Source organism: Centroberyx affinis, unplaced genomic scaffold, assembly GCF_046629955.1.
Source record: "Centroberyx affinis isolate AG114_WGS23_722 - 3 ecotype Tasmania unplaced genomic scaffold, CSIRO-AGI_Caff_v1 ptg000122l_1, whole genome shotgun sequence".
NCBI classification, from domain to species: Eukaryota; Metazoa; Chordata; class Actinopteri; order Beryciformes; family Berycidae; genus Centroberyx; species Centroberyx affinis.
Genome location: NW_027278823.1, coordinates 457603 through 518550, shown reverse-complemented (window position 1 = coordinate 518550; position 60948 = coordinate 457603). Strand labels below are relative to the sequence as shown.

Here is a 60948-nt window from a genome sequence, read left to right as displayed (position 1 = left end):
CCTACGTGTGGCAACATGATACACGTTACAGTGCAACATGTTACATGGTCATGCTGCATTTTTGGGTGTTCACCACCGAAAACCCTGTTTCTTTTTCTAAGAAACCATGGTTGCATCCCTGGCTGGAATTTATGAATTTTGAAGAATCAGAATTTTGTGACATGCTCAAGATTATGCGCAAAGCTTTTTTGAAATTTTGAACACTTTTGAACAGTCCCTCCCTGCATCCCCAACATCCTATTTCAACCGGAGATACGTTGAATTACAAGTTTCAGCTTTTGTGTTTGCAAATTATAATGTGTACATAAACACTACATTGCAACTCACAATACACCTATTGGTGCAGGATTTATTTATTTAAAGACTTTAAAGAAACTATATAGCCCTAAGTCATGTTTCTGTTCGATTTGTCCAGAAAAGTCATCTATACATGGTATACTGGAAAATGAGTTGCATGTGCAAGCATACACCCACGCAAATTAAATTAAAATGAAAACTGAATGACTTATGTCTGGTTGTTCTATATCTTATTTAGGTAATGTAGTCTATTTGTGTCTGATTCATCTAAATGTTCGGGCTATTTCTATCTCTTTTAGCTCTAAGTGGCAAATGCTTGCAATGTATCTTCTTTTGTAAGAGAAGACAAAAGGTGTTGTTGTTGCCAGAGGAGAATAGCGGGCATTGTCCTGACCTTCTATACGTGCAGGCATGGGTTACATCCCACTGAAGGCTCTTTTGTCCAGGCAATGGGATAGCTGGGCTGAGCCGAGGCTGGAGCAGGGGGAGGGATCTGGAGCTGGAGGTAGGAAAGGGATACGAGTCCCTGGCTCCAGGTAGGGTCATCCAGAACACCATGTGACACTGCGTAAACAAAGAAGAGCCCAGCCTTAGGCTAGGAAAGGATCGTTACACCTAGGAGAGACAGAGAGAGAGAGAGGGAAGCACTTGACAGAGTTTGTTTGTGTTCACCTTCTCCAAACCGCAGCTGCTGCTCTTTGTGTGAGTTTCCTGTGTGGTCCAGACAGCAGAGTACTGAGCTGGGATTTGTGGTTTAGGTGTGGTTAGGGATGCCATCAGGGGAGTAGCACAAAATATTTGTGATCTAACAAATCCCAAATATTTTGTGCTATTCCCCTATTCCCCCTATGCCATTGGGATTTGTTACATTTGGGTCAGCCCCCTCCCTCCCTTGATTCCCCTTGTAAATAAATGTAATTTACAGCCACTGAGCAGTATGGTCCCTTAGAGTCCAGGCACGGCAAACTCGACTAAATCAACTTAGACTACAACAACAGCTCGAACAGCAGGTTGGTCATTGAGCAACTGCTAGGAATACAGGATCAATGAGAGAGAGAGAGAGAGGGACAGGGAAAGGGAGAGAGAGAAAAAAATGGCTAACAGTCTGAAAGAAAAGGAGGGACACACTTCCTTCAACCACAAGCATGAGTACACACACACACACTATGCTGACCCTTATCTCCAGCCTGAGGGAGGGTCCCCGCATAGACATAGTCGCCACGGTTCTCCACGCCTCTTGATTACCGCTTTAGATCTCAGCAGGTGAAGGACAATGTTGTTCAGCATTGCGTGGGAAACCCAGCGTCTCCAGTCTTGCAGCACGTTTGCATTAGCTTATAGCATCCCGAGTTCAATCCTCTCTATCTCTCCGCACCGAAAACCCCTAAGGAAAATATACATGGGTTCATTATGCATATTTCGGACTCTGTGTGGAAACCTTTCCCTGAGGGATGAATGTATGTTGATCAGCTTTAACTATGTATGATGTGTGTGTGTGTGCATATGTGTGTGTGTGTGTGTGTGTGTGTGTACCTCTGTCGTTGAATGAGCCAGTGTTTGAAGCTGGCCATGTGAAATGCTATGTGGTACTGGTAACTGCAGTTCATTGTCTGCTTATGCTCTGATGGGATATTTTCCTAGTGAGTGAATGGGCCAAGATGTTAGGCTCTTCAGGCTTCTATTTTTTTTTGCCCACCGAACCAGACTGTGTGTGTATGAGTGATGCATTATGTGTGTTTTTGTGCATGTGTTGGTGTGTGTGTCTAGTGTTAAGAATTGGCTTGTCAGAAGTGAATGATCAGACTAATCAGGTGGAATGCAGCAGACAGCGGGATTAAGACACACTGAAGAGAGAAAGCCCAAATATAGCCAGGGTCAACACACACCTCACACCAGGGGAGAGCATGGGTCTGTGTGTGTTTGTGTGTGTGTTTATGTGTGTTTATGTGTGTGTGCTGTAGACCCAATGATCCCAGGTCAAGCCAAGGACAGCCTCAGTCTTGTGATGTCCCATGATAGGCCTTATTCCATCTAAATGCTTTACAGCATTATGACGTTTTTTAGTTTCGGGAAACCACGTGAGTCATCAACATCGCTGCACCTTTTTTTCCTTGAACACTCTGAAGAGCCTTATCAGATGGGAAAAGCAAACATGCAAATCAACAGCAGGCTTCACACTGACATCCTGTATTATCTGCCCTTTCAGTTGGACAGCCCATTTGATTGCACCGCCTGTTAACAAACAAACAGCTCTTTAAAAGACAAACCATTTTAGCAGCAGGCCTTAATAGCATTAACTATTAAGCAGAATGAGCAATTCTGGAATAGAGCCTGACACCTTGTTTACCTCCCATAACAATCAACCCATTTAACATAAATGAACCTTACAAGCTTAAACGGATAGAGCAGAGCAGAGGAGACAACAGCCAGCGTTTATCTCCTCCATCTATCCATTTAGTTATCCAATCACTGATAAATGTACATTCATGGACTCATTTACTTTGACAAATATTGATGTAGCTTTGGATTATAATGCTTTGGGATAAAAACAATCATCAATATTAATGGCCACTCTATTTGGAGATAATGCTTGGATTCATTACCATCCATTAATGTTTGTTTACCTCATTTGATTTGATTATAACCTCTACAATGGCATATCATGCACTCCTCAACATTGTTTATGTGAGGACTCTTGAAAGAGGAGAGGCTAATCGAACTGAAAGTCGAATACACCCTGTGAAAGTTAGCAATCTTAGCAGCTGTTATTTTCAATCAGTAGCATGCCATTGATATTCTCATGACACTGCCGGGGCCAACTTTTATCACATTACACGTCATGTTGTTATCATACACCTCATTACACTTGCAATCAGACTTGCACAGCATTGCCAAACGGTGTGAATCCAATTTTTTTTTCTTTTTCTCCTCGTTTCCCTCTTTCCCCCCAACGATTGTTTTTTTTTTGTCTTTCTCTCTTTCCTCTGCTCCTGTTCCTCCCTCCTTTCTTCTCTCTCGGCTGTCTCTCCAGAGCTGCTCTAATTAAACACGGGGTCGGTGGTGGTACAGAGTCTTCCAGCCGAGCAGAGGAGAAAGGCTCTAATTCCAGCTCTCAGGATGGAAGTCTGACACACAATGGCCCTGCCATCCTCTCTGCCCCCCATAGAGTCCCTACTGAAAGCCCTCTCCTCAGGCAGCTTTTTAATAGGCCTCCCCTCACCCAACACACACACACACACACACACACATGCATACACATGTATAAACACAGACGCCTGGGCACACGCACCTATGCAGCAACACACAAAACACACATATGCACGTAGCACACACACACACACACACACACGCACACACACACACACACACACACACACACACACACACACACACACAAGCCATTGACCCCCTGTGTGTGTGTCTCTGTCACTTTCTGCAGCTCACACAGCTTTGGGCTTTTTGAAGTGCTCCTAAGGCCAGACGACAGCCTTTTTACTTTCCACGTCACGCAGAGACATAACAGCTAAGCTCAGGCTATACCACTCTGACTAGCCAGTATTGTTAAGAATAACACTCAAGAGCGTACTGTCTGGGACTGAAGGTTCCCGACCATTTTCCCCACATGGTGTGTTTTTTAAGAGCCCTTTTGCATGACTCTTTAGCATGAAAATGTATGACGAAAGCAACCACTTCTGTCTGGACATAGATTTTCTTCCTTAGGTCTATAATTTATGAAAACAGCTGGATTTTATGATGTATGAGCAACTTCACTATTTTTACCCCCATTTGAGCTCAGTAACACCAATCACTACTTTTAGCTAGTATATATAGTGATGTAACTCACATGCTTTTATTTTGAAAACCTACTCTAAAAAGTCATACTTGTGCAACATATTTATACGATAGTTATTTGACAGTAAGGTTATTGCATAGAGAGTAGGGAGTAGTAATTGATATTGAAGGTTGACTATAACTACTACTGACGTATGCGTGTTATGGAATATATATAATTATCCTTCCAGAGTGGGATATCTTTTTAGAGAGATGTCAATGACTGAACGCGTCTATTAGGCTGTGTGTGTGGGTATGTGCTGTTGGAGGCGGTGGGGGGTGGAGGTGGGTGTGTGTGTGTGTGTGTGTGTGTGGGGGGGGGGGGGCACTAAGCTGTATCCTGTGAGTCCAGGCTATTGGATCGTCGCTGATGTGTTTTTGCCCTGAATGATAATTCTGCCTGTTGGAAAGACTGGGGGGTTGTTGTGCAACATTTTGGCAGTCCGCTCTTCCCTCCTTTTCGTGCCATCTTCTCCCCTCCGTCACTCGCGCCTCTTTTTCCTCCCTGCCTCCCTCCTTCAATCCATCCTTCTCTTTTCGGATTGGAGATGCGCCTTCACAACACAAAGAGACAGTGTTCAGTCAGGAGGGGAAAAGAGAGAGAGAGAAAGAGAGCGAGAGAAAGCTCATCTGCTCAGCTCTACGCCCATTACGTATTGATCAGGGTAGGGCAGAGAGGGCAAGTTGATGTTTGTATCTGTGTGGATGAGAGAGAGGGGGAGACAGAGGAAGAGAAAGCTGTCTGTTGTTTGGCCCTGTATTGCGGGCATCAGTGTGTTGATCTGATTTCTCCTCACTAATGAACAGGGTTGGTGGGGGATGGCTGTGGAACAGAGGCAGAAAATTAGGCAGCTGATACAGCAGCCTGCCTGTGAAATCTCTCTGTGCTGATGTGTATAGACCATAAGCCCATTGATCTGTAGGGAGAATTAATTTGCTCTGGCACTAATGCAGGAGGGAGCTAACTTCATGTTGTTAGCCAACGTCAGATCCAAGCTATGTTCAATTAAGCCCGGTAACAAAGGCAATGCACCGCACTCACAATTGTCCTGCACGATTTGATCCGTGGGACACACTTATATTTTAGTGTGTTTTGTAATTCATAGGCCTATATAAGTGCAGGTATGTGTTCTGATCAGCATTTTATGTCTGATTTTATAATTCAGGACCGAGCAGCAATTCAAAGGGCGCTATGTTTTGTGAAGTAATATGCATATTGGTCCACATGGTGTAAGCTTTTTATCATTATTACAGCATCCCACTCATCCAGCTACAGTATGTGCCCCGGGGCAGGCCTACACCAGAGGATGTTTATGTCTTTTTCTCTGTGTGTGAGTGTGTGTGTGTGTGTATATGTATCTTTGCGTCAGGGGCTTTCCCAGGCTTTGCAGGTGATGAGCGCTCTGTCGACTGAGATGTGTCTGTTCCCGTCACCCCTGGGGGATAGGGTGTGTGTCAGGGTGTGTCCCAGGGTGCGTGTCTGGGAAGATGTGATTTCCCAATGACAAAGCGCAGTAATAGCAGGCTAGGCTTTAGTCATAAAGCAATTGGGATAATCCACTGGTTTACCAACAAAGCTCCCAGAACACCCACACAGTGAAGGGCCTGAGTCAGGCTCCAGAGGGGGAGGATGAAGAGAGTGGAAAGAAAGACCGAGAGGAAGGCAAAAAAGGAAAAGAAGAAATAAAAAGCTGTGTTTTTTTTCCCAGACAAAGCAGTTTCAGAGTTATGTAGCTTCCAGCTGGACACTTTGTTCTGACAATCTTTACCTGAACACGTGACACCACCATACACAAGATTTGGACTCACTCTCAGGTGTTTACAGTCTCACTAAGTGAATGTGTGCCTGATAGACTGCTACTTGCCCCCCCTCTCCCCAACACACACACACACACACACACACACACACACACACACACACACCCTTGTGAGCAGATGAAAACCGACAGCTAAGCACCTTTACTTGCAGGTGTTGGAACATGGTTCTGTGCTGCAGCGCATCTTAAAGAACCACATTGGACAGATATTCATCTCACTCTCTCCTCCTCCTCCTGCTGTTACTCTGTTCTCATCTGCCTCTCTTCACCCTCTCTCTCTCTCTCTCTCTTTACCCCCCCCCCCCCCCCCTCTCTCTCCCCTCTCTCTCTCTTTCTCTACTTCCCATGAAATAAGGCTTGCTTTGCTGAATTCTTAAATCTTTTGTGGGGATAGGTAATGCTAGCTCATGTGTGCAATATTTACCTAATGAAACACTTAATAGTGCACAATGCTACCTTGAGGCATAATGCTACCTTGTTTGACTGCAAGAAAAAAACGGCAACAGACATTTTACATAAATAAAGCAATGCTAGCACTTCATATGCTGGAAATAGGTCTAAATATGAGGTATTGTTGACATCGTTCTAAATATTGAAAATTGTAAAACTTAATTTTGAACAAATACATACTTTGTCCATAAGGGCTTGTTTTATACTCTTAAAGTGAAGAAGAGAAATACGTGCATAAAAAATTTAAGAGCTCTTCAGACCAACATTTGAACTCTTAGGAGTTCAAATGTTATTTTTTTTGGTTGAAAAGTAACGGCAAAAATGATATGATAGTCAAAAAGTTTAGGCTATTGCATTACATAATTAGCTTTATTCAACATAAGTAAAATACCATTTTGTTAGTGGTGCTGAATTCAAGGAGAGCCCCTCTTTATCTGCAGCTCGCGGTAACACTAGAGACAAAAAAGATATCAAAATGTTCCTCCATGCTCCACTCACCAACAGCTCTGCTCAGTCAAAATCATTTATTCAATCCATTGTATATGTAAACATAGCAGCAAGGCATTATGAGTAAACAATGGCCTGTTTGACAGGATTATTTTGAGTTGACCATTTCAATAGGCATCTTTCTCTCTCACACATAACTAGATTGATTTATGCTTAATAATTACGTCACACTGCATCGTATTGCATCTAGACCAGGCTGAATCAAATGGTATTGAATTATAGGCTGGGTAAAATGTATCTTAAGTGCATTGAATCGTTGATTCGTATCAAGATGTGTATCGAACTGGTCTCAGAAGGAGAGGTGCACACCCTTGGATAATAGCTGTTGAATTTCACAGTAGTTATTTGAGGCTTGGTTGATGTCATCGGGGGGTGGGGGGGTATGTGCAGCGCCAGCAGGCAGCATTAGCTTGTTGACTTTGTGTCACACAGATAAATTAGTATATATATCGATGTATGTTGTAGAAAGCTTTTGTCTTATTTGTTTTTTGTCCTGATGAGTGGTCATGCATTTGACTTATTTTGTTTTTACTCATTTCTTGGCCTAACTACATAATATAATTTGTGGTCTTAGTGGACTCGCAGTAACCCATTTGTATCCAATTCCATGTTCCCCCTTAATAATAAGTCTTGCCTAATAATAACACACGGGTGGCAGCGCAGGCGCACGCAGTAAGGCATAATAAGAGGCTGTCTGTAAAAATGTCATTTTCTAGAAGTTATCTTGGAACACAGCAGCCATTCTTAGAGCCATTATATAATATACCAATAAAGCAAAATCTCTGTATTTCTCTCCCTCTCACAATCTTTCTTATTCTCTCTCTCTCTTTGGTGTCAATGCAGTTGATTGTAGAGCTTGGCTGAGCCTCAGTAAGGGAGAACTGGCAGAAATCCATTAATATGCCATGCTTTTTTTCCTCATTAAGCCTGTTTGTTTATGGTTTATCCACAACCCAAATATCTGTATCAACTCAAAAAGGCATAAGAAATGCTAGTCCCTTCCTGTCTGTACTTCCCATTCCCCTCATTTCAACAATCCCGTTCTCTTCCTTCCTTTCACTTGCCTGCCTTTTAAGTCACTCCTCAAAGCAGTGTGTGCCATTAACCAACTGTCAATGTAAGGGTGCTTGGCACATGGATTAGATTTTGATGGCTCTTGCCGTCTGTGGAGGCTAGAGCTCTTCTGCAAAGGCGTCAAAACTTTTTTTTTCAACCCAACTCAGAGAGATTTCGACTTCCTCCCTGTCATTTTATTACACTTTCAAATGAAGCATTACCCGGACACTCTGTCAGGTTTTAATGCATCAGAGAGAGAGCACATGTACTCGCTGAGGCCCACAAAGAACCTCTAAGCACCTGTCCATGACTGAGGCTTGTAAATGTAATTGCAGGCTTCACCTCCTGGCTTTTAAGAAAAGAGGACAGGAATGAGTACAGACTGATGATTTTCAGTCTAATCATCGCCCTTAAATCTCTGCAGAGATGCTGCAGAGAGTCCAGAGAGAGACGGACGAGATCACTCTCTGTGTTAGTATGTGTGTAGGTGTGTGTGCATACTTGCTAGAGCAGAATTTATGAGCGCATATTAATATGTACTTCCAATTTAAGCGGTTGAATTACATCTGCCTGCATCCAGATGAGTGACCTTGGTGTGCTCCACTTACGCTTAAGGCAGAGATGGTTTGTTTGAACATGAGCTTCCTCGGTCCCTTGAGCCCTGGAATACACACACACACACACACACACACACACACACACACATGCACGCACACTCATACACGTCCATATAACTGCATACGCATGCTTTTTCTCTGGAAACACTTGGTACTAGTAATGGGACTAAGTGTGGCCAGGCGGATGGACAAATGAATGAAAAGAAGCTACAGAATCACTGGCTGTGTTTGCTCTGCCTCCACTAATTCAAAGAGACCATCTGATAAATTGAGAGGATGGGATATACAACAGAATAGCAAGAGGCTCCTCTTTGTTGCGCCCCATTCTCAAACCAAATCACACCCCAACCCCCCCCCCCCCCCCAGAACACTAACCCAGAGGACAGAATGTTTCGTTTGTGTGTGTGTGAGTGTGCGTGAGAGAGAGACAGAGAGAGAGAGAGAGGAGGGGAGGGAAAGAGAGAGCTGGGTTGCTAGGAGGTGCGAGTTTTTGGGAGGTCCTGCTGAAAGCAAATGAAGGAGCACTTGTGTCAACAGTCTGACGGCAACGATGAGCCACAAAGCCTCCTGGCCAAACATCCACAGCGCTGCCTCACCTCGCTGCGAAGAGGCAGCGGCCGCGCTCTCACAGCTCCGCGCTTCTTCTTCATGTGCAGATCTGGGAGATGAAAAGCCCTTTTCATATCACTCTTTGTTGTTGACTTGAAAAGTTTCTGCTGTTGTTGACGTGAGATGTTTCTCTTGCTTCCGGCGGAGTGGCACTGCTTAAAGTTGACACTCAAAAATGGGAATTTTGAATGATCGCCAAATTGCTGATGTAGAGTGTTGTGTAATTTTGAACAGTTTGGGCAGACAAGTTTCTGCCATTCCTGCCCTTCTATGCTTCAGTGCTAAATCCTGTGCTCATTCTGCTATAGTAAGCCTTGTGTGTGTCTCTGTGTTTGTGTGTAATAATGTATGTGTGTGACCTTTAGATGAATGCCTATAAGCAGTGCTGCACTTATAGCTACCAGGGAAGAAAGAGACCATTAAATAAAACTGTCTGTGAGAGCGATGACAGCATGGGAAGCACATGAGCAAAACAACTGCACTGTATTTCTGTGCACATGTGTGTATGTTTTATGATGGGGGCGTGAGATTGTCATTCCTCAGCGGATAATATAAATATTGTCCATCCAGCGAATCATAAACAAGGGGAAAATAATCACCCTTCCCCCATCCATCGCTGTTTTATTCTCTCTCGATGATAGCTGATCTTATCACAGGACTGTGTATCGTGGCCCTGTATATGTGCATGGAAACATCATGCTCTGTGTGTTTCCGTGCGTGTGTGTGTGTGTGTGTGTGTGTGTGTGTGTGTGCGTGCGCGCTGCAGCTCATTGGTGCTTCAGATCTTAAGCCCAGAGCAGTAGTTAGTCCAGATGTTCAGTCTCTACAGCAACAAACGACTTTGGAAACTTTCCCACATGCTATCTGGAGTGGTTGACTCTGTGCTGGCCTCAAACTTCAAAACAACCAAGTTCCAAAAATAGCCCCGAAGCTCTTAATCATTCTGCAGACTCTTAACTTCTCTGATACTCAGCTCACAGGGCACAGGACACATATCAGCCCCAACCCAGTCATGCTCTAAGTACCAAAGACATCTCATGTGCTCTTAGGCTGGATTCACATAAGCATTAAGCATCTGATTTTTAGCTCTTTGCAGCCCACTTCTTCATCATCTTCTCATGTTTACTCGAACCATGAGAAACCCCAATTAATTTCAGTTTTCCGTGTTTAAAAACCCAGCTAAAGAGTAGATTCTGGGGTTAAAAAGCCAAGATGCTGTGGTTTCCAACATGAAAAAGAACATCCCAAGACCACATTTTCTGTGCAGTAATATTTTATTTCAACTATACATGCCGTGTTAAAAAAATCAACAAAAAATATCATGAAACAAAGACCATCATTATTATTTACACATTCACAGTACAACTTTACAACATATCTACACGCTCAAATACTCTGGAGAACATATATACAGCTGGCCTTGCATCGCCATGTTGCACAGTATTTTAAATCAAAAGTACATGTTGACAAAATCTGGTTCATCTGCACTTACACGGAGCTCAGACTGAAATATAAAGGCTTCAATTGAGATTGCAACAGAAAGACCCAGTTCATATTGCAATGTACAAGGCAGTTGAGCACAACCGGTATGCGATGATATCGTGTGTATGCGTGTGTTTGCGTGTGTGTCTGCGTATAAAAGAGAGCCCAAACACTGGTTAGATGACTGGCAGAAAGTCTTTACATACAATCATCACTTGTAAACAAAATGTGGCTTTGGGCTCAAACAGGCAACTGACACTCAGAAGGATTACAGATATCACCCAAATTATGTACCCATCGCTAAGAGAAATCGCCCCTCGGTCGTCCCGTCTGGCCATTAGAAACAATCCCTGTCACTGTGCAATCCCGGGGAATTACAGATTCTGCATGACCACTGCCCATGCCAGTAGACGGCTTTTATGTGAACACTGCGTTAATACGTTGGCTGTGGGCCGGATGTGCTGCGCTGAGCCGTCTGCCAGAGCAGCGAGGTCTAGCCACCCTACATCCCACTGTCATGAAAAATACATTCACTGCATGGCACCTTTACGTGGTAGATTAACACCCTCTTTTCAACACCGGCAGAAAAGAAGAAAATCAATTCATGCCCAAAATAAACGTTTTTTTGACTTCTCTTCTATGACTTGCATTCTCGGGCGGTTTGTCAGATAATTTATTTTCCACCTCATCTCAGTTTAGGATTAGGTAGTGATTTATCAACACACATCTGGCTGAATTTCAAACAAATTGCTTATAAAAAAAATGTTTATATAGTATATGACAATAAGATACTGAGGACCAATTGACATTGCCAATATTATATACTGTAGCAGATCATTTGTTGAATAAGGCACACAATGCACAGATTCAGGTTCACTTGCCTAAAAATATTTATACTCCTATTTATAAGTATGTACAGGATCTTGTCATTCCCAGCATGACTCATTAGGACACATTGGTAAATGTTGTGTTGATTGTACACTGGCCACTTGCAGGGAAACTGCACAGGGAGCACGGGCTGCAGAACCAGCATGACACATGACAGAGCTGTTACATCCAAGTACTGTTCTAAGGTCAGTTTAATATACCTTTTTTTATAGGATTAATGCAGGAAGAATTCAACACAAGTCTAGTTTTGTGTTTACAAAAAGCTGCTATTAGGGGACACTAGTTTGCGAGGGGACAACTGCCCTGAAACTTTGAATTCATATACATGGGCTAATCCACTGGTGCTGCTTTAATTTCATATGGGAAATGTCTTAAAGGAAAACAGTAGAACATTATCAAGGCAAACCATTTTGTTCAAAATTCATTTATACTAGGAGATGAGAAATGTACTGTGTTTTTTTTTAATACCATTGCTACATAAAGAAAGGAGCCTCTTGAGCCACCAGTATAATTCCTATAAAGGGGCAGCAGAGGTAAGGGGAGGTTTCAGTCCTGGAGAGAGGCATTTTTTCCCCCCATGTATCTATCCACTCGTATCGAACAGTGCATTTGATTGGTGCGTGCGCAACTTAATCTGCAAGTCTTGGCCTCTGCCTGCACTATGACACATACATGCACACACAGGCACACCCAAGTCAAGAGACATCCCAGTCTAGGGAGGGAAAAAACAATGCATCAGAGACCATCACACGACAGGCAGCTTTATCTAAAACCAGTAGCAGCAAATGTACTTAGTAACATGTCCCAGTGAGTTACAGAGAGTCCCTGTCCCAGCAGATACCCAGACTGACACAACCTAACCTCACCCATTACCAAACACACTGCCCTTCTACTGACTGGAGGGCCACACTCAAGTTAATACACAGAGAAATGTGGTTTAGGCTAGGTTTAGATGGGTTTAAAATGAGACCAAATAAGAGATAATCTTGATGTTGAAAATGGGCGACAGTGACTTAGGTCTTAGACAGGTCTTAAGGTGCATCATATGGCGTGTGGCACCACTCTTGATTACCAGGTGCGAGGGCCTAAAATGTGTGCCGCCTTTACACCAAGCTGCTTTCCAACCAACACACACACACACACACACGCACACGTAAACACAATCATTTACACTCTTAACTGTTTCCCTGTTAGCGTCCTGCCAGATTCAGCTGTTTGTGGTCACACGTATCTCAAGAAACATGCATACTATGATTTTTTAGTTTCCTCTCCTTTCCTTTCCTCTCCCCCCCAGCCCATCTTACTGACACAGGCATTTCTCTCCTCTCTGTTCAGTTCACATTAGTGGGAAGACAGTGCTCAAAGGCAGTGACAAATGAGACCCATTCTTCAAGTATTCCACTGGGTTGGACCTGGTACCACACACACAGACTGCGTAATGGCCCTCTCCGGTGTCGTAAACCTCGTACCCAACACGGGAACAGGCTACACACAAGCCCAGATACAGTGGGGAGCAGCAGATTCCCTACTGTCCACTGTTCGTAGGCCGGGCTACCAAGACGAGGGAGGGAGATGGAGACTTAGGGAGCGAACAAGCCCCAAGGAGTATCTTTGGCCACATGTGTGATATTCCCTTTTTTGTGTGAGTGAATGTGCATATCATTCAAAGGGGGAACACACCTCAACACACAAACACACTAGGCCCTACCCCATCCTTAGGCCCCCTAGGCCTCATGGCTCCAAACTCAACAGTCAAGTCCTAGAGCTCACTCACAAGTGTCCATGCTCGTTTAATAGCTGTACTTATTGACCACTCTCATCTGTGAAGTCTGTGGTGAAAACCCATTGGGTTTAGGGGGCACGTCCGGCTTTAATGATGGGGTCCGTTTCAACCCCGTGCGGGGGAGTGAGCCATGCCCACTGTAGCTGCTCTGTCGGGATACAGAGGGGGGGTGGGGCGAGTGCATTCCTGCCCCCATCGCTCCGCCATGGGAGTCCAGTCTGGAGGGGGGTGTTGGGGGCATGTAACCCCCTCTGTTCATACTGTGTTGGCGAGACACAGACACCCCCATGGTTACCCCATTTGCTGAGGTGGAGAGGGAGTGCCTTTGGGAGGCACTCCGGTGGAGGTGGTACCCCGCTCTCTGCCTCTCCAGGGTGCCCCCCATGCTCAGGCTGCCCGTCGGTGTGGTGGGCGTGGTGGGCATGGGCACGTCTACCCTCTTGGTGGGGCTGTGCCGGGGCAGGGAGGAGGAGGGAGAGTACAGGGAGGCCTCTCGGCTGGGCACCTTGGGGGGCATTTCAGTCAGGGCCTCCATGGGCTCCAGCATGAGGTGCTGCCTCGGGCACGGCCCTGATCCCTCCTGAAGGATGGCCTTGGGGTTGGCTCCAGAGTCGTTGAGGTGTTTCAAAAGGTCATTCAAGGTGTTCCGGGCATCCACAGACCTCTTTTGGTCCTTCCTACCTCCCTTAGAGTCTGTGTTCTTCAGTTTCTTTTCCGAGGATCGTGGCAGCGTATCATCTCCAATGTCAAGGTGAGTGTGGTCATGTGTGGCGTTGGGTAGCACAACGGCGCTGGGGATGTGGGAGTGTCCCAGGGCGAGGTGAGGGTGGTGGGAGTTGGAGTGAGGAGGAGGCGGCGAGGAAGGGAGGTACTGAGGGCTCTTGGCTGATGTGTTGGATTCTTTGCGGGAGCCGCTGACCTTCCCGTGACCCCTCTCCCACTGGTTTTTGATGGGCTGCAGGCCTTTCTGCTGCAGGACGGGGGTGGACTCAGGTGTAGGCAGGGCAGCCAGCTCAGGGGGCTGACAGCCGTCCCGCAGGATCATGGTCTTGGTGTCACCGTTGGGTGTGTTCAAGTCCTTGCCATTGCTCAGCAGATTGGTGTACAGCTTGGGAGAGTCCATGCTGGGCTGGTACTCCTACGAACATGAGAATAAAATCAATTAAATTCAGTTTCACATTCTGTTCCATATCATAATGAAGAGTGAGAGCTGCTCTGATGGCTGTACCTTCACTGGGCTGTCAAAGAGGCCGTTGAGCTTGGCAAAGCTTCCAGTGGAGTCTGAGCAGGACGGGGCGGACTCCGCGTCCTTGTGGACATGTCTTGGTTTGCGCAGGAAGGAGTCTCTGTAGCAGAAGACCACCAGGCCGGCAAGCAGAGCACCCAGGAGGAAAGCAGCGAACACACAGGTGATGAGGATGTTCATGTGGACCATCTGGTTGGCCTCACCTGCCTGGATCTCCCACACGCCTACAAAAGAACGGGGGATTGGTTAACCCCCTGATGCAACCAGAGTGCTCTGTGTAGCACGCCTCCCCACCCAACAGCAGAAGTGTGCATGTTTGCGTGTGAACTCAACCATGCATGAGTTTCTGCCTTTACCCCCCCCCAAAAGGTAGCCTGTCAACCAAATCCAAAATTCCATATGCACTGACAGATTCTTATTCATCTAAGCCCAGATGAAGAAGAAACATGGTGAAAATTGGCAGAAGCTGTTAGGTACCCACATCCAGTTCACCATCTATGAGAAGTAGTGCTATGTTAGTTGAGAAGGGAAGACTTGAAGTGTTGCTTTGTTCCGTTTTCCACTAGAGGCTTTTTTCATGCATTTAACCAGTAAAAAGGGGTTAGGAGTGCACTCCTATCTGGGACGGAGAACCAAATCATTTCCCAAAAGAGATCAACCAGCAGGAAGCTGGTTGGAAGAAAGAGGCACGACGTTCGCCTTCCAGGTGTTGAGACACCTGCAGCTCTACTGAAGGTTTGTTAGTAACCACAGACATTGGAAGAGTTAGTCATCCATAGTGCAGTTGCTGTAGAGATGTAGTGGAGCAGGGCCGGCCAATGATTTACCACCCAGGGTAAATTGTTACCAAAGCCACGGTTACAAGATCTATGCTGGCAGAGACAGACGCTAGGGCCAAAGAAAAGAAGCTAAAGAAAGAATACAAGAATACTAAGTGGAGGGTTTAATGATTAGAAAACTGAAAAAAAAACTAAGTTGAAAGAAAGAAAGAAAGCAAAAATAATTTTCACCATGTAAAAGAAAAAAATGTTAATATGAAAGTATAAGATGCACAGGAACATAAATTGCAAATGAAAATATGAATTCTTCTAGAAAAAGTACAAGAAAGGAAATTAAAGTCTGCCATGTTATCTGATGGAAACCCTAAATAGCTGCCATTGTGTTTGCACGTGTGCGTGCGTACGTGTGCGTTTGCCTATGTGTTCGCATGTGTGCATTTGCATTTGTGTGCCGTATTGTGAGTTGTTGGCAGCTATCAGATAGGGCTCCATGCAGCGTGCTGGCTGCCTCCCTGCGGGCCTTACCCTCTTGGCCCCCTGGGAGAGAGTCTAAAGAATGGGAGGTGGCTGGGTCATCCTGCAGCACAAAGCCTGAGCCGTAGAGCTCTGGATCAGGCCCAGAGCCGGGGCTCTGAGTGGGTATGAGTACTGGGGGGTGTATGGGCCCACTGGGCTGGCCAGTGACTGGTGCTGATGAAAACTCCATGTCTGTGGTGACAAACAAATTGTTAACAAACGGTGCAGACATATGGGTAAAGCATACTGTTATCATCCCAGTTAGTAGGCATGGGGCAATGGGTACTTTTTTGGGGTTAGTGTCTGAAAACATAATAGGTCTTCATGAATGTTGCTTAGACATCAAAACGTTGTCATCACAATTAACGTTTAGCAAGAATTTGATATTCAGAAATCAATGCAAGGAAATTTTATTTTGCTCAGACAATTTGGAAGGGGAAAAAGGAGCAGATCTTGAAAGAGGAGTCGGTACACAACAGTAATGATGCCAGAAGATGGTGAGATCGGGTGGGCATGCAAGAGGGAGGAAGGAAGGGATCAGGAAGTCATGAGTGACAAAGAGGAAGTGAATCTGTGCTGAGATAGAGCACTGATGTCGCCGTGGAGCTGTTGCCGGTGACGATGAAAATGATGCAGGTGACAAGTGTTCAGGAGGAGTTCTGTTACGGAAGACGAATGAGCGGTGGCAGTGGTAGAAAGACAGGGTTGGAGATGCTGAACTCAAGGAAAGAAACCATTTGAGTAAAAGATCAAACTAACCAGAGGTAGGGTCGCCAAATGATTTGTAATCTGGCGCTGATGTAGTAGCCAAAAACGCTAAAAGAATTAAAAGGACAAGAAATCAGTATAACGGAATTCAGAAGTAAAAAATAAAAAAAATAAAAAAATACCAAAGAGACACTAAGAGTGCAGTTTAATTAGCTTAACAATAGTAAAGCACTCGCTAGCAGTGTCCTTCTCCCCAGCTCTGTACACTGGAGTCACTGGAGGCCCTCTGGTTCTGATCAATACTGAGGTTCAGCTTGGGCCATGTTCAGTTGGTACAAACGAAGGGACCGAGGATCCAAACTAAAGTCCGTAAAGGGCACATTGACTGGTCATCAGACATCATAAGACCTCTACCGTTTGCACCAGCTGAACATGACCCATAATTGTACATGTCCATTAGTTACAGGTGGCCATGTACCGTATGTAGATGTGTGTGTTAATACTGCACATAGAGTCATGTAGGGGCAAGTTACTGGAGTGGTTACTGGTGTGAGTGTGCAGGCTCATGGTGTGTGTGGAGATGGGTTTGTGTTTCATCTGTGTACATGTGTGTATGCCTTTGTGTGTCTGTGTGTTATGTGTGTGTCTGTGAAGATAGATGGCATGACATGGAGGTGAGCCTTACCGTGACAGTCTCCCAGATGGGCAGTGTTTCCAAACTCAATGTCCTGCTCATATCCAGTCCTGAGAGAGAGAGAGATAGAGAGGGGGAGAGAGAGAGAGACAACACAGAGATAGAGATTAAGGATACGAGCTGCAAAACAATTTCTTGCTATCGCATTTACTCATCTATAATGTTTGCACTCTTTATTGCAACTGATGATAACTCTGGAGCCGGGGCTTGTACTCACAAAACACCAGGCTGTATCCGGTCACAGGCTCCATGAGTCTTCCAGCCACAGTAAGGATCCCTCGATGCTATGCAGGACCTGGGGCCACACACACACACACACACACACACACAAAAACACACGCAATCACAACAGCAGGTTTAATCATTCTGTGAGGTACACCATTAACATTTGTGACTGACTGAACATTAACCACTAGTCATAAGGTGAGGGTATTATCGTTCCCTTTATGATATTCGCTGAAAAACAAAACAATAAAGTCACAAACCTATGACCGCACACGGCACAGATTAACCTCCAACGTGTTTATTTGCGTGTCACTCACTTGTGGCAGGAGGAATGGCGTTCGCAGCGGCTCAGGGGAATGCGGATGACACAGCTGGAGAAGGCGACGTACAGACTATGCGTGTCTTTGTCCACGTGCAGCGAGAGGACACGCTTGTCATCCTCGCGGCTAGACAGGCACCTGGAAAGGAAAAGAGAAAGAGGCAGAGAGAGAGAGAGAGAGAGAAACCTGATCAGAGTTTTATCAGATAAGTCTGTCTACTGTTTCAGTCTCAGTAGATCTAATCAGATGTGAGGTGGAGAGATCACAAAAAGCTTTTTCACAGTTTAACAGGATTGTAACCTCTGGCACGCGCGGACACGCACGTATGCATCCGCACATGAGCGCAAACACAATCACGCCGACACACACACACACACACACACACACACACACACACACAGAGAGAGAAAGCAGACAGACACCACCATCTGTGCCAGGAAGTACCGCTCTGCTCTGAGTTAAAAGCTGCTGACTCCTCAGCCAGAACAGAGAAGGGAGAGAGAAAAAGAGAATAGAGGCAGACAGAGAGAGAGAGAGAGAGAGAAGAAAGCGGATGTTTCCCTACTTGGCCCTGTTGAAGACGTCTATCTCCTCCAGAAGCAGGCTGTCGTTGAGGGACAGGGACGAGGTCTTGGCCAAAACCTTGAGGACCACGCCGGCCTCAGAGCCGATGAACACCACGGTGTAGTTGCTGTAGGGCCCGGCGCCGTTGTCCACCGCCAGCGCCGTCAGCCTGTACCTTCACACACAGCAGAGAGGCGCGGGTTAGTCACAGCAGATGTTATTCCATGCAAAATAGGAGAAGCCATTTGAATAAATAAATCACCGCGGCCCGTGGCCTACTTAAGGTCACGCGGTTATTTTACTTTTTGCATCTTACATCAGCATCTTCACTATTTACAGGTACAGCCGGCATTCTAAATGTTTGAATATTGATATGCCCATATGCTTGATTATGCATGATTAAATTTACAGGCCTAATTTGCTTCTCCGTTTACCTGACGCGTGTCTTTGTGAACCAAGGCTCGTCCCCGATGGAAGGCACAGCCGTGTCCATGAGGGGGTGGGACTTGATGAACTGCAGGGTGTCGTCAGGGAACTCGATGGAGCTCTTATAGGACTCAGCTGGACCGTGACCCGCACAGCACCCGGGCCTGGGGCAGAGGGCACACACACACACACACACAAAGGGCAAAAGGTCAAAGAGCAGCCTGTACTATCACCCACTAGGGAGTGATAAAGCGTATTGAAATGGATGAAAGAGAGGGGGGGGGCGGGGGAGCAGGTGCTTATTAGGATCACAAAAAGACCCCAAATGGAAACATAAAATATACATATGCATGGTTATCCTCCATCAATCATTTACTGGGGTAATGAGGTGCTTCGTGGACTTTGTGCTTTGGACGCAGGGCAGGGCAACAAACGTATGTGCTGACTGTAAACAGGTTAAATATGCAACGCGTCTAATTATGCCAGATTAATTATTTAATCATCAGCAGATGGTGAATGTGTGTGCTGGGTCAGAGCTAATAACCAGGTCCGCCTCTGGTGAAAAAGATTTGATTTCATTGGGATTAACCTGGATATGGAAGGGTTAAGAAAAGGGCAAAATGACAGGTGGTAAACAGATGCCGTGTCAAGTGCCACCTAAGTTGGTCCAAGAAAAGCCGTGTTTAAAGTCCCCATGAAATGAACTCCCATTAGCTTTACTTCCTGGAAAACAGAGGATCTTTCATGGTGACTTCATGCTGCACTAGTAGGCGTAAAAATATAAATTTCTAACCAATAAAACCATCAGATTTTTTTAACAATCCTGTCCCTCCCATCAAATAAAACTGCTTTTCTCTCCCTGACTCATATTCCACTGATTTAGACTTTTGAATGATCCCTCACTGTGTTATGTCCCACCCCAGCATCAGGAAATGATGAAATGACGAACTGCATCAAATCAAGGAAGCAAAGATGCCATTTTAAGAAAAAAGCAAAGATGACATTTTAAGATAAAAAGAAGCTCTTTTTCAATATTGCTTTTTGCTCTGCTACTTTGGCTCTGGACATCTTGGAAGTTTTCGGACGGGAGATAGCAACGCCAAAGTTAAATCCTTACCGGGGCTTCGGCAGCTTCTCCTCTGGGAACGGGGTCCACACAGAGTCGGGGGTCTTCTGCTCCTTGAATCGGCCCCGGAATACTTTCTCTATGTCGGCCATGGAGAAGGCACACACTGCAGAGCCTGGGATACTGTGGAGAACGGATCATCACAATACAATGTTTACATCTGACGTCAATGCTTGATGTCCATCTAAATTTTGTATTTCCGTCTCCAGGATTGGTTCACTTTAAACTGACAGCTGTCACGGCTCACCTGTTCATCTGCGTGGTGAAAACACCGACCACAGAGGGGACCCCGTTGATGTCGATGATGTCAGTGACAGACTGAAGCACGTCAAAGTAGAAGAAAGACTCCCCCGGGACCGAGCAGTTCAGCCTCGCCTTCACGAATGACGTCCAGTGCTTCTCCAACACGCGCTGAGACCCGCCGACGTCATTCTTACAGATCCGCGCCACGCGAGAATACACAGCCTGCGAGGAGCGGGCGGGTTGAGAGAGGACAGCGGGAGGGTGGAGGGTGGAGGGAGGAAGAAGAAGAGGAAGAAGAAGAAGAAGGCAGCGGAGTGAACGTCACTAAAACACTTCAACATTCTGAATAATGCATCTCTCCATCCTGTAGCAACTCAGCACACACGACTTAAAACATACACACACACACTCTCATCTTCAACTTTGTACTTTTGAGTTTGTACACCCTGATTGGAGCAAACATAAAAAAAAAACGAACACGCCCCACGGCCTTGACTGGCTTTAACCAGCGCCGTGCGAGCGTGTTTGCCTGTTTGATTGCACATGTTACCGAGGCTTCGGGTATAAATGAAGCATGTGAAGCAGTTGGCTAAGACCGTTTTAATAATTCATCAGTGCAAACCTCCATCAGAGGCCAGGTGTCACCCCCAGCATTAGTAGGGTTGAAATATTTATTAGCTGGTGGCTGATGGAGGATGCTGGCTTCCTGTAGTTTGGCCGGAGCAGCTATTCTCTGGATGAGGCATGGTGAAGTTGGCCCCAGACATAGAACATCCTAATGCCCTCTGTGTGTGTGTGTGTGTGTGTGTGCATGCGTGCGTGTGTGTGTGTTAAGAGATAGACAGACAGAGTGCACACTCCCTGGGAGACAAATCCTATCACTGTGTAATAACTTTACACTAGTAAAACATTCCCAGCAAACACGGCCTGTTGAATTTTCTCATGTAATCTAATTTGTTTTACAGAAGTCGCCTGGTTGCGTCCTATTACCACTGGAGACCTCTGTGCTAAAATTGCATGTACCCAGGGAAGTGTGGGCCTTCTTTGGATAAAGGCCTACACATTTGTGTGGAATACGTAATGCATTATAAACGGCAGGTGGACTGTCTTACCTTGCCCAGATTGTTGTGCTCCACTGCGATTTCTCGGTAGAAAAAGTACACATAATTCCCGTACTCCGCTGCATGCAGGAAATGAGGTTCTGAAAGAGAGACACAGGGAGAGAGTTGAAGTGTATTTTTGCACCGTCACCACCACTGTGCATGCTGAATATTTCAGGGATTTGTACAAGGCTGTATATGACTGGGAGTGACCTAGATTGCCTGGGAGAGAACAGGCCATATTCCCAGGGAGCTTGGCCAGCGAGGAGAGCGCTCCATCACTCCAAAAACAGCTCCGACAGCCACATACATGAACCATGCACAAGCACCATGGGCATGAAGTTAGCTGACGTGTGTGTCTCCAGGACGGCAGAGAGAGAGAGAGAGAATTGGGTTGGTTTAATGCGGAGAGTCATTTGTTTACCTTTCAGCCATTTGGAGTCATATTTGATGGTCCTCAGGGCCGATCCGTCACCCATGCTGCGGTAGATGACAGAGTCGCTGGCCTGGAAGTCTGCTACTGTGGCGGAGTACAGCTTCCCGTCTGAAACAAGAGGAGGAGCACGGTCACCGCAAACTCAGCTACACCACTATTCAGCTGCTCCTTTATTTCTATTTCTTTGTATGGCTTAATTGGCTGAGTTGTTATCACTGCAGGCTCAGTTGTACTGTGGTAAAGACACAGAGGTGATAATGAGGTTGTAAGCAGGAACACATTAGTTGTTCTTCAGCAAGACTGTGTGTGTGTGCGTGTGCGTGCATGTGTGTATTTGACCACCTTACCAGCGAAAAGGGCAACGTTGGTTTGCTTGGAGTCAAATGGACACCGTGCCAATCCATTGATCTCCTCCCCATCAAACTCCAGGTTATCCAGCTGAAAGGAACGCAACAAACACCCACGTTAAAAGAGCTAGATATAGGGAAATTGGGGAAACATTACACAAACACACACACGCAAATTAGTCAAACTAGTTCAGTCAAATGTATTTAGAAAGTGATTTAAATAAACAAAGCACCTAAAAGGACATAAAATTCACAGTGTGAGTTGATATGAAGGCAGCAGGGCGGGGACGGGCTCTGGATACTCACCCTGTAGTATCTGCACATGGGGTTGAAGCCATTGGTCCCGCAGATGAAGACCAGGTCGTCGTTTCTGGGAACCAGCACTTTGATGAAGTTGTGGCACTCGTCCTGAAAACAAGAGGCACGACACAGAAAGACGTGTTGACATGCCGCCAGCCTTCACTCCTCACAGCTCTATCGGTGCGGTGGAATATGCAAGAGTGGAATGCGAGGTGAATGAGTTTTATACTTACTCTGTGTTTTCCCTTGACGGCACACATCTCCCTGTCCGCTTGGCCCGATCGCCATGTTAGCTTCTGTAAATAGCAACCCATAGCATTAGGCACAAGCACTACACACATACTCACACACACACACAGGCACACATACACACACAGGCACACACACACAGGCGCACACACACACACACACACACACAGAGTCGTTTCCACTCTCATTTTACAACCTGTCCAGTGTGTGATGAATGGCTGAGTATTTTCTATGGAGCCCTTTTAGTGTTTGTGGGTTGAGAGAGCAGCTCCTGGCGAGAATCTTACCCGGTAAGGAATGATCTCATTCCTGTAGGATTCTCTCAGAGTCACTAGGTACACCTGGTCTCTGTGGGCAGACACAACAAACACACGGCTCAGTGACGCCAACGCCAGCAGCACAGCACAACCCAGCACAGCCAAGCATTAACTTATATGAAATACAACAATTCATTAAAATGTTCTGTGATTAATTGAAGGCAAACTGGGTATTGCAGGGTTAACGCAGAGTGAAATCTGAAATGTTGTGGCTGCTGCGTAAAAACTTGAGATATCCTTTTTCAATGTCAACTTTTCAGGGCGGCCTTAATTTTACATTGACAACCACTCATTTGTTAAATTACACGCTGGGTTTTGAAATCCATAAGCCCAACGGTGATGAAATTATGAGAACCACGTTTTACTTCAGCTTCAGCAAAAACATAAGAATACTCAAAATTGGCATTAGCCAAGTTGTCAAGTTTCACCTGACAACAGTGATGCATGTGGTGGTGATTACATTGGCCCCAGTGGTGTGAGTTTTATACTGTAGATGTCCGGGTGATTTCCTGCTACAATATTAGTGCTGGCGGTCAGATTAATCCCAGTGCCAATAAATTCCAAAAAAGACATGTAAAGATGCCAAGAAATCCCTGACAGAGCATCAGGCTGGGATGATAGACGTCATCCCCGGATCAATACTGGCCATATACATCAGTCGCGGGCCTAGAAGCCACAGATCCAATAACACTAAGAGCTTTTTTTCCCTTACGCCACTGTTTACCTGCCAAGGAATGAGTGAGTGTATCGGTGTTGGGGATGTGTGAGAGAGAGAACCAGGGAGACGGTGTGTATGTGTGTGTGTGTGTGTGTGTGTGTGTGTGTGTGTGTGTGTGTGTTGGGTTTACCTGCCAGCGATGAACAGAGTGTCCTGTATCTTGGTCATCAACTGAAAGTCAAGGCGATGCTGCGACTCGTTGCCAGAGGGCCTGCCTCTGAACACGGGGTACTGCCGTGCATCTGGAAAGACACCACATACACACACACTGTTACTGGGAAACTCAGATAGAACACAAATTGCCGCTTTATTGCTTTACATTACATTTACTACAACTACTATTACTATTATTAGTAGTAGCAATTATAGTAAGACAAACACGCACACGCTCTCAGAAACATAGACCGTGCTCACACACACTTCTTGCTGCATCACATACTGCACTGATTAGGTATAAATATGCTGTGTACAGCGGCTTTATAGAAATCCTTCTGTAATGACATGAGTGCCACAGTACAAATATCTATATTCCGTGTAATTATATCAGCGTGTCGTGTGTGCCTGTGTGTGTGTCTGTGTGTTAGCTAATGGCTGCCTATGTCAGCACATCTCTCCGTTGTTCTCCCAGTACATTACAGAGAGGAAAATGGAATCCACTTAATGTTACAACTGACCATAGAACAGATTGATTTTATTACCATGGATGTGCCATGCTAGGGTTGCTGACAGGACTAGAAGGAGGGGGCCGCCGCTACTTTTCTTCACTTCTACGACTATTATGCATAACAAGATAGGCCTTGAAGCGAATTAAAAATTAAGACGTTTATACTTAAATTGCAAGGATTGCTGTTGGCTTTTGAAATTAAGTTGCACTTAATTGTAATCGCTGTCGCGGTTCTCTGCCGAGCTGATTTGTTGGTGCCGTGTGTGTACTCACAGTGTGCATCGACGACATCGAGGGGTGTGTTGTCCTCGGGGAAGCTGACTGCGAGGAGTGTGTGTGAGGCTGTCAGCAGCAGCAGCAGCAGCAGTTCACTGAGCTGAAGCACAGCTCTCTGGCCCATGGCTGCTCACAGACGACACTTCCTGTTACACACTGATGGAGATGTTACCTGGGAACACACAAACACACGCTTGTGTTGACAGACGTGTGATCACATTCAATTAAGTTCCATTCAACCCGTTATGGCGAGCCTTGACTTCAGACAGCTACATGTCCAATCTTGACCCTTGAGATAAAAAATACTCATTTCCCCAGTGAGTTCTGACAAAGGTTCCGCTCTCGCAAATGATCACTTCTCCTGTTTTTCTATTCTTGCAGAGACCCTCTACGCTAGTAAAAACACAACACACACACTCTCCAACAGTTGCCCAGTCCGGCTTATTGCTGACTGAGCGCTCAGTGGCAGAACTTGGCGTTTCCCCTCTACCTCTCCCAGCATCTGCTGTCCGAGGGAAGGTCAGCCAACTGACCGGTAGGGTGTCTCGGTGTGGGTTGGATGCAGCGGAAGTCCGCCCTGTTAGAAACGTGGCAGGCCTGCTGTCTCTGTACATCTGTGCTACGATTGGTCCGTCCCGGGCCAGGCTGAACACTCATCAGCACATTGCAACTTCATCACCATCGCCAGTGCTGCTTCTGCTCTGACCTTAGCTGACTTCCATTAGCGCTCTGTTGGCTGTTATTGCTCCATTCTTTCCCTGGGGCCAGTGAGCTTTATTGTGGTGCAGTGATTCACTCATCATTGTGTCATGAGGATCTAGTCGTGTCCAGTTGTTTTGACATAGCATTAATTTTTGTGGATTATAGTTTGCATAGCATCTTATTGTAGACATGATACACCAGCAGCTACATGGGTAATAATTTATTGTGGGAGTGGCAGGAGTTTAGTGTGTATGTGAGTGCGTGAAGAAGTGCTTTAGAGACAGGCTGTGTCTGTGCATATTAATGAACGGTGTACAGTCAAATATTTATAAGGCAAACAAATTATTCATGCAGGCAAAGCCTGAACGGATATAAACAATTTACCGGGAGACGTCACACAGGCAGAGGGATGGATTAGCTGGGAGCATACTGGGATACAGACACACACACACAAATGCACATACATAATCACTCTTTCACATGCAGTAATGCAAGAATTGATGCATGCGCACGCACGCACACACACAAACAGTATTGACACATTTTTCAATTAGCCCCAAAGCACACCTGCTCCAGTTCTGTCTGTGAGCCCTGCCTGCCAAGCCATTAGTGCTCTGATTGATCCACACAGGAAGCATGGCCGATCAGCAGCCAGCAAAGGCAATCTATGGACTTAAGCTGCTGTCATGTGAAAACCTCATAACTCCAGTTTTAGTCATTTTCATGTTTTAACTTTAATTGAAGGATTACATGCTCCTCTGTGGGTTGAGAGAATTCTACGACCATTGGGCTTTTGAAATCCTTTCAAACCACTTTCAAACCACACAAACACAGGGCCGTCGAGCTACAAACGAGGCAGTTTTACGTTGACATTTTGGAGATACAGGGTTTTTACCCGACAGCCATAATATGTATCACATCATCAGCCTTTTAGACTTTGTCAGTGTACAAGGGTTTACATAACATATGGATTGACAGCAATGCCTTAAAGCCTACATGCTGATATACGTAGAGTAACGGTTTTGCCATTCACTAATAATCCAATTTTGGTCTGAACAGTTATGATGTGTCACTTAGAAGAATGGTAGTGGTGGTGAAATGGAATCAGAGTGATGCCAGGGTGTTTTAGTCATCAACAGTGCGTAATCACAGCTATTCAGCACTCTGTGGGATACTGAGGCCTTTGAAAGAGCAGTGTCACTATGACTGTGGGTAACGCAAGGCCTGGGCAAGTCAGCGCTTCACCTCAATTAGTCCACTTATTAGTGAAATTAGGGGTTTGATGTTTCGACAAGATGGGCAAATTCTATGAACGCAAAAACAGTGCTGTCTCTGTCTGGGACTTTAAACGTCAATGAGGCTGCAGCATCCACTACACTCTAATTTAGATACAAATGAATCTCTTGCCACAAACGATCCGCAGATCTATGCACACTGGCTCACAGATCTATACAGAAGGGCAACTGTCAGCAACTTAATCTAAACGAAAATTGATGATACTGCTCTACAAGGGAGATAGTGGCGCTCCTTGAAAGCATCACAACTATTTTTTACTACCTGGTCCAGAAGCGTACACAAAGAAATGAGCTGTGTTAAAACCCTAGCAATAAAGTGCCTAGTTTCCAGGAGAAGCCCGGGACAGGAATAGACACCAAATGCACAACAATAGAAAAAAGGGGAGCTATGAAAGGTAAATAAACCAAGCACCACATTTCAATTCTATAGTGTTATCATACAGCCTGTGGGTTGTGCTTATAGCCCAGACTTGGCTGTGTTCACAGGTAAATCATCTGCCTGGCTGTCAGAATTTAGAGTCCTACTCTATATCGCTCCCTCTTAAGCACACACACACACACACACACACCACTCTTTTTCTGTCATTCTCTCTCACTAAACAATTCAAGAGAAAAACACTCCAACCAGAGGCGGAGGCTCAGCTCCGATCTCCCATGATTCCTTGCATGGTAATAGCCATACTGCGGAGGCATAGGCTTTCCTCAGAAACTTTAATGCAAAACAGAAACAGAAGACATCCAGAGGTCAGCGATCTAAAATTACTTCTCAATCTCTAGTGAGCCCAGCATGTTTTCTATTGACTATTCTTATGTGCTCTCTGGTTCCTGCCCTCCAGTGTGTGTGTGTCTGTGTGTGTGTGTGTGTGTGTGTGTGTGTGTGCATGCATGTAGGCCTCAACAAGCCTGGAGACGCTGAGCTTGTCACGCAACTCAGTGCCATTCAGCCTTGCTCCACTCTACCTCTGTTATTACAGGCTTTTCAATGTCCTACAATCACGCACTTTCTCTGCTGATGTTGTTGGCTCGGGCCCATGGTGTTAAACATAGGGGAGGGGAGAGGGGGAGGGGGCCTGCAGGATTGCTATTTCTTTTGACTGGTGGGTGCAGGGGCCTGTAGCCCAACTCTGCTAGTTAACGCTGAAGATTTAGTGTTCCAAGCATAGCACGACAAATCAACATATATTCTCCTCTCGGGTGTGCTTTCACTCGAGTATGTGCACGGTTCCCCGTCTCTGCCACAACCTCTCATCCATCGCAGCTTCGGGTGCCTTTTGCAGGGAAGCCCTACCGGGAGGAATTGGGGCCAATAAAAGGATGGCAAACAACAGTGCTGTGTGAGGTTTCGTAACTTGCATGTGAATGTGATGGGTGGATGTAATCCCAGTGGAACAATGGCCACTGCTCCTTGGGGCAGCTTGACTTGTCATCCTGCACCATACCGAGCTGTAAACTCGCAGCACAGGAAATCAGATAACCCGGGAGTTCAGTTTCAGGCCTTTCACTCATTCACCTCACTTACAGTTGGTGTATGTATGCATGTGCAAGCAGGCGTGTACGTCTGTCTGTTTCTACTTCCAAAATTGGCTGTGTCCTATAACACGGCTGTCCCAACTCCCGACCGTGGCTCTGAGAAAGTAATCAAGATGCAGCCACACAGGAGAGTGAGTCAGCCAGACGATTAAAGCAGCCGTCCACACAGGCCCAGAAATGATTACTACCGCTTCTCCCACTTCAATAATAACCACTACCCCTAATCACTTGCTATTTACCCAAGGATTACTTCTGAGGGGCTAGGTTGGACTTGTTGCTTCAGAGATTTGGCAGAAGGAGAGGGCTGTGCCACCCTAAACCGAGCCTCCCTCCCTCCTTTCTTCTCTACCTTGGTGAGAGGAGGAGTGAAACAGGAGAAAGGCTGTTCTCAGCAGTAGTTCTGCTATAGTGGAACACAAAGGGGCTGAGCTGCAGGTGTGACCGAGAAACAAAGGGGCTTTGGGCAAGTGAGCACAATAGAGCCCCACCCCCGTCAGTGGCCCTGCTTCAGGGGTTCAGGAGAGCTGCTCTGGGGCTCCTAAAGGGGTTAGGGCTGTTCTGGGGGTGTAACAACCTGTATTGGGGGAGTGGGGAAACGTAGACTCGAACTGCTGCACCAGGGGTCAGATTTTTATTATTCAACCGATTACGGACTGAATAATCAGATTTCTGAACAGCAGTTTAGGGCAACCATCAAGCACAAGGCTGTAAAGGGTTAATGCTGATCATTGAAGGGTTTAACAGCGGTTGTTCCGGGGTTACAGCCGGCTGTAGAGGGGGTTAACGGTGTCGTTCTGGTCGCTGGGCTCTGACCCTGTGGTCAGTGAGGCGGAGTAAGACACACAGGCCAGCTGGGCTGTCAGCAAACCCACGGCCGGTTCTGATGGCTCACCTGGCCGCAGCCTGGTGCTGCCGCCAGGACCAAGGCTCTAGATTGAATAAGTAGGCCGGGGTTCTCCCTGTCATAGAGCCCGAGCACTTATATGAGTAAATATGTACGCTCCTCATTTATGTTTTGAAATCAAATTATTTGGTCTTTATTTCTGTAAAAGGGACCACACTAGACAGCCTTGGGAGAAATGTTATTGAGATGAATAGCAATATTCAAAAATATTTGCCACATGCACACTGAAATGAAATGATTGTACACTTTTGGTTAAAGATGTCTTTTTTTATTATTATTTGAGGCTGAGCACATTATCATAGTCAATAGCAACAACTTTGGGATAAGTCCTTGGGTTGTTATCATTTGCAAAAATTGCACTTATTACTGCATTTATTTTATGTAGACCTATTCCTAAAACTATTACAACTAGCCTACTCTCATAGCCTATATATTCCTCCTTATAAAATAATCCTTGCAAATACTGACTTTCTTCTCTTCATGCCACGCCTGACATTTCTATAAAACATGAATTAAATCCTTTCATTCATTGGTAATTTTTCAAGTTTTGCGCGACACTTTGCGTGGGGATATTTCGTTCCCTTTTCGCGCACACAATCCACGCGGCAGCCGGGGCTCCAATGCTTGCATTGTCCGGGCTGGGGCGTAAAGGCATTCAAGATTTATCCGTGGTAAATCTTTTCAACCGCTTTTAGTCCACATGTAGGACTGATACAAAAGACAACAAAGACGCGGGGGACAGCGGTGGAGTGACAACGGTGATGGGGCTGCGCTAAATTGCCTCCACAACACTAATGCATGCACAGGGCTGGGCTTCTGTGGCGCTCTGCCTCCAAAAGGTAATGTGCGCATCCCCAATTCATTGTCGAATATATACTATAATGAAATAGAGAATTCAAGAGAGAAGACAGAGAAGTAAGACTGTAACCTTAAGAGAGTGAACAGTCAACAACCCTCAACCCCAACTGCCCGTCCTATTCGACCTTTATGCTGTAGTGCTGTGTAATGTCAGCACGGTTCGTGAAATCATATGTACCCTAATGCCAAGTTTATTGGTGATTGCCTCTCTAAAGTGAAGCCGAAATCTCAGAAACAAACTTCTAGTTCCTGTCTTTAGCCACTTAACACAATTGATAACAATCCACGATGAAATAAACACGGGAGCTTCATTGTGACCAAGAGACGCTAGGGAAACTACGGCCGAATCTCTGTATGCAACGTCTGATAAAGACCGACACTGGCGGAGGCTCTGATTTTACTGTCCGTCAGTCACCATCGACGCGTACCTTTGTCTAAATTGCATTATCTTATGGAAACTGTGTTTTAAAATTGGTATATTTTACTTTAAAATCCAAGTATTTGTTTATCTGCCCCTCTGAAGGATCTGTTCAAAAAGTCCCTCTCCGGATAGAATGAAAGCCAGTAGCCTAGGATCTATTCTTGTCTTAGATCCGAGGTCCATATCAAGCTACAAAACAAACAGGTTATCTTAAGAATAGAAGGGAAAAAAACCTACCCAAAAACATTTTACGCACTTTACCAATCACTACAAGGCATCGAGGACACCTACCTTGAGTATCCGAATTCACTCATGAATGGGGCAGTCCGATTGAATGTCGTATTCCTCTGGTAATCCATTTAAGAAAAACAACGAGCATGTAATATTCCTGTAATTTTATGCTCCATTCGGACCCCACTTCTCCCTCTCTCTTATCCAGTTGCGCACAGATTTTTAACTCCGATGGCCAGATATGTGCATTTTGCCTCTGCCTGCTCTGTCTCCGTCCCCGGGCCCGTGCGCTCTGATGACTGATCTTCAAAGCTCAACCGCGATCACATAGCCCCCTCCCTCATATACCAATATACCAGCCCCCTTCCACTACTATTAACTTTGGAAACCAGAGGGAAAAGACATAAACATTAACGATGCGCTATCCTTACGACGTGATGTATAATCATTGATGTAGTGCTAATAGAAAATAATAAAAAAAAAAGGTGGATGAACTGACAAGGTGGTGATCATCATAAGGCAAAACACAACCACCAGTATAAACGAAATCAATTAGCTATATTTGGCTATAGAAAAGCACTAATTTATGCTTCTTTTTCCTGAAACACACTGTCCTCACCTAACTTACACCAGTTTGATACTTCTTACCAAGATGCATATTTTGAACTTTATATCATAGAGATTTCTGTCAGTCTATACATGAGGGTAAACTGTTCCACAAATAAAGAGCTGGGTAAACAGTTTAGATGGGTTTTACCCTCCACTACACCCTCCATCTAACCGCCGGGAGGACGCCTCTAAACTGGATATATATTTTTTAGCAGTCCTATACAGCCTGAATGAACAGCACATGCGATTGAAGCACAAGTAAAAATAGTGTGGAACTATTTCTGTCCTGCAACCATCACTTGTGCAGAGCAGCCGAGCGACGTGGTTGAGGAAATCTTGTTACCCTGCAAAGTCTTTTGCCTTTCTAGTTTCCCCTCGACTTTCACTGCGTAACGCGGAGCAACAAAGTAAATCCCTTTTTAGCAGCAAAAGAACTCACCTCATTTGAATCGGTTATTTTGTATCCTTTCTGAGTTGCTGTAATTCCAGAAAAAATATTCTGCGCGTCGTAGTGAATCAACTTCTCTCCGGGCTGAGAGAAAAACAAACTAATGCACGGCAAATGGTGTAATTCGACCCGTGCTAAGTCAATCCATCCATAGAGAGAGCCGCAGCCTACCAATGAGCAGCGCGCTGGCTCCAGTCCCTCCCCCCATCATCCATCTCTCCTCAGTGGGGTTTGGGCTTCTCTGCCTTGCTCTAGCTTTCTTCCTTTCTTTCCTAGAGCCCGAAGAGAAAGAACCCCCCCCCCCCCCCCTCCCTACACTTCTCCTCCTGTGTGACCCCGTACCCCCCCCCCCTTCTGTTAAACCCCATCCCCCAACTCTAAGTCAGCAAGAGCGCCTAGTTAAAATCTTTTCAGCTGAGGAGTTGCTTAGTAAAACACATCTTTAGAAATGTTTGGATTTAGGCAGGAGGTGATTTTAAGTTTAAATCTGCTTCCACTTCAACATAACACCATGAAGTAAGAAATGGATTTTCATAACAAAAAAAGGAGATATAATTAATTAAATCGAGATAATAGCCCCAAAATAGGACAGAGAATATTTCAAGAAAAAACATATCAAGCTTTTACATGCTCTGTTTAATACTAGAGTAACAGTTTGACAGGCAGAAAATAAGCCGATATATCTTATCCTTACTAAAAAGGACTATAATAATCCTATAGCAAACTTAGAAGGATAATGTAACTATAAACAATGTATAATATAAGATAATAAATGTACCATTTAATATGATAATGTCACTACAAACTCACTATTGAGAACAGACACACTACAAGTTCCTATATTAATATTATTCCTAATATTATAATGATTATATTTCTATTATCTTTACATCATTTTTCATTAGGATAGATCTACACATACAGGCATCATGGCATAGCATCCCACAACGGTGAGTGTGTTTGCATATGTATGTATTTGTGTGTGTTTGTGTGTGTGTGTGAATGCAAAGCGAAGTCTTCATTGATCCTGTCAGGTCATTCCAGCCAGGTCTGCAAAGCAGACAATGGCGGTCCATTTGCACCCCATTAGAGGAGCAGGTTAGCAGATGTGTGAGAATCTCTCCCACACACACATCCTCTCCCACTCCCACACGCACACACACTCCTGACACCCCCCATTATGAGCTGTGAAAGTGGGATCTGCATCTCAATACTTGCACAGGAAACACTAGTTTGCACTGCTGATCTGCCTGATCCCGTGTTGGCACCTCTTGCGTTTCTTTGTCCCTGCTTGTCCCTCTTCTCTCCACCCTCTTTGAGTTATTACTTCTCAGAGATATGCCTGTCTCTTCATTTGATAGAATCTGTCTGTCTTTTTCCTCGGCTCCTTGTGGTTCTCCAGAGGCTTTTTTTTTTTATCTCTCCCATCTTACCAGGGTATCTGAAATTGATAGAGTTTTGTCTGTCACTTATGTGGCTTTCATTTCTCTCCCATCATCTCCCATGCTTCAATCTCGCCACTCTATTGAGGCTGTCTGTCTGTCCTCGGTTAGCTCCGTCTGTTGGCCCTGTATCCTGTGAGGACTGAATCAGCACGAGCATCTATCATGGTGGGAGAAGAGGAAGATGGATAGATCAATGTGTCGAAGGTTTGCGCAGATGTAGGGAGCTGAATGTGGGGATGGGTGGACAGATATATGGATCGGTGGGTGTTTGGTGGTGGGTGGGTGTATCGATTTGCTCCTTTTCTGTGTATTGACAGTTTGATTAGGACTGTAATGGCAATGTGACGCCATTTTAATAGGGTTTAATGAGTTTTGGTGCATGACTGTTAGCTTTAACAACTCCTTTTCTGCATATAACATACATTTTGTCAATATCAACTTAATATAAACTGTAACTGACCCTGGAGAGTAGTAGACAGATATTACACACACCCTCTTTCTACAATTACGACAACCCAAATGTATCCATTTTTGTGGTATAATAATAATTATATGAAGAGGAAGATGCCAAAGACAAAGATGCACTGATTAGCTTGAGTACAAGTGTTTTGATTTGGCTGTTGAGGTGAAAATTATGTTCCTTGTCATTTGAGGGAAACGTCTGGAAAATAGTCCAAATTACAAGCCCTTGCAGTGTTTACAAAAAATATTTGGATTCCAAAAACACAATTTCCTGGACAGATTAGAGACATGTGAGTCATGGGTGGATAGATGCTATGTAAATACAAATACAAACATAGTTGTAATAGAAGTGAAGCAGATGGGTAGATGAGAAAGGTCTTTGAGAGTGAGAGTATATTTGGATTGATAGTGGGGATGGACAGATGAATGTATTGATGTTGGAAAGGGAGGAAGGATGGAGAGACGGATGGTGGGAGAAGAGTGACATGCATGCAGGATGGGGGAGGATAGACAGATGACAGAAGGGCCGTGCTAGTCTCAGAGCCTGTCCTGCTCCCTTGGGAGGGTCCCCAAGGGACCCTCCCAGTGTGTAGGTCAGCCCCAGGGGGTGTGCAAGGGTGGGGCCCGGGGCACAGGGGAGAATGTGAGGGCTTGGCCTTAGGCCGGGCCTACCAGGGAGAGCGCCACCTCCACTCCCTAATTTACTGCCTGAAATGCCAGTACAGATGGCCGTGAGTCTAGGATGGGGGCTGGAAGCTTTAGGCTGGGGCTGCGGCCAGAGATTGAGAGAAGCTCAGGGTCGGATGTTATACTGAAATATCACCAGTTCCCATCAGCCAGTCAGAGGACTTGAGAAATAGACAAACCCACCTGAGCTACATAATGGCACCAAGTGTCACATTGTGGAGACACTCACCTAGAATAGCACAAGGCGCACAATTGAATGCAATCATGTTAATTTAAACCTGTCTTAACTCCCATCTCACTCACACAATGACAAAGGAAGCTGAAGTGGCTTACTGTGACTGTCATTGTATATTAGATGATGAGCAAGCTAAAGAAAAACAAAGACATCTAGGCTTTGATCGCGGTGCAGTTTTCCGAGCAGAGAGAAGATGACAGTTGCAGTAGCAGCAGTGTGCTAACTAGGAGAGAAGGTTGTGTGCCTTGTGGCTTGGCATTGAGTGTTCTATCAGATGGCCGTCTCTCAGGGTGGGGGCAGTCTGCACCGAGCCTCTGTGGTGACCTCTGATTGATTAAGAGGCCATTTCTGGCACTCGGCTGGCCTGGGGCACCATTTGTCACCTGACTGTGCAGTCCTGTTGAGAAGCTTCTTGTCCTCCAGTCTGCATCCAGACCTTTTCTCTAAATCCCCAACTCAGCCAGATCCACTAGGGCCACCCATGTAAAAAAATCTGTTCACTCACACTAGTGTACAGCCTTTTGGATTAGAGTAAACACCAAATGGCATGTGAAAGGCACAATAAATACTAAAGCATAGTATGCACCAAGCCTTTACTCTGTAACTCACACATTATTTGAATGACCACACTTTATTGGTGGCTTGTCTCAGGCTGCTGTGGTTTAATTAGCTTATCACCCTGAAGGATGGCCATTGGACTTTTAAGATTGATTTAAGCAAAGACCAGTTTGTTTTTGTTTTGATCTCAATGTGAAATTTGAAAGTTACATTTAAACTGCTCATGAGGGGAGTTTTACTGTACCATATGACTATTATTCCATGCAATTCTCTTCAACTGCCTCCATAAAAGATTCATCATAACCAAAGGTCAGGGAAAGGTGACAAATGGTCGGTTTTTGACACATAGACAGAAAGTAGTACTGGAAAGTATATCTGCAATTTGCAGTGAAATGACCTGTGCTTTGCTTGGCCGTATCGCTCCATCAGCTTTATTTTTTTTATTTGATTTTTTTGTAGATGAGGGAAGGAGGGAAGCAAATCTATTTTGTCAACTTGTTCTCTGTTCTAAATTTCAGGAAATTATCCAGTTTGCTTTGATGCAATCCTGATGACTGTCACATTTACTCATGGAAATGCATGGAAAGGTATGAAATAAACTCTGATATACCCTGTAATTGTGTTTATTAGGGTTTTCCTGGGGAAAATGAGAATGCTAATCATATTCATAGCCAGTGCTGTGGGTAATTTGCAGCCAGCGATAGCTGCCATATCAATGTGAACTGCCGATGATTGAGGGACGCACATGACATTTTCGACTCATTATTTATTGATCCCATTTCAATTCCCATCTAAATGTTTTAATCTGCTTGGTTATCTAAGCACTCACGTGGGAGAGCTGTATCAAATGACCCAGGATTTGGGCTGACGCTGACACAGTTGCCCTCTGTCTAACGCATGAAATGAATGACTGCGTGTCTCTGTAATGCACTGCAACCTTGACACCATTAGGACGATGTTTCCACCTCATAAGGTTACTACTCCTGGCCCGGGCTTAACACTGACATTCACTTGGTGTGGGAGGGAGCCCATTGTTAGGGGGCGAGAGTTTCATTAGTTCTGATAATGATAATAAATGCCTCCTCCCACACGCTGTGCCCTTCATTACAGCATTGATCCCATAACGTTTCTGCCCAAATCCATCACTGTAGCTCTGGTAATGAATGCTCCAAACATAGCAGTCAACCGCTCAGGTGATCCCAGACCTTGTCACGTTCTCAGTAATGAAGTTAATGAGCTAATGGAGAAGTTGACATTTTCAGAGGAAGGATATGACTTTATTTAGGGTGGAAGAGGATAGAAGCAGGATTTAGGCTGGCTGAGGTAAAAGTGTGAGGAAGGGAAGACGCAGGGAAGGAAGAGCCATAGAGGTTGCTCTGTTCACACGCTCCGAAGGATATGTCTATTCCTGTGTGTCTCTGAATGGTCTCATAGGCAGACTAACACACACACACACACACACACACACACACACGTTCACACACAGAGACAGGTGTTGCGTAGCGACGTACTGACTGTATGGTGAACAGCTGTGTGTAGGAGCGTGTCCGGGGCGCGCTGGGAGGTAGCTGTTGCATTCTCAGACCTCCCCACCGGATGCAGCGCTAGACGCACACACACACACACACACACACACACACACACACACACACACGCACACACACAGGCCCGGGGCAGCTGTAAGGTGGCATTCAAGGGCCCCAAAGCCAACTGCACCCACCCACACAGAGCTCACTGTCTCTAGCATGATATTCTACCTTTGAATCCAGGCTCTGGACTTCAGCAGGATGGCCTTCAGCTGTACATCCCAAACCTGAGGCATCTCCCACAGCCGTATATCTGTAGCTGCTCAGCCGTGGCTCCGACTCCAACCGGCCCCGCCCCCAGCCTAAGGCAGCACTTATACCACAACTGCCGGCCCAAATATTTACCTATCCCCTTCCCCAATATCCCAGCTCCAGCCATAAGCCCCGGCATCAAAACCCTGTCCCACCTCCCACCCTGGCTGCCAGCCCGCCCGTCAGGCCAGCTAAGTCCCCCTTGGAGCTGGGAGGCTATCAGGGATTTAAGGGAAAAGCCCTTTATCCAGGGACTTTCTCTACAGGCTGGGGCGAGCAAATGTCTCATGTCAGCAAAACACCATAAATGCTGCAAATGGCATCTTTTCTGCCTGTCGGAGGTGGCAAACAAACTTTTCTGATGGAACGAACACATGGTGTCTAGTTTATGAGCAAAATCAGAATGAGGTCATTGGAAAGACTGCAGAGCTAGTGGTTAATATGTAGTTATTCTCTTTATAGAGTTTACAGATTTTCACGTGTATGTTTGTAAGCGCACATTTTAACAGTTCAATATCCATAGAGGCATTTATATTAACTGTGACTGTAAAGGCCGGGTTGGTGGGATGTGATGCTACATGCTGATTAGCCCTTAGGTGGATCGTATAGGTTAATCTGGGGGATTAAGATCCCAGGCCTCAGGAATGTCAATGGCTTCTAGATCCAGACCAGGTGTCCATACATTGTCAGCTGGGGGCCATGGTGTGTGTGTGTGTGTCTGTGTGTGTCTGTGTGTGTGTGTGCGTAAGAGAGGAAATGCAAGAATGCCCTCGCCTGCATGACAATAGCAAAGGCTGGGCTTTACAAGGAAGGGCCAGTATGCTGGAATTCACTGGACCATCCTCACCTCTCAGCACATTTGCGTCACCTGTTCACATGTAAGGAGATACTTTCAGAGCAAACATGGCATGAAGATATGCGTACCCACATCCAGGCCTACGCACATATTCTCTCTCCAAATGCACAAATCCCTCACCATGGAGTCCATCCCTCACATTGGGTCCATTTACTGTTTCATCAGTTCCGCTATTACTCATCGCAGCCCTTATCCAGCCTGTACAGGCAGAAAATGATGAGTCTCCATTCATTTTACTATTGCCTGACGTACATGGCTTGCGACACAGCTCTCCTCCTCCTCCTCCTCCACCTGATTATGACCTGTCCTATTACCAAATAGCCCAGTAGCAATGAGAGAGAGAGAGAGAGAAATAGAGAGAGAGAGACAATAAAATGTAGCTTGTTGCTGCCTGACCAAGCCTCACTGAATGGCTGCCCCTCCCTTGAATGTCACCTGTCCCTTTAATAAAGGTGGCATTAGGAGCGGCAGCAGGGAGGAGAGCAGCTGGAGAAGGTAATCCCGTCTCTCTAGGTCAGCCGTCAGACAAGCTGCAGCAGGTCCCACTACCTCTAGCCTAATTAACACACACCAACAGGGAAATCTCTCCCTCTCAGACCCGTGCTGCGGCGCACACCCACCTCTCCAGCCAGCCGTTGCAGGCTTAATACTTTCCACCCTCTACACTTGGGGTTTTGACCAGCTCCAACATGCTTCGCCTCCTGCTCCATGGTTTCTATGTCACAACTCAGGGGATCAAGAGATAGATGAGTAGACGGATGGGCGGTTAGTAGGGAGGGGACAATATTTGGAAATTCAATATATTGCAATACAAGAATGTGGCAATATGTATTATAGGGGAAGAAAAATGAATCATGATATTAGCTCCATTTTATTCAGCTGTAGTAATCAGAAATGAGACGGCTTGACCATCACAATTCCACAAGCTCTCCATCCAAATTATATTATTTGCACTTTGTAATGACATTTCACATTTTTTATTTACATTCTGCACAGTCAGACTTTGTTGTCGTTGAGCTTTTATTTATTACATCGTATCGTGGTTGTATTGAATCGTGAACCCCATATCGCCTATCGAATCGTGAGATAAGCATATCGTCCCATCCCTAATGGTTAGAGCGGATGCAGATCCACGCTGGTTATTGTGATATTTTGTTTGGATGTGCGTCAGCGCTTTGTGTCAGTCCTGTTTCCTGAGTGCCAGACCGAACTCTTTCACATGCCCTTTAAAGTCTGCCTCCCTCATTAAGGTCTGTCTGTTCTCGGGGAAAACAGATATACAAACTGTAGTGCTGACACCGAGTTTACAGACAGCTCAGCATTGACCCTCCCGCCTCGCCACTTGACTGTGGCTACAGTGCGAAGAGATGCAGAGCGGCGGCTGTGTAATATATGTGTGAGACTTTCACTCTGACTGTCACCGGCCAAGTGGAATGTGAAACACACATTGCCACAGACGCAGAGAGACAGCGGTGGACTGCGTTTAGTGGAATTGAGATGTGCAACCCTGGCGTCTGACCCCCCCCCACACACACACACACACCCCACCACTCATCCACTTCTCGACCAACCCGCCTCCCATCCCCCGCCTATCCTCCTACGAGAGTGTGTCTCCAGCTGAACGGTGGTAGGAGAGGAGGGTGCGCGGGGGTGTTAGGGTATCGGGTGTCATTTAAAAAAGCAGTTGTCAGGACTGGCTGAAAATGGAGCATGACTTTGTTCAGTCCAAATTGCAGCCTGGTGAAAACAGCGTGGCCTCTCGGCGGCCTCCCTGCAGCAGAGTGCCCATTTCTGTACAGCCCTAAGAGCCGCTTTAATGGAACTCTATTAAGTGCTCTGTTTTTTACGGGATCGATTTCTCCTTCATGTTGCGGCAAATTAATATTTCGATAGATTTCTCTGCTTCCGCTGGATGCCAGCTGCCATGGAGTGGAGGGACCGTCTTATGTCTCCCGCAGGTAGATTATATTTAAATGAAGTAAACTCAGCTCATTTCCCTGGTAAGTCATCTGGCTTTAGTAGCGTCACACAGCTCTACAGACACACACACATATATATATACACACACACACACACACACACACACGCAGCCTGAGGGGATTAGAGGAGAGGAAGCAGAGCGAGCACACAGAGTTTCAGAGTCAAAACAACGGAGCTGGACTTGACCTTTGACCTCCATGGCCATTCATCTGTTGATAACATCAGGCAGTTCCATAAGACAGCTCCAGAGTGTGTACAATCCATTAAGTGTACTCTGGACAGACAGGCAGACAGACTCCTTGCAACGCAGAAAAAAAAAACCCTATCTTCGACAATACCCATTTCCTTCGAATGGTTTTAACTTTAGATAGTGATGACTGTAAAGTATAAGGGTGTATGATAATTAATGGCTTCCATTAGAGGGAAAACCCTTTCTCTGCACTTTTCCTGCTGGATGGAGCAGTGAAGTAGCTTAGCTCTGTGTTTCTGTCCTACCTGGGGCTACAGACAAGTGGTATCCTGCATGTTAAATAAAGTCTTCCCCCCTCTCTCTCCTTACCCCCCTCTCCCCCTCTATGCCCCCCCCCCCCCCCCCACCAAGTATTCCCCATCTCTCATGTTAAATCAAGTCTTCCCTTCCACTTCACCCACCCTCTCTGCCCCCCTCCCTCTCTCCATCCAGGCATTGTTAATGGGATCACTTCTTAAATTAGAATATCCCAGTAATCTACATCATATTACTTTTCCCCCCAGTTTGTCGAGTAAGGAGATAGAAATGGAGCAATGAATATTAAGTTGGTGAAAAATAGAGAGCAGAAAGCTCATCAGTGTACAGTGTGTGTGTGTATGTGTGTGTCATTGTCTTTGTAGCCTATATGTTGTGTGCGCGTGTGTGTGTCGTCGTCTCTGAGGAGGAACATTATTAGCATGTGTGTGCGTGTGCGTGTGCGTGTCCACATGCACATATGTGTCAAGTTTTCTGTGTGTGTGTGTGTGTGTCGGCCCACTGTTGCTGTGGGATGTTAATTTTATCTCCCATCGTGCTGGTGGCCGTGTCGTGGACTAAGTAGAGTCATTTACCAAAGGTTACAGCTGCAGTCATGGATACCAGCAGATGATAAGTCATACCAATGAGCCTTATCCTCGGTAATCGTGCTTTATATTCAGTGCCTTTCTCTGTTCCTCTGCCTCCCTTTCTTAAGTCCTTCTCTTTGTGTGTCTGCATTTTGCCTCTTTATTTTCCTGTCTCTCTCCCTTTCTTTCATCTCTCTGAAATCCAGCTAGTTCCCGCATCCTGCCGTTGATAGAGATGAGTTAACCAGCCTGTAGCTGTCACAGGGATATTATACAATGTGCCATTTTCAGTGCATCATGGTATCCGCACTGCTATATCATCGCCGCCACTATGGAGATATGGAAATGAGAAGGCGGCTCTCAACAGGAGCTCTCAAAACAATTATCTACTTCATAGCCAGGGACCCTGTTGGGCCAGTGGCTTCCTCTTCCCAGCGCCCTGGGCTTTCTCATTCCTCTAAGAGGTAAATGTTGCTGACTTGTCGCTTTCTCACAGCACCAGCCTTGCCCTTGTTACAAACAGAGCTGAATGGAAGCCTTTTTCCTAGTCTGTCCTTGTTTTTGCAGCCAAATGGCAGGAACAACAGGCATTGTGTCAGGGGAGGTTTAGAGATGGGTTGGCAGAGTGGCGTGTTGGAAAGTTTGGATGAGAGCAGGATGAAGGCCTGTGTAAGATAGAGATGGAGAGAGGGATAATGTCGGCTAATAAAAGCATGTGCAGAATTTAAATAAAAAATATACCATGCAGGATGCAGCTTATGAATATATATGTACTGTATATCTCTTTTCCTGAGCCTGAATGCGCTTGTCCTTGTCTGAAATGCTTCACTCCATAATTCATTCAAATCATCTCTAAACATTTCTAAACTATAGAAGATCCAGCCGGTAAAAGTGTAATAATTTTGTCAACCAAGGCTGCAAGTTCATCTGTTAACCTTCAGTTTAAAAAGTACCATAAGTTGTTTTAATTTTGTGCTGTTAATTATTTTATAAGACTGTGTGTCACTATATTCAAACAGTAAATATCTTGAAATGAAATTCTTCAACTCTTCATCTCAGTACAGTACTTTGCTTCCCTTTCGCGTTCCTCCACATAGCAGACATTGTTCCCTTAGATAGTGCCGACTCCACTTTGTGAGAGAAATCCAAACCGGCAACATGTTTTCTAATTCCAAATTTGAAAAGGGATATTTTAGGATTTTATGTGAGCACTCGCCAGCTTTATTACCGCGGGGTCTTTGATCACGCGGCCAGATTTTTGGAACGCAAAAAAAAAACATTTTCAAATACCCAGTTCGGTTGTAGCGGTGAGTCAACATGAGAGAGCATGGGCAAACTTGGCCACTTGGATTCTCTCCTGAGCTCTTGGATGTGCGCTGCTTCCCTGAAAGACCTGCGAGGTCCTGATAAGTTAGTCAATGTGTCACATGGGCGCACATTACTCAGCCCATGTGTGTACGTCGTCAGCTGTTAATTCTATAATGAGAAGTGTGTGTACGTCTGTGTGTGTGTGTGTGTGTGTGTGTGTCTGTGCGTGCAGGCTGGTCTGAGCCTGTGCTTACATGTAGGGCCATGGGTGATGCATGGCCAATCCCTAGACTAGAGAAGATATATCTGGGTGAAAAGTGAACCCAGTAATGAGCACTCTGAGTGTGTGTTTGAGAGAGAGTCTGACTATATGTTTGTGACTCAGACTCTTGCCTGAGGGGGTCTGGGCTGTGGTTTCAAGCTTCAGAACAGAGGGAGCGATTAGACAGGAGAGCCAGACTGAGCTGTGTGTCAGTACCATGACTAGTTGTGTGTGAGTATAGGATGAATGTTCGGCGGTGGCTGGAGTTCCCCCTAGATGAAGCGCACTCTCTGTTTTCAGATGAGTGTTTTTAGCTACAGCTGTCAGCCTCTGCTTTGGACATGAAAGACTGAGATTGAAGGCGAGAAGGACGAGATCACAGAACCTGGGATCAAAACAGAGATGGAGAACAAAGAGTGGCGGGACAAATCTTCCAAGTCAGTCCAACCGCTCTGTTTAGCTTTGACACTTTTGATTAGATGGGTACGACTGACATTGTTGCCTGAGCATGCCAATGCTTTAGGCAGTAGCACACACTGACACACCTGCCTGAGTCAGCTGAGTCGGGGCACGCGCTGCTGTGGGTGTGTACATTTTGATTTACAGTATTTTCACACAGTTTGATGAATCTGGCTGGGTCTCTCTCTCTCTCTCCCTCTCCCTCTCCCTCTCCCTCTCCCTCTCTCTCTCACATTAGCTTGCTCTCTTCCTTCATTCCCCTCCTCTTGGCTGTAATATGCTTCTGGAGGCTCTGTGGGAGGAGAGCAGTGCTCCCGTCCTCTCTGCTATGTGTCCCATCCTGCAGCTCTACACAACTGACTGGCCACAGGCAGCCAGGAGCACAGTACTAATTGTGCGGGTCACTGAGGTTACGCCGCCTCTCTGAGTCTCTCTTACTCTTTCTGCCTCTTTTTCTCCTTCACCCCCTCCTCTCCTCTCTGTTGTGGTATACTCTCTGCTCTCCACTTAGTCATAATAATACATTACATCACTGTTTACTGTGCCATGACAAAATAAATACCGTACTCTGATGTTTGAAAATTGAAAATTGAAATGCAACAGCGCTGGACTGAAATGAACCTGACGCTGAACCTTCTTTAGTTGGGTTCTAGAGAGGTTAACCAAGCAGAGAATCCTTGCAAGGCTTCTGTGTTTGGAGCACAACCTCTGCTCATCTAAAATCATTTAGAACTTGTTTTGTTTCCTCTCCTTCCCCACTGTGTGTGATGTAGGAAATGTAGGAGATGTTTGTCTTTTCAGGCGGGTTCCGTTGTCTTTTGTGTGTCTTGTCTGAAACAGCATGTCAGCCAGGCGGGGCGGCTCTGGGAGGATGTGTGTGTGTGAGAAAGAGAGTGTGTGTGCTGAATGAAATGTAAAAAGCAGTACGCCTGCCTGCACACACACACAACAGCCTTTGGCCTAATGGGAGCTGACACTCTGACAGGCTCTCTGAGCTCTTTATCTGGGCCTCTCGCCTCAGAATTTTGTGTGTGTGTGTGTGTTTGTGCCTGTGTGTTGTGTGTTTCTGTTTGCGTGTGTGTGCATGCATGTGCATGTGTGACCCCAGCGGTGCTAGCCGCCAGGCCCCTAGAGAGTTCTTTAACCCCCTAACAGAGTCAGACTCATTTACATTGAAATGGGAGAGTGGCAGGGCCCCTTTATGGACTGTTTGCTTTCGCTCTATAGAAAAGCCTCAACTCCACCTCTCTCACACACACAAGAGCATGCATGCGCACACGCACACACATACACACACATGCAGGGGCACACTCGATATATGGGAATCTGCTCTGCTGCAGCTCACACAGTTGGTTTTGCGCACTGTTGATGAGTTTTGCCCTCTTTAAGGCTCAATTGTGTGTGTATGTGTGTGTGTGTGTGTGTGTGTGTGTGTGCGTATGTGTGTGTGTGGATATGTAAGGTTGTTTGTGTGTGTGTGTGTGTGTGTGAGTGTGTGTATGAGTTATGAGGGGTCAGAGAGGGGTGTCTGAGGCCATGTGGTTGTTAGCTGAGTGTTTTCCACCTCACACCACAGCTCTTCAGCCTCACTAATGACTGTTGGCCAAAGCTGATCTGGAGTCCCCCAAGTTCCCACCAACTAGCCTGTCCCACACTCCAGATAAATGCTGCCTGAAGCGTGAGATGCTGGATCGGACTTCCCTCCTCCTCCTCCAGAGGGGAAGCTGTAAATCTGACCCCAGACCAGTGTAGAGGCCGACTCCAGACACAGAGGGCTCCCAGAGACGGTGGTGGCTGCCAGAGAGAGCATAGTTCTAGTTTTAGCAAGCAGGAAGTGAGTGGGGTGAAACCCTTTGATGATCCATACAATTATATTTGTATCAGGGAAGTGCTGTGGCTGTCTCTCTCTCTCTCTCTCTCTCTCTCTCTCTCTGTTGCTTTCTCTGTTCTCTCTCCCTGCCTTTCACATATCACTTGAATTTCTGTCCTGTTTGGAAGCTTAACATAGTGTTTTTTCCCTACTATTATGAGAGGAATGCCTTCCTTCTTATCTTTCTGAAGGCTTTTCTATGAAAGGGAGAGCAGAGGCCCCTGTTTGAAGTCAAGTGGTTGGGTAGAGAGCAAATAGAGAGGATGTTTTCCACCTTTCTTGCTCTGTGTTTTCTCAGTTTTTCCTGAATCTTGTTAACTCACCCCAGCTATGTTCTGCTCCCTCCCTCTGGCTGCAGCATATCCCCCCCCCCAAGAGCCTTTTTCACAGCGAGTGTATGGTGGCCAGCAGGGACAACGTGTTTCACAATGGGCAAAAAACAAAGACTGCTGAGATGCTCAAATGTTATCATCTCAAAAAGTTACAGGACAGCGTGGTGATTGATTTATCCACCAAAGACAAACTTTCCCTGCATTTGGCGCTTGGAGGGTGTTAATTTTGGATGCTGTATGTATGTATGCATGTACTTCAGAATTGTTGATTATTTGTATAGTTTGTAAAGTTTTGTGGAACATGGGCCTGTATTGTACGTTACTATGGGATCTGAAACTTGCATATTGCAGATTTTGTTCCACATTTAAATCTACGTCTCTAAAACCATGTTAGTATACCCATAAGTGATAAACCCTGCATGGGGATTAAAGGAGTTACGGGGCTGGAGGGAGGAAGGTAGGAAGGCTGCGCCAGGAAGGAATACAGGGAGAGAGGGAATTGAGGAGAAGGAGGCTTACTAATAACCCAGAGGAGGGATAAGGAAAAGGGGATATCTCACTTTTGCTATATGTTTTACCCCCCTCCCCCCCTCATCTCAGAGCTTACATCAACTCACATCAGCCCCATATTCATTTGAATGAAATTTAACAAGCTAATTAATTAAGAGATTTTAAAATTAACCAGAATAAAGCCTCCAGCCTCTAAAAGACTTGAGTTTCCCGTCATGACTGGATGAACGGAGAACTCGGAAGTGGCACAGCGACATGGCACCCAACCTTAAGGGCCACCTCACTGTATATTGATGGGGCCGTGCCCTACAGAGGAATGTCCCCGTGTCCGGTGGTTAGGTCGACTTGTGAAGGAACTATGTTTCTAGGATACAACAATCAATTTTAGGCATTTCTATACATGTTTTAGCTTTACACCACTTCCCCTTCCTGTGGAGGATGAGTCATCTAGCGTGTGTGTATGTGTGTGTGTGTGTGAGTGTATGGTGAGTTCAGTCACCGCAGTAAGAGCAAGCCACTCTCTGCCTCCCTGTGATGAGATCCAGATGGAAATTTTCAGTGGAAATGCCCGCTCTGCTAACCATTATGGTTCCTAAAATGTTCCCGAAATGTTTTTTTCTTCCTCCCCAAGTCTCTTGTGTTTTAAGATAGTTTTGGACAGCAATGGATACCAAGCACTTCTAGGCTGACTCACTTCTGAAAGTTGCGTATTCTCAATACTGCACTGAATGAGCTCAATCGAAGGGTATTTGGATTCACATGTATGCTGTATCGAGACTTATAGTAAATGGCTTCCATCAAGCCTGGGATTATCAGGACTGTGCAAAACATTTCCCGTAGAGTCACTGGTGTCAGAAGGAGAAGAAAACTGTTTCTCTTTTTTTCCAGACTCTTCCCTGGATGTCTCATTTGCACCGCCACAAACCAGATCAAAAGGAACTCTACAAATCCACACTCTTTGGTTGTGAGAAAAACTCATGCCAGGATCTTAGCGTGCACACAAACATTCGTGCACGCAGCCACACGCACGCCCAAACACAAAGTCAAACAGAGTGTTCTGAGCTGTGACAAACAGACCCACCAGGGTCCAGGCAGGAGGCCTTTCAAGTCTGGCCAACTGCTCTGCCACTCATCTCATCCATCAGCTCCCCTCTGGGTATGGGACCTTCTCAGATACAGACCCAGGGTCAGCTCACTGTTCCCAAACACTTTGTTCCACCCCTACACAACACTAGGCCAAGCTGAATTCCGATCAGTGACGTGAAGTAACAGGTTTCCTGTTATTTTGTGTCTGGACATCCTGATCGGGGATTGGTGTCTCTCTGTTTCCTGCCCAGGTAGAGCGGACTCAGAGCGGGGAGACTGTTGCCGTCACAACGCCTCGGTCTCGGCTCTATCTGCGGCTGAATAAAAATGCAAAGAAGGCATGGAGAAAGGAGAGGTTTTCTCTCGCTTGTCTCTATGTGTTGGTGTTTGGGTATGTGTGTGTGTGTGTGTGTGAGAGAGAGAGAGAGAGAGAGAGAGAGAGCTTGTGTGTGTCTGTGTAAGACTGTGCATGTGTGGACAAATATGTACTGATTTGTTTTGTGTGTGTGTGCATGTGTGTGTGCGTGTGCGTGTGTGTGTGCGCGCGTGAGTGTGTGTGCGCGCGTGAGAGAGAGTCAATGGAGTTGTGTAGCAAGGTGGCCTGTGGGCACAGCTTCATGTCTGCATAAAGGAAAGCTCACGCTGAGAAAATGCCAAAAGCTCAGTTCTTCCCCAGTTACTGCAAGGTCAAGCAGTTACTTTTAGAACACGCATCTCCTTCTGCTATTGTCCGTTGCTCTCAAGATCAAAAAAGAAATAACTTCAATTTGTAGATGTATATTTCATAAAGTTGATATTGTTCCAGACAATGCAGGGGTCACAGGGTGGGTTGCAGCATCTCAGACAGCCACCAACAGTTAAATTTACTGAGAGCAAAGTGAACCAAACAGAAAAAAATAAAAACAAAACATGAATCTGTCTTTTATCTCTCTTTCGCAGCCAGACTGTACTGCTTATCTCCAACTCTGTTTCACCTTTTGCTGCCTTTTACTGCCTACTAAAAACTACAGCCGAAAACTTTGCTCAAACCACTTTACAATGGTGACCTCAAATCTCAGCAGGCAGGATGCTCGAGTTGAGGCGGGGGGTTGTTTTCTTTTTGTCAGACTTCACATCTATTGAATAATTCACGGGCAGACCTATATATAGGGGTTGGACCGCTGGGTTCTGTATTTTTAGCTAGCTTCAGGCTTTATGTAAGGCTCTTTATATAATCACAAGGTTTAATGGTACATTTTGCTGTTGGACCTCGCTCATGGTGAACAGATAGAGGATCAGAGCAGAGGGCTCAAATATCTCCATCGCTGAAGGCACACTCACACACACACACAAGCACACACACAGCCTGGCCTTGCACTCACACAGTTTGGGTTTCACTGTGTATTGTATAATAGAGAAAACACTGATTCACACAAGTACAAAGTGCTTCTACAGCTCTGAGCCATCTCCCTGCTCCCATCAGTTATGTTGTCAGATGGGTCAAATGTCTGTTTTCCGATTGATGTAACACAATAGTGAGCAAGGTGAGCAAGTAAACCTTGCTTGAGTCCCAAGTCAGTCTAAGTCTTGAGGCACAAGTCTCAAGTCAAGTCCCAAGTCTAGATTACCAAGTCAAGTCCAAGTCATTAATGCCAAGTCTCAAGTCTTAAGTCAGAACAAATCAAGAGTCCAGTATCAATTTAATATCTTAAAGAAAACTAAATATCTAGGACTTTTAAATGCAATATGGTTTTAATAGGATAAAAGCTTGGTAAGAGCATCATGAGTTTGATTTCTATAATCAGCTTCAACTTCAATAAATTCAATCATTCCATACAAATTCAGAAAACAGAATTTAAATTCAAAACAAATCTCATCACTTTCAATCCAAGTCATTTACACAAACACAAGATCTTTAGTCAAGACTTTAGAAACCTTTTCAAGTCATCAAAGTACAAGTCAAAGTCAAGTCCCAAGTCACCAGAACCCAAGTCAAGTCTCAAGTCTTCCCTTCATGCATCAAATCAAGTCTCAAGTAATTAAAATCGTGACTAGAGTCAAGTCCAAGTCTTGTGACTCGAGTCCCCACCTCTGGACTCAACCTTTACCCAGTTCATTAAAGCGTTTATATCTGTTGTTCTAAACACCCGGTGTCAGGTAGCTGTTTCCCAGTGTTTTGTCAAATTTTGTTTCCACTAAAAGAATGTGTTTCCCCTGGCGGTGTGTCTTTGCCTTGATTTCACATCAGGGAAGAAAATAATGAGACCATTTAAATTTTGTGTGTATTGTTTTCCTATCGTCGGCTTTTCAAATGGTTAAACATTTTAAAAACAATTCACAGGATTACAAAGAATGAAAGTAGCCTTCTGAATGTATCCTACCTAGTTGACTCATAATGAACAGAGATTGTTTGTGATGTTATCTCAAACAAGCATCCATCGATTCTACAAGGAAGTCATCAGGCTATACATTAGTCCACTTGTCATTTATTGAGTACATTTCCCCACGATCCGAATATTGGCACATCGAGAAAAATCCTCTGCCGACGCGTTTCCAGAAGCAGCAACAGTTTGTTTGGAATAAGATGAACTGGGTAGTTAACAAGAGCAGCCATTGCCACCATGGCTGAGCAGACAAAGAGGGTACCTACAGAAGTTGGTGCCTAAACACCTATCGTTTGTTTTCTTTAATCCAAACCATTGTTGAAAAGTTTAGTTTGTTCACACTGCCTAGTAACAGGCAAACAAGGTCTTGTAAACAGAGGTCCCATGGAAATTTATTGGACAGAGTTTTGGTAACCTGTCATCCCACGAGATTAGAGATTTTGACGGTGGGGGGAGTCAAAACAAATCTCATTACGAACACATGAAGAAATAGAGCCACATTTTTCAGAAATCAAATGGCATTGTTCGCACCTGTCCAAATGAATTCAACTGAAGACATAAACACTCTGGAGTTTTAACAAACCGCTCCTAACATGCCTGGCGTGAACGCGCCCCCAAACTGCAGCAACAGAAAATCCAAGGAAAAAGACATGACAGTACTGCTCACACTGTGTGATTACCAAGTGATATCTGGGAAGTGCAGTGCAGAAACACCAGAGCAATGACCGCTGAGCACCAAATAGGTCACCAAACCAAAAAAAACCCAAACAATTTTATCACTTTAAATATGAATACATATTATGAATACATTAATACATCGCTGCTCTGCGATACATACTATAAATATTATTTACCAAACCACACATCACTGTAAAATCACACCCTTGCCAGTACTGTGCTGTTGAGAATGAATCAGCAGCAGGCTCCGAACAGCCTGAATGGAGGCTATGAAAGACTTATTAGTAAACACATTTATCTTTGCGATGTGCTCTCTGTGCAAAGGGACTTTAGTCTGGGTGTATCAGCACCCAGCGGTTTCTTATCTGGAGCTAAATGGAAGCCACGGTGACAACCACAATTAGGCGGGACAGCACAGGATGGGACAGGGTCACACACATAGTAATTACTCTGTCACCGCAGCGAGGCCAGTGACACTAAAATAGTGGCTACAGATCAACGAGCACACCGCTGAGGCAAATATATGCACCATTAAGACAAATACACAGAGTTCCAGATACGCCTTCACTGTGGGTGACTGAGGGCTAGTTTACATAAAGCCAGATAGGTAAGCTATCAGAAGCTAATGACGTGTTTAGAAATGCATAAAGAACGCGTAGCGTAGGTGCAGATCTGCATATTTTTCCTATTGAGCCGGTTCGGAGTGGAGGTTATTGGCCGAACAGAGAAGCGAATCGCGAATGACCTCATATTACAGACATACTTCAATTTAATTGAAATGGGGACTGAACTCTTGACTTCCACAGGAGAGCTGAATGGACGATGTGCCATGACACCCTACCCTGGGCTCTTGCATTTGTTTGCTATTCTATGCAGGAGGTGAAAATATTGAAAGTTATCTCAAGATGGAGTTATTATTGCAGCGTGGGTCCAGGCAGGTCCTCAGAGCCAAAACAACAGTGTTGGCTGGAGTGTCCTCTGAAAACAAACCTGAACTCTCCCTGGCACAGGAACATTTATTTATCCCAGAGATGGAGGCTGTGTTGCTCCGGGCTTCCTGACACAGCCGTCCTCCATATTTCATGTATTCACCATGGATAAACAACACCGGCTCTGACAGTCTGGGCGCTCGCCCTGAAGTATGTCAAGGTGTGTCTGTATGCATGTGCATGCACGTGTGTGTGCATGACAGCGGGTGTGTGTGTGTGTATGTGTGTGATAACCATTAAATCTGTGACAGAGCAGCTCTGCCTGGAGCAGTCCATGAGAACCTGCTACTTTCTTTAATGATTGATCTGTCTTTTTTTTCCATATCTCTCCCTTACCCAATGTCTAACTCTTTATCTGTCTGTCTCTCTCCCTTCCTCTCTGTATTCATCCTTTGCAATAAGGCCTGAATCTTGTCTTTTTTTCACCCCTCCCCTTCTCCATACACACACACACACACACACACATGCACACATCTCGTCTCACTCTCTCTTTTACTCTACCCCTCCTCCTTCTTTGCCTGAGACCTGGTGAGTTGCTCAGATTGTAAATAAGTATAGTGTACCTCCACAGACATATTGATCATACACACATCAGTCAGGTGGCAGAAATAGATTGTGATTGATGGCGACTAAAGGACTGGATGCGTTTGAGAGCGAGTGTGTGTTTGTGAGTTAGTGAGTGTGTGTGTGCGTGTGTGTGGTGTGTGCATGCTTCCCACTAGGCCCAATACATTCGCTGAGATATTTACACCCAGGGTTGACTGATAACATAATTAAGGTTGTGTACTGATCTGTGGTGGTTGTGTTCCCACTACACACACCAAACCCTGTCAGTAAATAAAGCCTTGGCACAGGAGGAGATCCTCTGACACAACATATATTCAGCACAGCCTCACATAAAAGCGCACACACACAGAGAAATAAATGTGGTATTCATGTCACAGAGCAGAAACTGTAGCCTTTAGCTGCTACTATATATTGTTGAGGCAAGGTGAAATTATGTTGGTGCTCCTATGTGACAAAAACAAAGCAGATAAAGGCTGTTAATCTAACTCTGCTCATCCTTTGTTATACCAGGAGGTTAAACTTTGTACATCGTAAATAAATCATTGATCAAAAAAAGAGACTTTGTCCAAATTTCAGCTACGTTAACATCCCAGCACTTCATGTAATAGTGTATACATATTAACATTTCATGATTTTTGTATTAGTTTAACTTACAATAAAGTGAATGGGCAAAACACAGTAGACTTAACCATCTTTTCTCGTTCAAACAAGCTAAACAGTCATAATCAGATAAATGACTAGGTGCAAATTATTGAGATGTTTCATTAACTGAATATTATCCAGCTCTCTATATGAAAAGTTTCTTACCAAAACAAATTCCCACTCTGGCAAAATGATTACTGGTGGAAAAGCAATGGACATTATGGTTCTTTGCTGAAAAAAATGTTTTGTCTTTTGAATAAAATACATGTGTTTTTCCCATGGTGCTGCTGCCACTTCAAGAGCCAAATTCAGGTCAGTCAGTCAGAACTAACTCTGCCTGGGTGCTGTCAAACTTTATCACAGTTCACAGAAATTCATTTTGTACAATCGTGCCTGTTGTTTTTTGAGCAATATCTGCATTTTACAAGGAAGTAACAGTTCTATTGTTGTGAAAATTTAACAATAACTATGAATCTTCATACCTTAGCTGTGAATTTTCACAACTCCTATAACCCTCTTCTTGTATTCAGAAAGAACAATTCCACCTACACTATCTATCACTACTCATTTCAACATCTGTTCAACATCTGTTTTTGTTTACTATTGGAAATACTTATCTACAGACGGTAGGACTTTTGGTCACATTTCACAACCCTGTCTGACATGGATTTGGTCTTATATTTGCACTTTTACTATGTGTCTTGAAATTGTTTTTGGCAAGATAGTTGTGGCTTGCAGAACCACACATGCACCATGGGGCTGTGCAGAATCTGTACTTATTAAAATATTGAAAATTTCTACATTTTTAATGTAATTTTGGAATGAAACCCTTCATATATTATTGTCCCAATCTCAGTAATTTAAGCAGTTGACAAACCTGTTGCTTTTAGTCAACACCATTCTTGAAGTTATGTAATCATTTATGCATCAAATTTCCATTTGGACTGGAAATGAAACTATGGGAAGTATTGTGGGGGTGGTAGTAGAATTAAATTTGGTGGGCTTGTGAACAGAAGTCCATGAATCCCTGGACTGGAAAAAAAAATCCTGAGTGGGGACAGTGAATGACTGATGCCTCCTCTCCCTCAGCAACTGAAAGCAAAGTGTATCTTGAGCACTCAGTGTCCCAGTGTGCCAGCGCTGCTTTCTCATGGACCACCAGCAGAAGCCTGTGGTTGTGTTGTGCAACTCCCAGGTGTTTGTATAATTGTAGGGATGTAAAGCTTATAGGATGGAGCTAAAAAGGTACATGCACACTCAGCAAACCTTCCCTCAATTAATAAAAAAAGAGCATTTTTTTCTTAGTCATCACAAACAGACTTAAAGCTAAACCTGTTTAAGTCAACTTAATACTAGCTCAAGAGAATTCAACATGATATGTAATTTTTTAGTCACTGAGGGTTTTTTCCCCCTTACAACTGATTAAGGAGATATAATGTCAAAATTAGGGGTTGTAGGTTCAAACAACGTAATTAGCTGACGAGACAATGTTGCCTAATCTGCTTTGATGAAGATGTTAAGCAGTGTACTGAATCATTTTAGCTATTTTAGCTTTTTGCCTTCACACTGCTGCATGCACTTGTGCACGCTGGTGGATGTTTGTCTGTCACTGTGTGTGTGTGTGTGTGTGTGTCATGAAAAGTTGTCTGATAACGGGAGCAAGCCATTGAGGCAGAAGAGGATCCTGCTCCCCAATCGCATGTGACAGACTGACGATTCTCTTCACTGGACTGTTAATTGAAGGCTACGCTAACTAATTGGGCTACGCTGGGCTGTGTGTGTGTGTGTGTGTGTGTGTGTGTGTATGTTCACTCACATGTACGAATAAAACGAGTCACGAATCTAAGCTTAGTGAACTGAGTGAACTGATGTAGTACTGATTCACTCCACTTAAATGGGGTCCTGCTCTGTGAGAGAGTAGACATATACACTGGGAAGTTGGCCTCACACCCACATCTCCATCAGCAGATCAAATCACCATTTTATTATGCAAATGGCATAGTTTATATTCTATAGTAAGCATATCTTTTCTGCAGATCAGTCTCTTTATGTAAATTCTAAGTTAACTGCCAACCTCTTTATGGCGCACTAGACGTTAACCCACATCTATATCTCCAAAGAAGAACAAAAAGACCCACCATCACATGATCGGGACTGACCAGCCAACTGCTTTCAGGCTTGTAAAGGGATTAAAGGCACTTTCAAACCAGAAACAAAACCTCCACATCTCAGCTAGCCGACAGATAAGTAGGATGGAAGCGTGGGCAGGGCTCAATGAAGAACTTTTGGCTGCGAAAGCAAAAGGAAAGTAGGCCAGAGAGGCCATAGAGGTTGTGTGGTCCACTCTCTTTTGTGATTCAAAGAGATAGTTTTGCTTATATGGCCATATACAGGTCCACAATTGATTTGTCTGTCATCACAGAGGTGAGGATATAAAAGCAGGTGCCAAGTTGTCCTGTTGTTACATTTATACTCACTGACAGCTGAGCTGCAGGTTACAAAAGCCTTCAAAGGTGAAAGGATTTAGATGTACAGCATCTCAGCCCTCCCTCCTCCTGTTCTGGTTAGTGTGGGTGATATAAGTTGTAGGTAGCATAGTGGCTATAGCAGCAGAGGGAGTGTTTGAGGTAGTGAACAGAGAGATATTGATCTGGTTACTCACCCCCTGTAGCACAAGATGCTCACAGATGACCTGCCAAGAAAGGAGAAACACAACATATGTTAGCCAGCATTCACTGGCGGTCCATCTGTAACAAGGGCAGGTACAGAATTCACCCCGGCTAACGGAAACAGTCCTGTTGTTAACTATGATCACAGCTGTGTTTTGGACATAGTGGGCCTCAGTGGACTCATAGCTCCCTCCACAAGGCCACTGTAAATAGTTCTATAAAGAGCGGTGCCACTTTTTCAAACTGATTTTTTTTCTCCAACTTCCATTGGTGCCATCAGTTTGACCCACAGCAAAGGAGACGGTGTGAAAAGCGTAAAAGAGTTTAAATTTGTAGTCTCATTACAGCTCGGTAGCGCCCAGCTGAACCCTTCAATTGAGCCACAACAATGCCACATATCCACTGCTTTGTTCCTTATCAGAAGTCAAATGGTGGCTCTCTAAAGGAAGACAATGGCCTTGTCAATTGAAAGCAGTCATTCCGCAGTCTTTAAGGAGGCCCTGCACTACCACGTCTAGTTTTGTGAGACCTGTCCAGAGCTCAATGCACAGAGTCTGATGGTCTTTCATCTCCCTGGGCCTATCACTCTAAGCTGGGAAATAGGAGCTAAGGGACCCTCAACTCACAGTACCCCGGCCCATACCCTGCCCTCAAACCCCTCCTCCCACTGCCTGCCGCTCTGGCTCTCTCAAAGGAGTCTTTCAGTATTGTGTTGAGGCCCAGTTCCAGGTCAATGGGAGCCCAGAGATTTAGAGCCGCACTCTGAGTGGGAACAAATGGTTTGTTTGGTGAGGAGTCTGAAGTAGCTTTAGAACTTCCGTCAGTCCGATGCTGTTGCCGACTTTAGCGTTGCTGCAGCAGAACTAATATCGGCGTGATGACAGAGGCATCGGTTTGGGCTTTCAATCCTATCGCTGTGTCACAGGCAGAGGTTGGGTCTTGGTCCTCAAATGAAAGTTCATGAATTCTTTTTTTTCTTTTTCTTTTTTTTTTTCATTGATATCTCAGCACGTATTCAACACGTCTCAACAAAATGCCACAAAATGTCCAAGATAAATTAAAGCTGGTGACACCTGCTGTGGCATTTTCAAAAACACAATTATACTGACCTGCGAGGGACTGACATTTAAAGGAAACACATTTGCACCCATCAGTGGAATTACTGCAGCAAAACTGATTTAAGGGACATATGAATATACCCAACGTTGAGTAAAGAAACCAATTTAATTGCCAGGGGCGACGTCAGTCAGGCTGAATCTGTATGTGCCCTCAGTCTGCACTCTTTCTGATCTGTGTCATCGGAGGACTGGGTGTGTATATGCAAGGTCATATCCTTGAGCAGGGTGTGCTTTGTCTTGTCCTCCATCTGCCCTGACTGGCAGCTCAGCTTCATTTGGGAGACATCACCCCCCCCCCCCCTGCTCTATCTCTAGCTGCCTCTACTCCGGCCTTTGTGCGAGTCCCAGCCACTGATTGGGCTGTATAATGTGACTGATGTCCTCTGGGCAATCTGCTGTAGGGACAAGGACGTGCTCAGGTGATCCAGAGGCTGATTGGCGCCTGGCTAATGGAGAGGACACCGTGACCTCCGAGGCTGTCAGGTGCCAAACTAGCCTGTTAATTATGCATCCGGACACTCGCCAGGCGCTGGAACCAGCCAGCCACCGTCCGCATGGCGTCTAGACATGCAAACCTCCAGAAGTACTCGCTAGCATCGCAGCCTCACCGCTCACTAGGTGTGTGTCTTTGTCTGTGCATGTGTTTTTGTGCGTGTGAGTGTGTGTATATAAGAATTTTGTGTCTCAGCCATCTGGTCTCAGGCTGATCTGTCTCTCTGCGCTTTGTGTGAACATCAGATCAGGGGATACTCCGCGACTGCTCATAGGTGTGTGAAATGTCCGTATTTCCCCTAGTTAGGATTTTAATGGCTGAGCAGTGTTGGCCAGCTGACCGCAACATCTTTCTCTCTGGCACTCTGTCACCCCACATCACTTCTCTCTCTCCATCTCTCTCTGTCTCTGGAGATTCTCTGCCTCTTTTTTCCGCTCATGCAGTCCACTCTGGTTGTGATCTCTCCTGCCCTTCTTTGTGTTTTGCATACAGTCATGCATACATTTGTGTTGGCCTGTGTAACTATGCTGTTTGCGCACGTTATCACCCTGCTGCCCTTGTATGGAGGAGTGAGCAAATATTGATGTTTTGACTGCTTTATACGCTTTACTCCTCCTCCTCCTCTCCTTTCTCTTCTCCCTGTTCGCCTTGATTCCACTCCTCCCCACCCTCATCCTCCACCTTCTCCTCATCCTCTTAGCTCATCTCTCTCTAATTGGCCTTATTTTTATTCTATCTAACCCCCCCCTATCCTTTTCTCTCTGTCCTATCTCTCCTTGTTTGTTTTACCTTGAGATGGTCTAGTAGATAGGCTAATTTCTCCCTCCTTTATCACCTACTGTAATCAGACAGGCCCAAGGGAGATGGAGCAGGGTGCTGCTGGTTTCGATGAAGTATATGTTTGTGTGTGTGTGTGTGTGTGTGTGTGCGCGCGCGCGTGTGTGTGCACGCACGTGTGTGTTTGTGTATGTGTGTGTGTGTGGGCTATTTGGTTATTGCATTGTTAGAGGTACTGCCTGCCAACACTATTTCTTTTAGACAGACAAAAGCCTTGTTTTGGATGAGCCATGTTTATTGTTCATGCTGACATTGCTTTTATGACAAAATGACTAATGAGTACACTCTGTCTGTGTGTGTGTGTGTGTGCGTGTGCGTGTGTGTGTGTGAGCACGCTCGTGGGTGTAAACACTATCAAAAACAACAGCAATTGCCAACATTTTGAAGTGCCAGCATGGTGAAATTTCTGATTTGAAATGAGCGTGTGAATGTGAATGAAGGTTAATTGGCAGAGCTTTGGGTATCTGCATGCTACACACCTTTAGGGAACTAGTGTACCAGCTTTCTGTGCATACATGATAGCCAGCTCTCTCTGTCACAGTGCCAAAACTCATCAATTTCAGCAAACGACTCCAACGTTATATTTCAATCGAATGAAAATCCATGATAATCTCAATAACGCTATGTCCAAAAATGAAATAAAAAGCGACCAAATTACTCACCTTTGCATAGAAACTGAAACTGTGTGTGACACAAACTGAGCTTTCCTTTCACACAACAGCATCTTTGGCTAACTCATCCATAACCCTCCCAAGTCATGCTGTTTGTAATGCACAACATTTACATTTTGAGGCTTTTAGCTGACGCTTTTATCTGCTTAAATAAGAGCAACATAAGAATAAGCTTTGACTCCTAGATCACCAACATTACAAGCAATGAATAGCAACAAGTACAAGGGTCAAAGCCACAGTGCCCAGACAATAAATGCAAGAAAATGTATTCCTGTGACTCCACTTTAAAGAGTGTTTATGCATAATAGTGCTTGGTAAAGAAATAAGAGCCAGGCAGAACATAGCAGCAAAATCAGTCGCAAGCAGTGGAGGTTGACAGAGGGGCGGGTTCATTTGAAGCACTTCTTGAAGAGATGAGTTTTCAATTCACAGCAGATCGGGCGTGACTCTGCAGTCCTGACTGGGATGGGAAGGTCAGCCAATCAATGGGGAGCGGAGGGAAGGGGGGTGGGGTGTCGAGGCCAGGAGGATCGAAGGCCTGGTTGCCTCTGGGAAGAGAGAGGCAAGTGCCTGGAAGCAGCACGGCTCTCCACTTATAATACAAAAAACTATCAATTTATGTTATTCTAGTGACTGTTGTTGTTGGTGTTTCCTCAAGGTGGTTCTGGAGAGAAGCTTTAAAGACCCCATGAAAAGAAAAATAACTTTTTTTTATTTACCTTTTTGACAATGTTGGGATTAATGGAATTGATGTACACCTAGCCACCAATACAGGCCAAAAAATGTTGATGTATAAAAATGTTGTATAAAAATTAACAGACCGTCTCTTTACGGTTAGCAGCACATTTCTGTTGATGACTCATGCTGCATTCGGGGGTGTATACAAAAATTTCATCCAATGAAATTTTGATAAGTGTTGGAATTATTTCCCCCACCCCCCGCTATTTTTTTTTCTAGCATTCACAGCGTGGACTGCCCATTTTTGATCTGAGATGGTTTGACGTTGATACGCTCACTTCCGTGATATTTAAATATCATGTCCCTCCTGCTGAGGCTTCCCATTCTGACTTTCTGCCTCATTCGGAAATACGTCAATACATGGAAGAAAATCACTCTCTCCGCGCCACTTCATGGGTCTTTAATAGAACGGGGTTGGGGGACGTTGTCGTCTCCTTCTAGACGTCTGAAGGTCAAGCAGACGCCTCACTCCCAGATGGGATGAAGTCATGGAAGAGGAGAGATAAGGGGGTTGGGCAGCAGACTGTCCTGCACCAGTGTTTCCCCTATATGCACCTAGCACCTATATGCATTTCATATCAAATATGACCGCCGCTGCTGAATTTTTTTTTTTTTAATGAGAGGAGAGAGGAGAGGAGAGGACAGGGCTCCGTCTTATCTCTTTAGAAACTAACGTTATATTATTTTGTGCTACGGACGCTTCATATCCAGGTCAATTCACACACCTGTGAGTAAAGCATATAAACGAGAAACTTTGCACTTACCTGATAATGTCAGCACAACGATTATAACAACCAGCACCGGGTAGATGTCAACAATGAAGCAAGCAATGCTGATCACGGATTCAGGATTATCATTCGCCAAAGCGAACATTACAGCAAACACAATCATTTGATAGGAATACGCAAGGAAACACATATCTGTGAAATAAACAACATTTGGAAGATCCATCTAGATACAAAGATACTAGGTATTCCACATGCACAAGCATTGTTTTCTTCTTCCTGGAGGCGGGCCTTACTATGCGCGAGGGCCACTGTGACGCGCGAAAGCTGTCAATCTCAAAGACAACTGACAGAAACCTCCTGGCAGGGCGCACTTTGCGAGCACACAAAAAAATTTTTGTGCAAAAAATATTTTTTTTATCTGCACTTTTCAAGCGCACAAAAAACATTTTGTGCAAAAAAAACCATTTTGTGCGCATGCTATACCTCCGCTGCTACAACTCCATCCTAGGGGAAACACTGCACTCAACCATGGGTCAGTTTCCATCACTATTCAGTAATACATTACAGATTTATATCACACACTTAGGCTGTCTAACTGTCATTAAACTATACAAAGATTTAATATTAAATGGATTGTGAGTATAGTGACTGAATGGCTGAGCTGATTATGGGTAAAACTGCTGGTCTGAGAGTGTATGTTTCCTCTCTTTGGTTTCTGATACTAACACAAAGTGCTATCCTTCTCTGAGAGCTGGAGGGAGAGAAGGAGAGCCTTGGTTAAGGCGGCAGTATGCTAACAACAAAGAAACAAACTTGCCCAAAATAGAAACACAGTCGAAAACAGTGGCACATACAGATTTGTGTATACTCGCTGCAGCTTTGTATTGTTCTCTAATTTACACTCCATGTGGGCGCACGGAGATTAAAGATGTAACCGTAACCTAGGGAAACCGGAAATAGCAATGACAAAAACTCAGACAACATCAACAACAATGGCAGCGGTGACGGAGCAACAAAGGAAGCTGAGGAAATATGAGGATTTAGAAAATGTTTGATCGGTCATAAAGGTGCAGAAATCCTCTAACAAGCTCAGCAAGCCGAGCCTCCAAACAATTCATTTTGAAAGAGTTGACCACAAGATTATAGCACAGAGATGTAAACAGAAAAGGAAATGTTGATGCTTTTCTACAAGGCAACACAGCCAATCATGTGATATTTTAAACCAATATCAAGCACTGAAGGCTGGTGTGCGAATAGTTTGTTTATTTCTGTCAGCAAGCCTGTGCACACTGTGGAGTCCGAAGCAAATGCAGCACTTCGGTTTTTCCTCAAATGTGTCCTTTTGTCTGTGCGAACCTGACAAAGCGTGTTTCCGCAGCAGGTATACCGTGGCCTTTAGGCTTTGGCGATGTCTGCGCAGTTTCAGTTCGTCTCCCCAGGTCAGGTGAGTCTACCCTTTCCTCCGTCCTTTCTCCTCTCACCTCTTAATGCTTTTCCTCCTCTCTCAGCGGTAGTTGTGTATGGACACAGCTGGATGTCGGAGAGCAGAGGCCCGCGGCGCGAGAGAACAACACGTCAGAGTGGAAAGTCAACATGTTCGCACACTGAGAGATAACTGCCCTTAACTTTTCCTGAAGCTGGTGATACAACATCAAAGTGTGGAGTGATAAGATGTTAAATCAGAGGAGAGAGAGAGAGAGAGAGAGAGAGAGAGAGAGAGAGAGCGAGAGAGAGTGAGATAGAGAGAGAGATGATCAGAAAGCTCTTTGTCTCATCTCTCCAAAACAAATTTAAAACTATGGGAAAGCCCATATTGTGTGATGTCAGTAATGTACATGTGCATCATGCATAATTAGTGTGTGCACTAAATGAACAAGGCGGTCAGTTAAAATAACACTGAAAAT

At 45.1% G+C, this 60948-nt stretch overlaps 1 protein-coding gene across 2 annotated transcripts; it reads right to left on the bottom strand.

Annotated features, from left to right (window-relative positions):
- Positions 1-10451: 10451 nt before the first annotated feature.
- sema6d (semaphorin 6D) lies at positions 10452-31719 on the bottom strand. 2 transcript variants are annotated; one of them, XM_071528708.1, is made up of 20 exons: positions 31581-31719; positions 24589-24763; positions 23782-23893; positions 22904-22964; positions 22601-22663; positions 22374-22475; positions 22068-22158; positions 21709-21828; positions 21297-21385; positions 20189-20406; positions 19933-20064; positions 18824-18979; positions 18391-18564; positions 17823-17963; positions 17498-17575; positions 17272-17330; positions 16638-16694; positions 15888-16070; positions 14566-14807; positions 10452-14475 (listed from the first exon to the last, which is right to left on the bottom strand). In XM_071528708.1, the coding sequence occupies exons 2-20, from the start codon at positions 24713-24715 to the stop codon at positions 13345-13347; spliced, it is 3336 nt and encodes a 1111-aa protein (XP_071384809.1). In that variant the 5' UTR covers positions 24716-24763; positions 31581-31719; the 3' UTR covers positions 10452-13344. The 2 variants fall into 2 exon arrangements, with proteins under 2 accessions (XP_071384809.1, XP_071384815.1); XM_071528714.1 differs by lacking the exon at positions 31581-31719 and adding an exon at positions 25884-25900 and having other exon boundaries at positions 24589-24686.
- Positions 31720-60948: the final 29229 nt, after the last annotated feature.

Coding starts and splice junctions, on each gene's coding strand:
- sema6d (XM_071528708.1), bottom strand. CDS start 24,715: ATGGGCCAGAGAGCTGTGCTTCAGCTCAGTGAACTGCTGCTGCTGCTG. Junction 22,664..22,903: donor ATGAGATCATTCCTTACCGG/GTAAGATTCTCG, acceptor TGCTATTTACAG/AAGCTAACATGGCGATCGGG. Junction 18,565..18,823: donor TTCACAAAGACACGCGTCAG/GTAAACGGAGAA, acceptor CTGTGTGTGAAG/GTACAGGCTGACGGCGCTGG.